Raw genomic sequence first — 72,089 nt, 5'->3', positions numbered from 1 at the left:
ATATAATATTTTATAATCTAAAAAAGTTGAAAACAATTTCATAACAACTGTGCAAGTGCAAGAGATTTCCGCATATAGCCATTAGCTAGCCCCACCCACACAGCTACACTTCCTACACACTCACTAACCCAGTAACCCACCCACACAGGCCACTCCACAGCCAATGTATACCCACTCAAATTAATATATTTTTTTTATGCAAGCTTTTACTTTATGAGTTATTATAAATTATTACGCTAACTAATAATTTAATGTATATTATATTAATTCAATTGTATTATAGTGATGTTAATTTATTAAATTATATAATAAAAAAAAAAAAAAAAAAGACGAAGGCCATGTCGGCTGTGTGCGTGTGTGTGTGAAGTGAGCTGATTGAAGAGGAAAGAAAGTAAAAGTAGAAATAGAGAAAGTAAAAAAAGAGAGAGCTAGAGAAAGAGAGAGAGAGAGGTAGCTAAAGAAATAATCCGAAATGAACTAGAAGAAAAAGAAAAAGAAGGTAGAGGAAAGGAGTGGGATACGTGGGTGGTGGAGAAAAAACCAAGAGAAAAAAAAGAAGAAAAGAAGAAGAAGAAGAAATGTGTCCAGATGATGTGAAGGGAAAAATAATATAAAAAATTAGAAATTGTAATTAAGAAATGCTATCACAATATTTTCAAAATAAATTTTAAGTAACGGATTGTTATTAGATAATATTGGCGAGTAAAAAAATAATTTCAGTAGTAGGTTCATATTAAAACTAGTAACAACTTCCCACATAAATTTTGTTGTGAAAGTATTGCGTAAAATGTTGTGAATATAACATTTTGCATTGAAAAATATAGTTGTTAAAAAAAGAATAAATGATGATTAAAAAAAGAATAAACAATGAATGAAAAAATAATATTTAAATGAGATAGAAAATGTGATAGAGAATCTGTTGGAAAGTGTATTTGAAAAAGTAGGTAGGTAAAATCTAAATATCATTGTTCATTCTCCAAACAGTACAAAAATTTGGAGAAGCTGCTGAAGATGCTTTAACAATGCACAATAGCATTATTAAACAATGGATGTGAGCATAGTAGAGAGAGTCTTTTTTAAGATAGCAAAAAGTTGTGGGTAATGATGCCCGAAGATGCTCTAACAATGCACAATGGCTTTATTAAACAATGGATGTGAGCATAGTAGAGAGAGTCTTTTTTAAGATAGCAAAAAGTTGTAGGTAATGATGCCCGACTGGCAAGTGGGTTGTTCTAGAATGACATATGCTATTAGCGAAGCAAGTGATGAATAGGTTTCAAAAGCATAGCTTCTGCTGTAGATGCACTAAAAGAGAAGCATATATGCAAGAGTTTTGGTGGAAAAGGGTATCTTAAATATCTTGAAATTGTCATAAGTGCATTTTTAAGAAAACAATACTCAAAATGAGTACTAGTTGTAGTAATTTAATGGTGGCTTCATTTTTTTAAAGAAAGTGCAAATTGTGGGGTTCAGCTACCGTGTAGGAAATCAGATATGCCATTTGTGTGGTTACTTTATACAATACTTGGCAAGAAAGTAGCAAACTAAAGTGCAATTTCTTGATTTTCTATTTTTAGATTCAATAGAATCTATGTTGATTGTTTTTTACCATCAACTTTTTTTTTTTTTTTTGATATCCAACAAAAACATCTAACATTAAACTGAACTGAAGTTCAAAAGATACATATCGTGCTGCACAAGAGCAGCAATTAAGGGTGGAGTATCCTCCACCCATATAATACAATCTGAAACTGACTTAGCATATTTTGCCATAACATGGGCCGCAGAGTTTCCACTCCTACAGGTGTGGGAAATATCCCACTCATCAAAGCAACAAAGCTCTAACCTTGTACCTTCGACCACTTTTAGAATGCTGCTTGGAGACAAGCTGGGCACGCGCACTGCATTGATCACAGACAATGAATCACTTTCGAGAACAATCTTCTTAAGGCCGAGATCCCACGCCAAACGGACACCCTCTTCCACTGCTCTGGCTTCAACTTCCAGCGCTCCTAGTGGCATATCAATCATCTTGCTCATAGACCCCATGAGAAGGCCTCTCTCGTTCCTAATAACCACACCAATACCATAGCTTCCCATCTCACTGAACACTGCACCATTAGTGTTAATTTTATACCAGCCATTGTGTGGAGGTAACCAGGGGCAGTTAGGGAGGGGGGGGATGAGGAGAACCAAGTCTTGATGGTCTTACTGACTTGATTTCCTCCACGTACTCCCTCGCAGCCTTAATAAGCGCCCCCTGCCCTTTACACTGACCACCAAACGTCATAGTGTTCCTGTTGTTCCATAAACTCCACGCTGTAACCGCAAACGCCACCCAATCAATGGAAGGTCGCGCTTCCAATATCCCCCAAACTACATCCACGAACTCCCTCGATGAAGGTGGAACCACAGGCAGTTTAATTTTCGTGTCACACCACACCTTTTCAGCATAACCACAACCCCACAAAATATGCCCAGATGTTTCACTACCGCCAAACAGAATGCAACCATCCTCCTTCCCCACCCCTCTACTTAAAAGCCGGTTCTTTGTAGGAAGAATGTCCTTACACGCGCGCTACAAAAAATGTTTAATCTTACTCGGACAGTGCAGCTGCCATACCACCTTCCAGATGGCTTTCATTTTGGAATTATCAGAGCAGCTACCAAACTCGGGTCTCCTGCTGTCTTCCTTCAACCACTTCAAAGCAACACCATATGCGCTTCTAATGGAGAAACTACCATTGGTAGTGCACCCCCAGATGACAGAGTCGCCCGGTAAGCGAGGGCTAATCGGGATGCTTAAAACTGATGCTGCTTCATGGGAGAGGAAGGTTCCCCCCACCAAGTCTGCATTCCACCCCCTCTTCACCGGGTCAATCAAGTCCGACACCATTTCTACCTCTCCTTGGTACCTTTTTGGGCTAGTCACTCTAAATGAATCCAGCTTTGGAAGCCACCGATCCTTCCAAATATGGAAGTTACGCCCATTACCAATGCACCACCTCGAACCCTTCTCAATAATCCCTTTTGCAGCCATAATACTCCTCCAGGCGAATGATGGTTTTTTACCCAGTTAAGCTTGCCCAAAAGAGCTCTTTGCGAAGTATTTCGCTTTATAAACTCTATGAACTAGCAAGTTAGGATTCTGTTGTAGTCTCCAGGCTTGTTTAGCGAGAAGCGCCAAGTTGAAAGCCTTAAGGTCCCCAAACCCCAAGCCCCCCTCCTTCTTCGGTACACAAAGTTTCTCCCACGAAACCCATGCTAATTTCCTCTCTTTTTCTTTTTGTCCCCACCAGAAATTGCTCATCATGGAGTTCAACTCCTTACATAATGTTTCCGGAAGCTTAAACACGCTCATAGTGTATGTTGGTATAGCTTGTGCAACGGCTTTTATGAGGATTTCTCTACCCGCATTAGATAAGAGTTTACCTTTCCACCCCGCTATTTTCCTCCCCACTTGGTCTTTAATGCGGTTGAACGCTTTCCTCTTCCCCTTGCCTACCATTGGAGGAAGCCCTAAGTATTTCTCGTGGTGTTTAATGATTTCAGCCCCAAATTTCAGCTTCACATGACGCTGAACCTCTTCCTTTGTATTCTTGCTAAAAAATAAGGAAGTTTTCTCCTTGTTAAGTTTCTGCCCCGAATCTTTTTCGTAGTCCTCTAAAATCTGGATCACCCTATCACAATCTTCAACAGAGGCTCTACAAAAGATAATGCTGTCATCCGCAAAAAGAAGGTGTGAAACTCTTGGAGCTCCTCTACTCACCGCAACTCCCTTTAGGTTACCCATACTCTCCTCCTTTTTTAGCATTGCCGACAAACCTTCCGCACACAATAAGAAGAGATAGGGCGAGATAGGATCCCCTTGCCTAAGGCCCCTTGAAGGTACAATCTTGCCTTTTGGTTCGCCGTTTACTGGGACTGAGTAGGTAACCGTACTCACACACATCATCATTAAAGCAATCCATTTCTCGTGGAATCCCAATCTCCTCATTATGGCTTCAAGGTACGACCACTCGACCCGGTCATACGCCTTGCTCATATCAAGCTTCACCGCCATAAAAGCTTCTTTTCCCTTCTTTCTTTGGCCAATGTAATGCATTGTTTCGAAGGCAACCAATACATTGTCTGTAATCGATCTACCAGGCACAAATGCACTTTGAGACTCATCAATCACCTCCTTAAGGACCCCTTTGAGCCTATTTGCAAGTACTTTAGAGATAATTTTGTATACCACGTTACAAAGACTTATAGGCCTAAATTCAGTAATTTTTTGGGGAGAATGGACCTTTGGAATGAGGCAAATATAAGTTTCATTAATACCACATGGCAGTACACCCGAGTTCAAAATAGCCAGCACGCACTCGATAACATCAGGACCGACAATTTCCCAGTACTTTTGATAAAAAATAGGAGACATACCGTCGGGGCCAGGTGCTTTTGTGGGGTGCATCTGTTGGAGAGCGACACGGACTTCCTCTGCCTTGAAAACTGCTAACAGTTCCCCATTCATCCCCTCAGACACCCGATTAGAGATTGCACTCAAACTCTTGTCAAAGCTTGAAGGGTTGTCAGACTTGAAAATAGCAGAAAAATAATCCAAAATAATTCTGTCTATACCTTCCTGGTCTTCAACCCAAACCCCCTAATCATTTAGCAATCCACCAATCCTATTTTTTCTACGCCTTTGACTAGCTGTGGCGTGAAAAAACTTCGTATTGCGATCTCCCGACTCTAGCCACAGAGCCCGCGACCTCTGTTTCCACATAATTTCCTCCTTAGTAAGGGTCTCGTTAATCTCCTTCTTCAGAGTTTTGATTTCCATTGCCTTATCCAGCACTCCATCAATGATTTCCAATTGCTGGAGCTGACCTTGTTTCTGTCTTAAAATTTTATTGACATTCCCAAACACTCTCCTATTCCATCTCTGCAGGCTTTCTTTACAACTGCTCAGTCTGTCCGAGAGCCTAAACTCAGGGTCTCTCCTCAACGGGTCCCAAGCTTCCTCAATTACCTCCCTACACCCCTCTTCCCTAGTCCACATAGCCTCGAAGAAAAACCTCCTTCTTACCGGTTTTTGTGGCTGGTGCCGCCGGAGAAACAAAGTTAGCAGACAATGATCCGAAATAGACATTGCATAGTGGTGCACTCTAGCATCCGGGAACTTCTCCCACCAACTCTCGTTAACCACCATTCGATCAAGTCGGAGCTTTGTTCTTTGCTCCCCAAACCTTTCATTGCACCATGTGTATCTTTGGCCCACAAAACCAAGGTCATAGAGACCACACCTGTTTAAACTATCTCTAAAATCCCTCATTTGCCTTACATCCCTATCTAAACCTCCAAACTTCTCATCAGGATGTACGATTTCATTAAAATCACCAAAAACAATCCACGGCAGGGGACTCTGCACTTTAAGCACTTCCAATAATTCCCACGAGATACTACGCTTCGACGCATCAGGTTGTCCATAAAATCCAGTCGCACGCCAAGGTGGCTCCGACGAATTTTCATGGACCTCCACATCGATGTGGGAATTAGAACAACTTTTAAAACGAACATCCGTACCTTCTCTCCACAACATAGCCAATCCGCCGCTTCTACCGTCACTAGGAACCGTAATTCCTTGAGTAAACTCCAACTTACTCTAAATACCCTTAATTCTGTTAACTCCGGCCTTTGTCTCCGATAAGAAGACCAGCAGCGGGTCTTTCACTCTCACCTCATCAGTGAGTGTTCGAACTGCCAGGAAGGACCCCAATCCCCGACAGTTCCATGCAAAAATACTCATTGGGCTCGGCGGTGCTGCTCTGCAGTCATCGCCACTTCGCCATCCGAATGCTTCTTTCCCACTGTGTTCTGCATGTCTTCCTTCATACCTTTCCTTCGTTTAAGGTCTTTAATGTTGGGGTCTAACTCCTGAAGTGGAGTTGGACCCACTCTCTTTGCTTGAGTTGGGCTTTTCCCTTTATTGTCCGGATTAGCCTTCACTGTTCTTGCTAAACGTTTCCAGTGTTTACTTGATGGGCCCAACTTTTCAGCTATCCACCCATTCTCTTCAACATAGCACATAGCAAGAGGGCCCAATTATGGGCCCATGTTGGTTGGGCCTCTTGCTTTAGCTTCCTTCTTTATGGATGGCGCCAACACAGCCACCTGCTCTTTGACCGCTTCCTTAGGATGACCTGTCTCCCACTGCATGCCAACTAGTGGTTCAGCTTGGTCAATGATCATAACTTTATCCTGGCTTCCCAAAGAAGCTTCTGTTCTGCCTGACTTTCCCACACCCTCTTGAAGGTTTCCTTTCCCATGTATATTTTCTGACAGGTTAAGGTGGAGGGCTGTGCCAACCTCTCCTTGCATCGGGACACTCTTCTGCAAACTTGTCTTGTCCACCCCGTGATCCATACCAACCCCCGCCTCCTTCCTCGGTTGTTGTGTCAACACCAGTGCACTTCCCGTCCTTTCCTCTGTTTTTTCCGAGCTTCTTTCGGCCTCAGTTCGTACCCCCAGTTTGGACCCCACAAAACCGTTTCGTCGTATCGGTTCGCCCCTCAGCCAAGCTCCGTATTGGAGACAGCTCGCCCCTTCATCACTGCTGTGTCCGTGACCCTCAGTGCAGTCTTTTAGAGCATGGTTGAGGAGTCCGCACCTGTAACAGAAGTTGGGGAGCCTTTCGAACTTAAAACTTACCCACCTACTCTCGCCACTTTCAATGGAGATTTTCTTACCACGCAGCAAACGTTTTGTCGCATCAATACGGACCCGTACCCGGAGACACTTTCCCCATTGTACACCAGACTCTGGTACATCAACATCCATAACCATTCCTAAGCTTGATCCAATGGCCCACCCGGTTTCCTTCGTCCTGCACTTCAACGGGAGATTGTAGATCTGGACCCAAAACGATGCCCACCTAAGATCAATCTCTTTTGGAGTAAGTTCTCCATCGAAATCTTGAATGAGCACTAGCTGTTTTTCGTAGCTCCAGGGGCACATCTCCATCACTCTCTTTTTATCTTTTTCATCCCCAAACTCCACCAAAAAGAGATCCTCATCTATCTCAGAGATTTGGACCCCTTTATTTGGCTTCCATAACATTCTTAAATTCTTCCTCAGAGCATCCAGGTTAATACATCTTTGGGTTAAAATCTTCATTACAGCACAGCACTTGCCTACCTCTTTTGCTGCTTTAGTGCTACTACTATCAATCACTATTCCTACATCTTCCTCTTCAGTAAAAGTCAGCTTTTTCCATAACTCCTCTAGCTCCTCCGCCATCCGCTCCTCTTTTCGTGGAGAAAAACTCAACAGAGGACGAGGTGGACAGAGAGAACACGCCACGACCTCACTCAACGGAGGTACCACACTTCTTGCAAGCGAACGCTGCAAGACAAAACCTGCTCTACGCGCCTGAGCCCGAGAGCACAGTATGTCATTTTTTTTTTTACCATCAACTTAAAGAGCCAAGATGATAATAAGTTTTGTTTGGGTAAGGTGAGATTTGTACCCAAATTCTTTAGTCGAATATATCAAATTTTTATCATTTTTGAGTTTACTAAAACTCCCCCACGCTAACTAAAATCCTTTTCTAACTAGAGAAAAATGTAACAAGAATAATAATAAATGATCTTGGTTTGAGATTTGCGCATTTTTTCCATATGAAAACTATGCTCATTGGTTCAAAACACAATTAAAGAGAGAGAGAATTTGCACATGCATTATTCTCAAAGGAATGAGTAGATTGCTTTGTTAAGTAGGTCCCCCATCCTATTGGATGGTTACAATTGAATTCAATTGGCCATTGATTAAACAGTGAAAGAATAGATGCCAATTTGAGTTTCAAGAACAAAATTTTCTTCTTCCTTATGCTACAGCCTCTCAAACAAAAGCATCTTTCTTAATAATTTGCAACTTGAAAGCAATAGAAACTGAGATTGGTCTGGCAATGGATAAATTAGGAAGAAAAACATGGTTATTTCCACTGCTTCAATATTGGCCAGGAATATTGTGAAGCAATCTAACAACTATTGCTCCCTCAAAAACTAGATTGGCTTGTTGGACAGAACTGTAGAGTTTGAAAATTGGGACTCTTTATCATGTTCACAGAGAAACAAATAGCTTAACAGAATGTTTTTCTAGACAGATGAGCTCCCTGAGGGGATCCATAACAAAATTATTTATGGATGTAATTATTATTGAGAATTTGTTAGCAAAGTACTTTGTTTGATTACCCTGAGAGGAAAATTTTTCTTAAAGCATTAGAATACATGAGTTATCTTTTGATTTTTTGCTTAAGGATTGTCTAACAGAGTCAATTCCTGTTGTTTATTTTCATTTACTTATAATTTAGAGGTGAATATGCATGAATAGTTAAGCAACGTATGAATCAATATAATTAAAAACTAGCTTATAATCTAGCGCATGCATACTCATTGATTCATTTGAAAACAATCAAAATTAGATTCATATTAAAGTTTATACCTAAGTCGAATCTTGTTTATGGTGATTTTTATATTTTTTTCAACTCTTAAAAAGGTTTTGTAAAGATATTATTTGATAGAGTATGCAAATTTGTTTTATGTATACATTATTCAAATAAGATATGGACAACTAATTTTTAAGACATATTACACTTGGTATACTTTTTCATTGAAATTTATATATGAACTAATAATAAATTTTTGTAAAAAAAATCTAAATTTGTTTCAAATGGACTTAAAATACAAATATTACACATTTCGAAGTTTTACATTGGAGTGTTTTAACAAATATCTAATTGAGTTTTTTATTTAATTTTTGATTTATAAATATATATATTTACATATAAAGAAAATTAATAAAAAATTCAAAATGTAATGATATTTGGCATAAAATTAAAGCCTATTTAAGAATTAAAGATCCTTAGCATCAAAGCAGTGGGTAATTAGAAAAACATTTGGCACAAAATTAAAATGCAATTAATTTTTTTTTTTTTAGAAAATTTAATTAAAATATTTTGGATTTTGGATAAAAAATTTTACTTTAATATATTAATATTATATAATATATAATGTAAAGACTTACCAGTTGTTTTATAGCCTTCTATGGCTTAGTCTTCAGGTATTAATAACATGGGAAATTTCCAGATTGGACTGTTCATGAATCATGAGTGCGCGACATAATTTAGTGGTTCAACCTTTTTTAAACATTTGAGAATCTCTTTTGCTGATAAATAGAGTTTACAGAATCTTCTTTTGCTTTCTGGTCTGTCGTTGATGAAATTTCTAAGCAATATATCAGATTATCACAATAGGTTTTGAATGAATTTATAGCCACCCATACATGTTACAACTTTGGAATATGACTCGTACAAAGAATATATAATAAAAAAAACTATGAGCGCAGCTTTAAAATGCTGACCTTTATTAAATAGGAAAAAAGAAAAGAAAAAAGAAGTGGCACAAGCAGAAATCATCATGCTTACTCAATAGACTAATTGATATTGTTCACATGCATGTATGTATTCTTCTTCGTTTTTCTTTCATATCTAAAATTATATTCTTTTTTCGTCTCCTTAATTAGCGTATAATTTTTTTGCTACTTCTAATGGCACTAATTTCTACTTCCTTGACTTGAATAATTAAGTTACTCTTTTTTATAAGTGCTTCAATTATATTAATTCGCTTCATCCATCTTGTTCTTATCCAATGATTTACAACTTCTTTGTTTTTATTATATATCCTTATGAATTATTAATCCAAAATATCAAAAATATTGTATTTGTTATTTCTTGACCATTAAGTTGTACTAGTCTTTAATCTTTATTTGTCTTATTTTAAACTTATATTCCATGTACTCAATTTTAAACTTAATTTACAGCCTTGAAATTATAAAGTGTCACTTCAGACTTCCAACTTTTCAGTCTTCCAACTTTGCATTGACTCAATGTCTAGATTCATTCATTAAGATTATATTGTTTGCAATATATATATATATATATATATATATATATATTTTTTGAGAATCAGGACTTTAAACTTTATTAACTAGTAGGCAAATTTGCTTGATAAGTAGCAATGGTATACGATGGGACATCTTCCATCTACACTTAAAAACCAGTGACATGTCATGCATGTCGAGTTAGGTTGTAAGCTACACTACATTCTTCTCTACGAACATGTGAAAACCTAATACAATAAAATAAACTTGCAAAACATTTAACAACTCGACTAAGTAAACCAAAGGATTCCAAAGAATGCGAATCAGCATTCAAAGCGTTCATAACAATCTCTGAATCTCCCTTTGGGATGACATTTTCCAAACTCAAATCGATATCAAACTGTAAAGCCTTTGATATAGCCAAAGTTTCAAGCTCCATGACGATTAGGGGGAGAGGGATGATTCCGACCATGTGTGTTAATCCTTTACCTTGGCAATCTCAGGTGATCACTCCAATCTCTGCCCTATCTTCTTTTTGAAACATTGTATTGATACAAGTTGTGCCTGAACCCTCCACAATTACATCAATAGTCGATCTCCAAAACAACGCTAATCCACCTCCCATCTCCAAAACAACACCCACTAAATTTTGTTCCAGGAAAATAGCATCATTAGAGTTCACCTTCAGGATCGACCATGGAGATGGTTTCCAAATGGCACGATGTGGAGGCTAATTGGATTGATCCGGTTCATTATCTTCCATTGCTGTTGTTGCGCTTTTTTCCTTGTCTGGAGTATTGACCATATTAAGCACTTGCCATTGGGATTGCTGGGAATTAGAGTTAATAAGAGCAATAATTGTTGGGCTGTCTTGTGTGGGTAAAGCTGCATCAATATCACTTATTTCTGCTACCCATGAATCACTCTTTACTTCTTCAACTGAAATAAGAGGTACATTAAACAGGCTGGACTCGTTAATGATTGGCTAGGATTTTGGATTTCCCATATATATATATATATATATATATATATATATATATTTATTCCATGGGATTTCATACTCACACTAGTTACAACTGACACATCCTTAATAAACTTAAAATACTTTAAAGGAACTCAATTATTTTCTAAAAACCTTATAACCTCCTTGGGTAATTTATTATATGTTTTCTCTATGTCACTAAAACCCATAATAAAACCATATAAAAATATCTATGGGTTTCTCTTTATTTTTCCATTAAATGTCTAAGTAAAAAATTGCTTACAACTAACCACCACAGACCCCTCCGCAGCCGCCATGCCCTGCCGTCTTCTTCATTCTCCTAGGTATGGGGTTTCTTGTGGGTGAAAAGTGAAACCACTCTGCCTCCACACATGGTGGCTAGAATCAATGCGAGGCATGGTTGTGAATGGGTCTTGCCAAAAATTTGTTGAGTTTTAGCCAAAATTTTTGTTTGAAATTTGTTTGTTTCTTGGGAAAATAAGGGTGAAAGTGTTTGAAGTTATTTGGTTTTCACGCATGTGAGGGAAAAGATGAGAGAAAGTAGGAGAAAAGAAAAGAAAAAAAAAAAAAAAAAAAGACAGCAATTCCTTGTAACGCTGTTTGCTGAGTTGTATATTTTATATACATGGTTCAAATTTAAGAAGGGAACCTAAGGTATTGCACCTAAAATACTGTACCTAAGTTTTGCCCTAATAATTTATATTGATCATGACATAAAATCAAATTGATTATCCAATATTATTATTTTCTTTCTCAACATATATATTCAATGATTCTCACTTTAATTTTTATAGTATGACTCAATAGTTTAATTACATGGTAATTTGAACAATTTTGAATATCTTTTTTAATTAATTATTGTGTATATATATTGAAATTACACATTCTAATATATAAAATATGTCTGTGTTTGTCATACATTTGTTTACAATTAGTCTGATCCAAAGCTCATGAAAAAAAAATGAAGGTTGTGATTCATTGATTGTAAAAGTGTAAAATTTAGTAACCTTATTGTTATAAGAATAATATATAGGATAAAACTTAAGTATAATATCTTATGTGTTGTTCCTTAGGTTCCCACTCTTAAGATTCAATCATGTGACTACTTAACTAAAAAATACTCTTCTATCTCATGAGAAAAAATCTACATTGTAGAATCTTAAGAGGAGAATTTAAGAAACAATATATAAGTATTGTATTTAAGTCTTGCCCTAATATATATAAATAGGCCATTACGTTAAGTAGGAAAAACAAATTTTGCTTCTTCATAGATTTGATTGGATCTCTATACAAAAAAAAAGGGTTTGATTGGATCGTATAGCAAAGTGCGCTGGTTCTTTCACCATATTTATTTTAAATTGAAATCATATACATTATGACTTCCTAATATGATGAATTCATCGTCTAAAACTGTAACTAGTGCGTTTCTTCTTACTTTTCATTTGTGCTTTGAAAAAATATAACTAGACATAATGGTAATGCCTAATATATGTAGCATGCATACATATCTAAAGTGTCTATTGAAAGCCAAAATGCACACATATCTCATTTTAAAATAAACACTGTAGCTAGAAACAGAAATCTAGGTGAGGTTGGTGAATTAATATATACTAGTAAATATAGTTGTCAAAATCGCGATCTGAATCGATTTTATGATCCTACTTCACCAAAACGTTAAGAATTACGCTAAAAACGTAAAAACTATGCTCATTGGTTCAAAACACAATTAAAGAAAGATAGAATTTGCACATGCATTATTCTCAAAGGAAGGAGTAGATTGCTTTGTTAAGTGGGTCCCCATCCTACTGGATGGTTACAATTGAATTCAATTGGCCATTAATTACAAACAGTGAAAGAATAGAAGCCAATTTGAGTTTCATGAACAAAATTTGCTTCTTCCTTCTGCTACAGCCTCTCAAACAAAAGCATCTTGCATAATAATTTGCAACTTGAAAGCAATAGAAACTGAGATAGGCCTGGCAAAGGATAAATTAGGAAGAAATAACCATGACATGGTTATTAATTTCCACTGCTTCCATATTGGCCAGGACCCAGGAATATTCTGAAGCAATCTAACAACTATTGCTCCCTCATAGACTAGCTTGGCTTGCTGGACTGAACTGTAGAGTTTGAAAATTGGGACTCTTTATCATGTTCACAGAGAAACAAATAGCTTAACAGAATGTTTTTTGACACTATAGGAGACAATATCACTTCCAGTCTTCTAGACAGATGAGCTCCCTGAGGGGATCCATAACAAAATTATTTATGGATGTAATTATTATTGAGAATTTGTTAGCAAAGTACTTAGTTTGATTACCCTGAGAGGAATATTATTCTAAAAGCATTAGAATACATGAGTTATATATCTTTTGATTTTTTGCTTAAGGATTGTCTTAAAGAGTCAATTCTTGTTGTTATTTTTCAATTACTTATATTTTAGAGGTGAATATGGATGAATAGTTAAGCAACATATGAATATATAATTAAAAACTAGCTTATAATCTAGTGCATGCATACTCATTGATCATTTAAGAATAATCAAAATTAGATTCATATTAAAGTTTATACCTAAGTTGAATCTTGTTTATGGTGATTTTTATATTTTTGTCAACCCTTAAAAAGATGTTGTAAAGATATTATTTTATAGAATATGCAAATTTGTTTTATGTATACATTATTCAAGTAAGATATGGACAACTAATTTTTTAGGAAATAGTACAATTGGTATACTTTTTCATTGAAATTCATATATGAACTAATAATAAATTTTTGAAAAAAAAGTCTAGATTAGTTTTAAATGGACTAAAAATATAAATATTATTATTACACGTTCAAAGTTTAACATAGGAATTTTTTAATAAATATCTAATTGAGTGTTTTTTTTAAAGTTTAGATTTATAAATATACATATAAAGACAATTAATACAAAATGTAAAATGTAATGATATTTGGCATAAAAATTAAAGCTTATTTAAAAATTAAAGATCCGTAGCATCAAAGCAGTGGGTAATTAGAAAAACATTTGGCACAAAATTATAATGCAATTAATTATTATTATTAATTTTTTTTTTTTTGGAGAAAATGCAATTAAAAAAATTTTGATTTTTGATAAAATTTTTACTTTAAATATATTAATATTATATAATATGTCAAAAGACCTACCAGTTGTTTTATAGCCTTCTATGGCTTATAGTCTTCAGGTATTAATAACATGGGAAATTTCCAGATTGGACTGTACATGAGTCATGAGTGCGCGACATAATTTAGTGGTTCAACCTTTTTTAAACATTTGAATAGACTTAGAGAATCTCTTTTGCTGAAAAATAGAGTTTAGAGAATCTTCTTGCTTTCTGGTCTGTCGTTGATGAAATTTCAAAGCAATATATCGGATTATCAGAATAGGTTTTGAATGAATTTACAGCCACCCATAAATGTTACAACTTTGGAATATGACTCGTACAAAGAATATATAAAAAATTATGAGCATAGCTTTGAAATGCTGGCCTTTATTAAATAGGAAAAAAGAAAAAAGAAAAAAAAAAAAAGAAGTGGCACAACTGCACAAGCAGAAATCATCATGATTGCTCACCACCAGTAATAGACTTATTGATAGTTCACATGCATGTATGTATTCTATCTTCTTCGGTGTTTTTTGGGTAAACATGGATATAACATTAACTAAGAAACACGGCCAGCAGCCAAATTGGTACAGAGCCTGGGGCGATAAATGCCCAACATATCATCATACGGTAGCTTAGCTAAAACCGTAGAGAGGGGGGGGGCTAGATCACTTTTATTTTTCAAGAGATAAGCATTAGCCTCTCTCTTATGTGTAGCATTTATTTTTCGAGATAGTATATATTATATTGTGTGATGGTAACATACTCATTTCAGCATTGGTTTCTCTCTATTTTTACCAATGACATGAATTTCTAATTAGCTTGAGGCCAACCATATTATTATTAGAGTAATTACATGATGCAATTAAGTTTAAGTCAGATTCAGAAGCGAAAATTGGAGTTGGAGAGTGCAAAAATATATGAACAGTGGGGGATAATTATTGCTGATGTTGTTGTTTCTTGTTTAATTTCTATTTATTTCCATCAACCCACCTGTCGATCCCTTGCTAGTATATATTAATTCACCAACCCCACCTAGATTTCTGTTTCTAGCTACAGTAGTGTTTATTTTAAAACGAGATATGTATGCATTTTGGCTTTCAACAGACACTTTAGATATGTATGCATATTAGGCATTACCATTATGCCTTGTTATATTATTTCAAAGCACAAACAAAGAGTAAGAAGAAACGCACTAGTTAGACGATGAATTCATTAAATTAGGAAGTCATACTGTATATGATTTCAATTAAAAATAAATATGGTGAAAGAACCAACGCACTTTGCTATACGATCCAATCAAACCCTTTTTTTTTTGGATAGGGATCCAATCAAATCCATGAGGAAGCAAAATTTGTTTTTCCTATGTAATTAACGTAATGACCTTATAAATTATTCTTATAACAATAAGGTTACTAAATTTTACACTTATACAATCAATGAATCACGACCTTCATCTTTTTCGTGAGCTTTGGATCAGACTAATTGTAAACAAAATGTATGACAAACACAGACATATTTTATATTTTAGAACGTGTAATTTCAATATATTACCATGTAATTAAACTATTGAGTCATACTACAAAAATTAAAGAGAGAATCATTGAAATATATATGATGAGGAAGAAAATAATAATATTGGATAATCAATTTGATTTTATGTCATGATCAGTGTAACTTATTATCATGTAAGCATTTTTTTTACTTAGACATTTAATGGAAAAATAAAGAAAAACCCTTACAGATTTTTATATGGTTTTATATGGTTTTTAGTGACTATTAGAGAAAACGTATGATAAATTACTCAGGGAGGTTAGAAGGTTTTTAGAAAATATTGAGTTCCTTAAAAGTATTTTAAGCTTATTAAGGATGTGTCAGTTGTAACTAGCTAGTGTGAGTCAGTGAGTATGAAATCCTATGGAATATAAATAAATAAATAAATAAATATATATATATATATATATATATTCTCTCTTTTTGCAAACAATATAGTTGTAATGAATGGATCTAGACATTGAGTCAATGCAAAGTTAGAAATCTGAAGTGATACTTTATAATTTAATGGCTATATATAAATTAGGTTTAAAATTGATCCTACATGGAATGTAAGTTTAAAATAGGACATAATAAAGATTAAAGAGTTGTACAACTTAATGGTCAAGAAATAACAAATACAATATTTTCAATATTTTAGATTAATAATTAATAAGGATATAATAAGAGTAAAAAGGTTGTAAATCATTAGATAAGAGCAAGATGAATGAAGCAGAGTAATATAATTAAAGCACTTACGAAGAAGAAGAAGAGTAACTTAATCCAAGTCAAGGAAATAGAAATTAGTACCATTAGAAGTAGAAAAAAAATGATACGCTAATAAAGGAGATGAAAATAATGATATAAACTGGGATCTGCCTCAAGTTAAATTATCACATTGCTTTAGGTAAGCAAACTTTTGTGCTGATGCTTCAGCGGCTTCCTCTGTTTTGTTGTTAGTTTTTGATTTCCCACACACCACACACAAAACCCTCCCCCCCCNCTTTGTCCATAAAATATCTTAAAAATTTTATAGACCGATAGTAGTAGTGCGATAGATTGAATTGAACCTGTCAGATAAGTTAAACTTTATTGAACATATATAGATTTAAAACTGGTTGATTCAACGTATGACATGATGAAATAGATTAGAGATAAGTATCCAATGACTTTGGCTAGCTTTTAACACTCATGAGCAACTACCTCATTCCAAGTTCCAACCAACTCAATTAAGATTGGATGATGACGACACAGATATACGTGGTTACTGTGTAGGTGCAGCTAGCAGTCATTTTCATTGGATTTAGGAAGAGGAAATTAAAATGACGACTAATGGCAACATTTCCGTATAGAACAAGTAATATAAGGGAAGGATAACGGTCCTCACGAAAAGCTTCAAATTGTAATAATGGCAGCACTCACATGTACAGTCTGAGCTGGCTGCTTTGCATATATATATATGTGAGTGATAGATGATAGATCCGTCGTCAAAGCTTCGCTGTGAGCCACTGAAACTGAATGGAAGAAAGGCAACGCGTCACCAACCACCACGATAAATTACGTGGCTAAGCAAGCAACGACCTTACATATATTTGGCAAAATAGTTTGACATTTTTTGTCGACTGGTTCCCATTTCTGGGTTCGTACTTATCTTGAAAATGAACATGAACGTGGTTAACATGCAAGCTAACTTTTATATATAGCCACTTGGAGATCAAGTTCACAAGATGGTAAAAAAATCACTTCCTTGTCTTAATATACTAGTATGATCAAGGAGTCGTATTATATACCCCAAAAAAAAAAAAAAATTTATTTCACCCGTAAGTATTTTTATAATTGAAGAATGCAACGAATTATGATGAATAAAAATAATTAATTTTAAAAAAAAATTAAATGAGTCTCTAAACACGCACGCCAAATATTATCTGATCCGTTATCTATACTCATTAGATTCATTTGAATTGAGAATAATTAAAAAGCAAAAAGAGAAAAGTTGAAAATTCTTGTGCTTTAGAAAAGCTGGGGCCATTATGTAACGTAAGAAAAATGGTATATAATAGTTGTTGTGATTGTTGCTAAGTCTGGCCAGCCAGGCAATCCCCACTTTAAATTAACATGTCGGTAATCTGTGTGTGTTTTTGTTTTTAAGGAATACTAGTATGTAACCCCGTACTACCGCACGGGACTGGTTAATTGTAATTATACTATTGGCCAATTTTTATTTTATTTTTTTGTTTTTTTGGGTTTATCACACGAATGATAGAATTAAATCAAACAATGAAAAATATATATTGCATTTTATTATTTAAGTAATGCTATTGGTCTTTTTTTTTTTTTTTTTTTTTGTTTATCATACATAGGATAGCATTAGATAAAACAATGAATAAAAAAAAAGAATATTGCATTTTATTATTTAAATGATGATACAGTCAAGAAAAAAGAGAATATTACATTTTATTATTTAAAATATATAAAGGGACATTAAAAAATAAAAATTGATCATTGAGTTTGGAATCTTCTTAGAGGTGCCAATAAAGCGCTAATGTATGAGAGTGTGAAGTAAGGAAGAGTGGGATTGAACATTGTGTTTGAACTTGGCCTTACTTTGAGAAATCCGTAAGAAGGAGGAAAGAGTAGTGTATGGATCTAGTTGGTAGAGGTTGAGAGAGGAGGAGACATGGGATGACGATATGAAATTAGGAAGAGATTATGTTTTTCTTTTATAGTCTTTCTCGTTGGATTCCTTGGTTCTGGTTGTGGAATTAGAAGAGTTCCAAACTCTATTGAGATCACCCATAAAAGTGTGCAGGTGAGATGTTCTTGCTTAGGCCAATGAGTATTATCATTGTAGTTTTCTTGGCTTCCGTGTTAAATGTTAATACATTATTTATTTGGGCACAAAAATTAGAAAATTTAGATAAGATACATGACACAAAATTTGAGTCCAATTTATAATCTCCATAAAAGTGTGCAAGTAAGATGTTCTTGCTTAGGCTAATGAGCATTATCATTATGGTTTTCTTGGCTTCCGTGATAAATGTTAATGCATCATTTATTTGGGTACAAAAATTAAAAAATTTAGATAAGATACATGACACAAAATTGGAGTCAAATTTATAATCTAATTAGATTTTTTTTTTTTTTTTGAGTTTTGATTAGGACAAGTGGCGCAAATTTGAAAATTCAATTGAAATCTAATTGGATTTTCTCTCTGCTTCACCTATTATTATATATATAGATATATAGATTAAGGCAGTGCGGCTATCATCAGCCCTTTCTACAAACTGTCAAAATTAACACGAACCACAAACTAGAAACCGTTTTCCCACAACCATAATTTTCGTATTCTGTATTCACATGTACTTTCCGCGTGGCCAAACGGCTTACGTATGCTATTTTAGTTCTTCATATTATTCTGCCTGAATTTATTGCACAGATGTATAAAATTTGAAAGAAAATTATCTGGATTTTGATTTTTTTTTTTTAATTTAATGACGTGAGAAAAAGTATATATAGACAACAAAAATTTATTGATGAAATATTATGCTGATTTTTTTTTTATCAAAATGATTTACATTTCATTCACTAACTTGTACTTTTACATTATTGGAAATAATGATATATAAACTTTATTAGTATGTTTTTTATTTTTGGGAATTGATAGTAGATTTTATTGAATAAATTAACGATACAATGGGGAAGAGAAAATATAAGCATTCGTTTAAAACGAATGCCTCTTTCTTTTTGGCAAAACTTGTAAGTGTTTAAACAAACATGAATACAAGAATTGCTACTATGTTGATTTGAAATGATTATGTGCAAGATTTTATTTTATATGCATAAATTGCTAGTGCTTTTGTTAAATCAAAATTTTCAAAACTCTAATTTATCATGTATTTTATTTATGCCTGGTTAAAATTTATATCATGAAGCATTAGAATATTTTTGTGCGGTCGAAGTAAATTGTCAAAAATGGAATAGAATATGATTCATTTTTGTGTGGTCGTTATTAAAATTGATTTAAATAAAATATTGGGTTTTAGATTACTACACGGAGAATTACAACTTCTTCAATTGAGCCATTGAGGTGCATAATGTGTTAAAGTAACAATCTTTCAAAAAAGTTAGCAAAATAAATTAGAAAAGTACAAGTTCATACTTCATATACAAAAATGAAAAATACACTACTCGAAAATATTCGGAAAAGTAAATGTTGTATATCTTCCCAAACTCACACAATATCTTTGCATCAAGTGACTTAACTTGCAATTTACAGATTTTTCTCAATTTTTTTTTTTAAATGTGACTTTACACCTATTTTATACAATGAAAATAATTAAATAAAATATATAGTTACATTATACCTTTCATTTACAAAAATATGCATGTGAATCCAGCACATGAGAATGAGATCCACATATATGTGAAAGAAACGCATAATTAATGAGATATATGAAATAATTTTTCACACACACCTAAATTTGGTATGTCAACTACACTAGTGATGAAAATGCATCTCATAAGTAAAATAAAGATCAAGTTGCGTCATGTTTATCTTTTGATAATCTGATTAAGTCCCACCTAATCCCAATTTTATTTTTCTATAATTAACTATTAATCTTCAGCTTTGTAATTTAACTAGTATCTTTGTTTTTTTACGGAGACACCTAAGACTCAAATCTTCCACTCCTAACTATCAATGAATCAAAAATAAATTATTAACCTTAATAATTGCAAAGTAAAAAAATTATGCAATTGAAAAAAACGGAAAGCAAAAAAGTGGTATTGATTTGGTCTAACTTTTTACTAAAATATTTGTATCTTGTAGGCTCTTTTTTAGTGACAATTATTAGATTTCAAGTTTCAACCCAGGTTTTTATTCATAGAGAAATGGAGAATGACGCTGATACACAAAACCTTTTTTTTTTTTTTCCTTCTTGTGGTACTTGGTGAAAGTTTTTAAATTTTTTTGAGGAACTACTTGGTGAAAAGTTGGTTCAAGTCTTCAAGACTTTTAAACTTGCGGAGAAATTTACGAGAAAATTGACTTTTTCTCATGGTGACCGTCATGTCACCCTCTCTTATCCCTTCAGATACGTACTCTCCAACAAGTTTAAACATTTCACATATCAAAGAGAAGAGTCTTGAGTGAGAATTGAGAAAGCCACTCAAAAAACGCTTTATATAGCGTCAGACAAAAGCTAAGGATTCACATTCATTACTTTTGTCGGCTACATATATATATATTTGTCTCGTCAAGAATCAATCTTGATTTATCACCATTTTTTTCACAGCGGAATTACATGAAACATTCTTGAAGGAAGGGAAGGAGATTTATTTTTATATGTGAAAATATGAAGTTTTGTAAGAAATACCAGGAGTACATGCAAGGCCAAGAGAAAAAGCTACCTGGGCTTGGCATCAAGAACCTCAAGAAGATCTTAAAGAAGTGCCGGAGTGATTTACAGTGTCACAATGGCATTGATGGGGTCCTTGGCAACCAAACATGTCCTGACCATTGCACAGGTAATTTGGAAAAAAGAAAAACTTTTTTACACATTTTTGTTTTAATTTTTTATACTACAGTTTATATACTTGGATTAATTTTCTGGGTTCTTGTTCTTTGCCCTAATCTAGATCGGTCTTTTGGCTAATCTGTTGGATTTTACAAAGGTGGTGAATTTTTGCATGTGTTATTCGTCGCAAAATTTTAATCTGAAATATTGTCCATAAATTGCAGTTGTTATTTTTAAGGAATAATCATACATGCAATAGAGAACTTTCACAAATGGGCTTTTTAGGTAAAAGCCAAACGATGTATGAATCCTTGTTTCATTTTGATGTGCCTTCAAGATCTTCTTGACTTTCTCTTTTCTCAGGCTTAATGTTCTTTTTCTTCTTTACTAAAATCGTATAAAAAAAAATTTATAATGACAGCCAGCTTTGTGTGTGTGTGTTTGTTTTTTTAACTAATTTTTTTTAAGGTAATTGATGAGTGCAGAAGAACTTATCAGAACTAGAATCGGTTGCGCTAGAAGAGACAATGAAACTGCAGGCTCTAAAACATCTTTGTGGTGAAAATTTTGTTCTTAGCTTGATCACCTTTTGTTTGTTTTTGTGTGTTGTGGTCCAAAAATGACTGCTGTGTTTTCATTCTGAAACCTTTAAAGAATTTCCATAAAGATTAGATGCCATTCTGGATTAGAAAAGTTCTATTATAAGGAGGGGAAAATTGTGTTTTGGGAAGCCATGGTACTTTGTCTATTGTCATCCTGTAATCACCATTCATTTTCATTATTAATCACTTGAAATAAAACTTGGCTCAATGTTTTTACTCAAAGGACTGAACTACTACTTTGTATAATTTTGGTAGATAAATACTGATCTAGATTCCAACATCTTCAGTACAACAAATGAGACTAAACAACTTAAGGGTTCCTAATTCCTATTTTTCTATGGATATTTGCAGTATGCGATGGAACCTTCTTTCCTTCTCTTCTCAAGGAAATGTCTGAAGTAGTAGGTTCCTTTAACAAGCATGCACAAAGATTGCTTGAGCAACATCTTGCTTCCGGCTTTAGTAAGTGCTTTTTGTGGTTCAGAGGCAAGCGACAAAAGAACCAACATGTTACCTTAATCCGAGAAGGAAAGGAACTGGTTACTTATGCACTCATAAATGCCATTGCAATTCGGAAAATACTAAAGAAATATGATAAGGTATATACATATCCTACTCTGTGAATTGCATATTAATTTCAGGATTTGGTTATATACTATGGCTTTTGTTGTTGTGTATAAATTTACCTCAATATCATTTTTGAGCATAGGTTCATTACTCTAAGCAAGGTCAGGCCTTCAAGACACAAGCCCAAAGCAGGCGCATTGAAATCCTTCAGAGTCCCTGGCTCTCTGAGCTCATGGCTTTCCACATCAACTTAAGAGAAAGCAAGATCAAATCTAGAAACGCACCTGGATTTTTTGAGGCATGCAACCTCACATTTAATGATGATGGCAAACCATCACTTACTTGTGAGCTATTTGATTCAGTCAAAGTTGACATCGATTTGACTTGTTCTATATGCCTGGTAAGTTTCCATTTTTCATCTTTAAGGAGGAAAATAACCAGCATATTGTGTACACAGGACTTGCATCAATCATGCGAAATTGTGATCCAGACTTAAATTAAACACATCAACAGAATTTCTGGGTTTGTGGATGTGCAGTGCACAACATGATCTTTTTTGCTATGTCGATGAGCTATAGCCCAACTGACACTTTCTTCTTCCATAATTATGGGATAGAGGGTGGGGTTCTAGGTTCAAGACCCAATGGCTGTGTGTGTAGTTTACCAATAAAAAAATAGTATTTTTTTTCAACTAGGATAAATTCTAATACAAAACATTCACTACCAATACTGAAAGCTTTATTAAGATCCCTTTTTAAAATACAAATTTGATCATGAAATAGCTTAGGCCCTATCTGCTTCCTAATATTAACTCTTGTGCTTTATTCTAAATTTCCCTTCTGGCCTCAATGCAATAATATGGTTGGATTTAGATATTCAGGCTCCAACACACTGTGTCTGGATTCAGTTCTCTCCTATCCTATAGTTTTAAAGAATCATATTTGGTCAGTGTAAAGCATCCATGATTATTAGCTTTATGGAGGGACAGTGCTCTGTCATTATTCAGTGAGGCCCTTCATTAATTGGTTTTATTTGATTTTTTCCCCTCACAGGACACAGTCTTTGATCCATATTCCCTCACTTGTGGCCATATATTCTGCTACATGTGTGCTTGCTCATCTGCATCAGTGTCAATTGTTGATAAGCTAAAGTCAGCAGAGCCTAAAGGAAAATGCCCTCTGTGCCGAGAGGTAAGTTAATATCTTTATAGCCTTTGCTTCTTGGTTCATTCCAGTGACAAAACGGTGGGGTTGGATTGTGGTAGGTCCTAAATTCAAGCTTTGCAAACCAAAGTATCTTTCTATTGTTGGACTCAGATAGGTCTTTGTGTTGTTAACATATGTAACTTACAATAGCAAATGAAATATTTTCTTTCCTTTAGCATCTCTGGTGATGTTGCAGTACTGAGTTGCATTGCACCTTTGCAATTAAATATTAAATCTTCACTATTTAATTTCTTCTGTTGATTTCAGGCTGGAGTTTATGAAGGTGCTGTACCCTTGGAGGAGCTTAGAATTCTATTAAGGCGGAGGTATGCATTTTTTGGTTCCTTTAAGTTATTATACCTCTTGTTTTAATAAAAGTTAGCAGGATTCCATACCAAGAGCCTTGTAGCTCAATGGTATTGCCTAGTTCTCTCATGGGGAGGAACCTGCGTTCAAATACCCCCAATGTCACTTGTTGCAACTTGTAAGCAGAAAATGTTACTTCGATTCCATTCTCAAATAAGTTACTTTCCTAGCTTTCCTTTTTCTAAACTGGTGGGATATGGGGGTGAATGGTGATGACTGATGAGGGTGTAAATTGAAAACATAGAAAAGTAAAATGATAAAAGATTGAATGGACACATGTTGCCATGTTGTTACCTCTTGCAAGTTCCTTACTCTAACATGCATATTTGAACAGGTGCAGTGAGTACTGGGAGGAGCGGCGTCAGGCAGAAAGATTAGAGAGGATGCGGCTGATAAAACAGCACTGGGATAAACAAACAAAGGCAATGATGGGTATCTAATCGGGCAATCCTGTTGGCAGTGTTTTCTATGTAAAAATGGGACATTTGGCATTTTTAGGGTTATCTAATTGGGCAATCCTGTTCATTGGCAGTGTTTGCTATGTACAAATTCAGATATCATAGACATATCCGTAAATAAAGAAAATTGTAGCCAGCCTTGTAGCTGGGTATGATACTTGTATATTGCCCCACTTGTTACAATGAGTTTTTATTTATCGGAATTGTTTGTGATGGTCCAGCTTAACCAAATGGAATACATCTGAAATCTATATTGGTTTACGGTCATAAATGGAAGAAGAAAACAGTTTTTGACATAACTTCTCAGCATAATTCAGCAGCCAAAACGGCAGCAGCGAGCACAAATTCAGGACAAGCCCCCCAGCATTTGGGCTAGTCCAGCACGAGCCAATTAAGGCCATGTTAATAAGCTACAAATTTACACACATTGCCATGATTGTTAGAGATTTAAGACTCTTTGTTCTATTAAAACAGTTTATAGATAGAAGACTCAATCTGCCATGTTAAGTCAGATTGACATTTGCACCCTGACCTGAATGGATTAGTTGCTCTTGCTGCATATATACAAGAGCACAAATATAAGAAGACCAATCGCTGAACAGAAGTCATTGAGTAAAACTTAGGTATGAGTGCTGTAAATTTGATTCCTCAATCAAATTCAAATAATTTTGGTCAGTGCAACAAGGTCAATTATTTGCCCCACTCTTAATGTTTCAGTTCACAATTTATACCCTACTATACTCCTATACCATTGTCTCATAACCTTTGAGACCAGCTAAGCACGGTTAGCGAAGTTACCATATGTGGAGGTGGGCTTCCATGCAGTTGAAAGGCAAACCAGCTTGAGATGGATTGGAAAGGCCCATCACCCACATACATGCCAATACAATAATGGATGGGAATTTTTGGCCGCTCAATACCCGCCCCATATGTAAGGATTTAGTATCTTGTGTTACTTCTCACTCTCACATGGGAGTGGAGGTCAACGATTACACATAATACCACCTCGAATGTGTAAAGAATGTTCTAAAAGCTATTGCAGATTGATCGACGCCAGTGAACTACGAGGGCATGCAACCGGTGGAAGATTATCGTCTTCAGTTGGCTCAATGTCAAATTTAATTTTGTTTGGGACAAAAGGGGCAAAATAACAGAGCTGCGGGGAGCTGTGTCTTGATGGATCTCCTAGGGCCTTGGAAGTTAGAATCTTCCTTAGTGTTTCTCATGTGAGCAGGAAGGATTCCAGGTTGTAATAGTTTTCTATTAGCCAAAAAAGTGAAAAACAACACCCCCTCTTTTCAGCCCTAATCTGCCTCCTCTTCCACCGCCAGGCCAAGGTCTATGCCACCATTCATATATATCCATATGTGCAGGATCAACACCAAAAACCATGGATGTTCAAAGACAAATACATAATCTTAGAGGGCTTTATTAGCCCCACGTAATGGGAACTGAACAACCAAACCATATCCAAGTCCAGATGAACTAGTGAAAAAAACATCATCAATTAACCAAAGTTTCATATTACAGTAGAATCATTTTTGTTTTCTTTTCTCTTCTCTTTTGAAGAAAGTTAACATCATACAGCACATTGACACAGCAAAAAAAAAAATAGCGCAGTTCCAATGCATCCTAAAGACATTGCTGCTCAAAAAGGAGCCATTCTCAGCTAGAAAGTATTAAGGGATTCCTTTCAGCTTTTTGAAAGTATTAAGGGATTCCTTGTATTTCCATACATATTATACCTTTTGCAAAGTTTCTCCAGAGTTGCAACTGAATGCTGCATGGCATTTAGCTTTGAATCCATGAACATCCTCTGCCAACAAAAAAAAAATGCTTGAGCAAGGGAAAGTGCTGATTTCACAAAATTTTAAGATCCAAAATTGCGTCCTACCTCATAATCGTCTCCATATTTCTCAATCAGCCTACTGATATGAACACGCTGGATTGTGGTCAATGGCAGAGGAGGCGCAGATTTCCCATCTTTTCGCTTCTTTCCCAGTGCTGATTTCAAATCTAAACAGCCGAAAAAGAAGTTATTGAATCAAACATTATCAAGGAATGCACTTATCCAAAAAAATAAAAATGTTATCAAGGAATGCTAAAGGACAGGACATATAAAAAAAACAGTGAAAGTTTTGTAAAGAGAAATTTATACATTTTACATCTATAATATGAAAAATAGCAAACCATCTACATTAATCACTTCCCACCACAAGCTTAAATTATTTGATATCAACCAACAGGCCTCTAAAAGCAACTCATCCACATTCAGAGAGTCCAATTTGAGGTGCAGAACATCATCTATATTAGAAGAAGATTGGTGAGGATTTCATTCACTTTGGACAGAAGATGGGAATATTTGCTTCTCCTAAACCATTTCAGCTTCTAAAAAGGGCTACTCTACAGATTCTTACACATCAACTAGACGGAGTAGTCAGAAATTTTACAAGTGACACAATAAGGTGGCTGAATTCAAACAATTTCAATAGAGAAGGTACACTTCAATATTTCTATTATTATTTCCTTTTGATTGGTCAGTAAAACATGCACTCAATGAGTTTTGCACCCACGACAGCACCCTCCCTCTTGTTCTTATCATTGAATTGAGCTCACTGGCTCCAATAAAAGCTAAACTTACTGGGTTCAGAAAAGTTCTTTATTCTTGGGGAAAAAAAAGTGCTAAATCAGTGGGCAAAAGCAAAAAGTCACTTCACCCATTCCAACTGATAATGATTATCATCGCAAAGTTAGTGCTCGATATTTAGTCAGATTTCCCAGCAAATAGAAATGAAACACAATATGTTTAAAAACAGGGCATTCCCAGCACAATTAGAAAACTAAAATAAACTTAAAAGCTCAAGTAACCAACACCCAATCATGCATAAATTTAAAAATTAACCCATTTCACCTCAAATATGAACAAGCCCCCCAATTTTACTACAAAGGTTTACAAACTGGTATGGCAATAAATATGACTGATGCCACATCAACAACACAATAAATAAATACACTTTTTTGCTTTGTCTATTAGCTGTAACATCACTCAATACCTGAGAAGCACGGACTCGGACAAGGGTACGACACTAGTTGGGCACCCCAAATGAAATGTCCGTGCTTCCTAGCTCAATAAACTTATATAACATTTATAATTCTGCCTTACAATACTACAATGATCACATTTTCTTTTCAAATTTTCCTAGACTATATGAAACATTTCAAAAATCAAAAAAAATAAACAATCTTCAATTTCCTATATTACTTTTTTAAAAATTGACTTTTTTTTTTATTGCAAAGTTGTATTGTAGCATCTCTAATATGAAACATTACTTTAAAAATAAAATAGTGACAATTTATTTAAAATGAAATAACTGAAAATTGGAAAAGAGGGAAAAAGATTAAAGAACAGACCGTCTTCTTCGAGATCGCTACCGGAGTCGAAGAGCTCGAGCTCATCGGCTTCGGCTTGATCGGACGGCTGAGTCGGCGGGACATTAAGAGAGTCGCTCTCGATGATGTGCGAGGTGCGAGATCGGACGCCGAGAAAGTTAGGGTTAGAAACGACGCCGAAGGACTTGTAGTTTTGGATGACGCTGGCCTTGTCGTCCCAATTCGAAGGGTCTTGATCGACAATGGAGCGGAGCTTTGGAGGAACGTTGAAGGCTGGCTTGAATACGTGTGGGTTTTTCTTCAGTTGACCCACTCGGACCTTTGACTTCGACCTCTTGTATTTTCTTCGTGACCCTCCCATCTCTGATCTTTCTCTGGTTCTGGTTTTGGTTTTGTATGGCTTTCTAGGTCAAGATGAAGAGGAAAGGTAGGGTTTTTTGTTAGGGTTTAACAGTTCAACCTTTTAGGGTATGAAGCTAGTGCGGAACGGTGCGTTTTGGTTTAGCACGTAGGAAATTAAATGAATAAATTGATATATTTTATGGACTAAATTACAATTATGAAACTTAAAATTTGGAATTATTTTTATTTTGGTCCCTTAAATTTTAGATTTTTCATTTTCATTTATTGATTTGAGTCAGTTTTTAAAATGGTTTTTTTGTACATTTCCACAACTAATTTGACCATTAAATACCAACAAAACGGCTTTTTTTTTTTTAATTCACATTTCTCTCTCCGTCTTAAGGTCAAATTAGTCACAAACATGAGCATAATAGCAACAAAAAAATATGTTCCATAATGTTAATAATTTATCTATCAATGCATTAATCTTCATGATTTAAGGCTATAGTATCTCATTTCTTTCTTTGGTTCTAAAGAAGTTATTGAATCAAACATTATCAAGGAATGCACTTATCCAAAAAAATAAAAATGTTATCAAGGAATGCTAAAGGACAGGACATATAAAAAAAACAGTGAAAGTTTTGTAAAGAGAAATTTATACATTTTACATCTATAATATGAAAAATAGCAAACCATCTACATTAATCACTTCCCACCACAAGCTTAAATTATTTGATATCAACCAACAGGCCTCTAAAAGCAACTCATCCACATTCAGAGAGTCCAATTTGAGGTGCAGAACATCATCTATATTAGAAGAAGATTGGTGAGGATTTCATTCACTTTGGACAGAAGATGGGAATATTTGCTTCTCCTAAACCATTTCAGCTTCTAAAAAGGGCTACTCTACAGATTCTTACACATCAACTAGACGGAGTAGTCAGAAATTTTACAAGTGACACAATAAGGTGGCTGAATTCAAACAATTTCAATAGAGAAGGTACACTTCAATATTTCTATTATTATTTCCTTTTGATTGGTCAGTAAAACATGCACTCAATGAGTTTTGCACCCACGACAGCACCCTCCCTCTTGTTCTTATCATTGAATTGAGCTCACTGGCTCCAATAAAAGCTAAACTTACTGGGTTCAGAAAAGTTCTTTATTCTTGGGGAAAAAAAAGTGCTAAATCAGTGGGCAAAAGCAAAAAGTCACTTCACCCATTCCAACTGATAATGATTATCATCGCAAAGTTAGTGCTCGATATTTAGTCAGATTTCCCAGCAAATAGAAATGAAACACAATATGTTTAAAAACAGGGCATTCCCAGCACAATTAGAAAACTAAAATAAACTTAAAAGCTCAAGTAACCAACACCCAATCATGCATAAATTTAAAAATTAACCCATTTCACCTCAAATATGAACAAGCCCCCCAATTTTACTACAAAGGTTTACAAACTGGTATGGCAATAAATATGACTGATGCCACATCAACAACACAATAAATAAATACACTTTTTTGCTTTGTCTATTAGCTGTAACATCACTCAATACCTGAGAAGCACGGACTCGGACAAGGGTACGACACTAGTTGGGCACCCCAAATGAAATGTCCGTGCTTCCTAGCTCAATAAACTTATATAACATTTATAATTCTGCCTTACAATACTACAATGATCACATTTTCTTTTCAAATTTTCCTAGACTATATGAAACATTTCAAAAATCAAAAAAAATAAACAATCTTCAATCTTCAATTTCCTATATTACTTTTTTAAAAATTGACTTTTTTTTTTTATTGCAAAGTTGTATTGTAGCATCTCTAATATGAAACATTACTTTAAAAATAAAATAGTGACAATTTATTTAAAATGAAATAACTGAAAATTGGAAAAGAGGGAAAAAGATTAAAGAACAGACCGTCTTCTTCGAGATCGCTACCGGAGTCGAAGAGCTCGAGCTCATCGGCTTCGGCTTGATCGGACGGCTGAGTCGGCGGGACATTAAGAGAGTCGCTCTCGATGATGTGCGAGGTGCGAGATCGGACGCCGAGAAAGTTAGGGTTAGAAACGACGCCGAAGGACTTGTAGTTTTGGATGACGCTGGCCTTGTCGTCCCAATTCGAAGGGTCTTGATCGACAATGGAGCGGAGCTTTGGAGGAACGTTGAAGGCTGGCTTGAATACGTGTGGGTTTTTCTTCAGTTGACCCACTCGGACCTTTGACTTCGACCTCTTGTATTTTCTTCGTGACCCTCCCATCTCTGATCTTTCTCTGGTTCTGGTTTTGGTTTTGTATGGCTTTCTAGGTCAAGATGAAGAGGAAAGGTAGGGTTTTTTGTTAGGGTTTAACAGTTCAACCTTTTAGGGTATGAAGCTAGTGCGGAACGGTGCGTTTTGGTTTAGCACGTAGGAAATTAAATGAATAAATTGATATATTTTATGGACTAAATTACAATTATGAAACTTAAAATTTGGAATTATTTTTATTTTGGTCCCTTAAATTTTAGATTTTTCATTTTCATTTATTGATTTGAGTCAGTTTTTAAAATGGCTTTTTCGTACATTTCCACAACTAATTTGACCATTAAATACCAACAAAACGGCTTTTTTTTTTTTTAATTCACATTTCTCTCTCCGTCTTAAGGTCAAATTAGTCACAAACATGAGCATAATAGCAACAAAAAAATATGTTCCATAATGTTAATAATTTATCTATCAATGCATTAATCTTCATGATTTAAGGCTATAGTATCTCATTTCTTTCTTTGGTTCATTTGAATTAAGGAGGAGTGAGGGCGAGTTGAGTAGATTTTGCTTAGAATTAGCATATTTCTAGTCAATTTTATTCTACTCCCCTCCCTCCCCCCTCAATCCAAACAAACCCCAAATGAATTGCACAAATGATAAACCCACCAAGGAAGGAGTGACCAAGATATCCCATTATTCAGTTGTCGTACTCCTTTTTTTTCCTTAAAAAAAAAAAAGGATACCCCATTACTTAAACCATGAAGATTAATGCATTGATGGATAAATGGTTGAATATTAAAACATGAACAGCAAGATAAAGTTTCAAAAGTTGCCCCTGTGATGGATATCGAATTAATTGAGGGACGAGGGTAGTGTGTGTTGAGTTCCATATAGGACATATATTGGGTTGATCTAGTCTTTATAAACAACTACATATGGTCTTGATTGTAACTAGATTAGTCTTTTTGGGGTATAATGTAGACTATGATGAGATTAATCTAGGCTTTATAAACAACTAAAAGGAACATTAATTGTGACTAACCTAATTCTTATAGGGTATAACATAAATGTGACTAATGCTCTTTCTAGGTCATTACAAACCCTTTTGTTTTCCAACAGATAGTGTCTATAAAAAAAAAAAGGTCAAAAATCAACATTTGTTAAACTCTTATTCATATACATTTTGATATCCATCATTCACTAAAATCTATAAATAGTTATTTCCAAAGCCTCAATACCATTCAAAGAAAGTAACAAAGCATTACATTCAACAAATTAAAGGGAAGCAAAACAATGGATTTATACATCTTTAGCTTCAATCATTTGATCCCTCCCTTATAGATTTTTCGGGCTTATCACGTCTTTAGAAGCATGAGTTTCAAGTGTTTGATATCTCCTTCCATGAACTTTCCGAGCTTATCACATCTTTAGAACCTTGAGTTTCAAGTGTTTGATATCTCCTTTCATGAACTTTCCAAGCTTATCATGCCTTTTGAAGCTTTAGCTTCAAACTTTTTATCCCTCATCCATGCAATTTTCGGGCTTATCACACCTTTAGAAGCATTAGCTTTAAACATTTGATCCCTCCTTTCATGGATTTCCGGGCTTATCACGCCTAGAAACTTCTAAATGATGTGCATCAAGCTATTACTCTTGAGGAACCCTCCTTCTATGGATTTCCAAGCTTATCACACCCAAAAACTTCGAAATGATGTGCATCACGCAATTGCTCTCGAGGAAAGCACTAGGTCAACTTTCAACAAATGCTAAAAGCAAAAAAAAGGAAAATAAGATTTTCCTTTTGCTATGTAAAGTAGAATTAAGATCCATGTGTAGTATCGATGGAAATGAACAACATACTTTCTCCAATACATTGCTTACAAAGTATTGGTCCTCTTGAAAATATAGACAAAAGATTTAGGTAAAAATACAAATTACATAATTAAATTTATAACTATCGAATGATAAATAAATAAATAAATAAATAATGGATGAAGTTAAAAAATAAAGAAATTTCAAACATGTAACATCCTTCTTAAGTTTATCTATGAAAATTTTCTCATAAGTGACAGTGAGAAGATTATAAATATGTTTGAAGTTCCTTGAAGATGAAACATCATATAACAACTTAAACACCAATTTATTTTCCAACAATGCCTCAAAAGCTGGTTACAGAAGAATTAAAACCCGAAAATCATGACATCCACAAGATTGAAACACCCTCAACTACTGCACCAGTTTCTCCCCATGAGAAGATTTCAATGGCAGCCAACGTGATTAAATTCTAACTTAATTCCATAATCTATCAAACAATGAAAGAAGTGATATAGTTTCCACAACCCATCCTACATCCACAAACAAAATCTAAAAAAAATAAAAATAAAACCTTCAAATATTAACATTAGCTAAAACACATTTTTTAACTTTAAATACCAAATCACACCTAGACCTAAGTCTCACAAATTTTCTTAGTTTTGTACAAGACCATTCCAATAATCCCAATCCAACTATCCCTAAAATTTTGAAAGAGAAATCTCTCTCTCAATTTTTTTTTTTTCTTTTTTTTTGGAGAATTATTAAAGAGAATTATTTAAATGGATGGACAAAAGGAGTAAACGGACAACAAATGTCAACTTTAAGGATAAAAATAACAAAAAATAAAACTTTAAAGACAAAAATAACAATAAACTCAAACTTAAAAGATGTAATTTGTATTTTTGTCTAAAAAGTATCACATACAATGACAATCCTCTCCCATTTATTCTATTATTATTTATTTCATGGGATATAATTTTTTATTTAAAAAATAGCAGTAGAGAAGAAGAATGCGCTAGTGTAGTAATGCTGCCCAAGAAGCAATTATCTTATATGTATCTTGATTTTGTTTGAGAATTACACTATTTTTTAGATGACAAAGTTGAGCTACAAAATTGTTGTAATTTTAAAATACAATTTCTCAATATTTTTTTATTGATGTCAATTTTGACAAATCACTATTGGATTAATTCTCTTCTTATATCCTCCATGCTTGCAAAATTTCTAGAAAATTAGAGATCAATAACCATGTCATCAATAAATTGTTTAAATTGCAAGTTTTTAAAGTTTAAAATTATGCATAAAATATAAGTTATAAATCATATAGTAAATAATATTTAATTGACACAAAATTTGATATTGTATTAAGAGAGTAAAGAATGTGTAATTTAAGGTTAGATTTTTAAAATATTCATTATGTTTATTTATTAAGTAATGTTGTAGTTATAGCTACAACCAATTTTGTAGCTAAACTTTGCATTCTTTAAAGAACAAAATAAATCATACTTACCAAAAGAGAGAGAGAGAGAGAGAGAGAGAGAGAGATATATATATATATATCTCTTAAAAAGATTGAACTACAAAAAATAGTTTGTATTGTACAATTACTCAATTAGAGTGCTATATTATTCAGAAAGATTGCAACCAAAGAAATTCAGTATAAATGCCCTCTTTTCCTAAAAGAGACAATTACTACTATCTACAAAATAAATCATAAGAAACTCTTCTCAGACTTCAGAGAGCATCATTTTGAAATTAAGAATTTTCATGGATCGGACTTTGTGAGTATTGACCACTTACCTTAGATCTGTATGCAGAAATCCTTAACATGAATAATTCCATACGAGACAAAACCGTGGCACCAAATAATAATTAAAGAAACCACGAATAACAGGAGTAGGGAGCAGGAAATACCACTCCAAGCAATCTCGTCCATTGACTAACTTTCTGCTTCTAGACGGATGCCTGTCTTTCTTCGCCCGATTACTGCAAAATGATCGTACACCAATTTTTAGGTTCAAATAATTTGTAATTGATTATCTCATAATCAAGGTGTTGTTAGCGAAAACAAATTAAAACAATGCCATCATATTCCATTGCTATGGTCCATCATGATTTTGTTAAAAAAAAAAAAAAAAACAACAAAAAAACAACTCTAGTCTAAACTCAAAAACCATACGATCATGCGGGCAAAGAAAGCCCAAGGCCATTTAGAGAAACCATGGAGGAAAACAAATTCAAAAAGTTACCAACTTATTCTTTTCTAGGGTAAGATCACTCAATACCATTACCAAAAACTAATTGATTCAGAAATGAACTGCACTTACAATTCAATTGTAGGTTTATATTTTATGGAATACAAATTTCTTCTGGTAAATCACTGATCCGATTTGATAATCTAGCAAAGTCTTTTGCGATTATACACATATTTTGTTTTTGAAGGGAAGATAAAGAGAGAGGATGGATGGGGTCGGCAAGAGAAGTTTGGACAGAGGAATATGAGCATCTGGGGATATAGACATGGCATCAACAATGAGATACAGAGATGGGAAAAGCCTAAACATTAAGGGTATTTATGCCTCAAAGGACATGGACAGAAATAAAAGTGCGACATGCCTACAAATATTAATTTTGGAAACACATCCAAGAGCATTCATTGCAATTTGGAAACAAAAGTAAGGGCAGCTTATTTCACATTGCTGCTACCATATCAAAGATTCAAAAGGGTGCTCTCTGATTCCCATTCTGTACATCCCTTACATGCCATTTCATGATCAATGCAATTTAATTCACGCACCAAAAATATATGTACCAAAAATGGCACACTTAAATGCAATTTACTTTCATACCAAAGCAAGAAATTTTAGTTTTTAGTTTGTAGAGTTCGCGTATAAGCAAATCAATGAAATTACATATTTTAGCTTCAAGCATTTGATCCCTCCTTTTATGGATTTTTCAGGCTTATCACATCTTTAGAAGCATGAGTTTCAAATGTTGATTTCTCCTTCCATGGACTTTCCGAGCTTATCACGTCTTTAGAAGAATTAGCTTCAAACTTTTGATCCCTCCTTCCATGTATTCCTGAGCTTATCACACCTTTAAAAGCATTAGTTTCAAACAATTGATCCTTCCTTCCATAAATTTTCGGGCTTATCACGCCTAACAATATTTGCATCATGTACATCGCATGTTATGCTCTTGAGGAAAGTACTAGGCCTATAAATGCTGAAAGAAAGGAAAAAAAAAAATTAGATTTTCGTTTTGCCATTTAAAGCGGAATTAAAGTTCATGTGTGTGATATTGAGGAAGCAAATTAACAAACGATATACTTCTCCAATTAGCTGCTTAAGCAAAATCAAATCATGGTTTTCCAAAATAATTAGATAGTAATTTTCAAATTGCACTGAATGCTCTTGGATATGTTTTGAGGGAAATAAGCTGCTTAAGCAAAATTCAAATCATGTTTTTATTTTTAATTTTTTAAAAACAAACACCAAAGCAGAAGTTTGTGCAAATGGCAGGTTTCAAAGAGCATCATATATTCATATTCAAATTAACAAATGCCCCCTTTTTCCAATTCTAAAATCGGATCCTAAAAGATTAACTTTGTACGGTATTGGCTGGAGTACCATATTTTTGCACTATATGAATATATATAATCACATATAATTATATAAATATAAACCACAGTGATGAGTGAACATGTACAAACAAAAATTTTGATACATACCACTCCAAGCAACCTCGTCCATTGAACTAATATGTGCTTCAAGCCGGTTGCCTGCTTGTCGTAGCCCAATTACGGCAAAAATGATGGTACATCAAGTTTTGGGGTTAATAATTTTTAATGATTATCTCATAAAGGTGTTTTTACTAAAAACATATCATGATTTGTGAGATGAATATGAACAAGCACCAATTTTACTACAAAGGCTTACAAATTGGCATGGCAATAAATGCGATGGGTGCCACATCAAACAACACAATAAATAAATACACTTTTTCGCTTTGTCTATTAGCTATAGCATCACTCAATAACTAGGAAGCCCGGAAATGGAAACAGTCACTGCCCACAAGTACTACATAGTAAGACACTAGTAGGGTACCCAAAAAGAAGTGTATGTGCTTCCTAGCGCAATACACATATAACATGTACAAATGTGCCTTACAATATTATGATCACATTTTCTTTTTCGGATTTTCCTAGACTATATGAAACATTTCAAAAATCAAAAAATTTTTAAAAATAAATAATAAAAAAAAAAAACTTCAATTTCCTATATTACTTTTTTTTTAAATTGATATTTTTGTTAATTGCAAAGTTGTATTGTAGCATCTCTTATATGAAACATTACTTTAAAAATAAAATAGTGACAATTTAAAATTAAATAACTACAAATTGGAAAAGAGGGGAAAAAGATTAAAGAACAGACTGTCTTCTTTGAGATCACTATCAGAGTCAAAGAGCTGGAGCTCGTCGGCTTCAGCTCAATCGGATGGCTGGGTCTGCGAGACATTAAGTGTCACACCCAAATCCCAAAGGGTCCAAAGCATGAGAAAGAAGTCTCAAAGTACCTGTAGATTTTTTCCTTTTGGACAATTCAATCAACATAAATCCTATCAAGTACCAACATCAAGAATTATCATAATAATTCCATTGAATATACTCTCAGAATAAGTCAGAGCTCTAAGTAATAATTACAAGAACCATTGGCCACAAAAGAATAGAGGTCTGAATAAATAATTACATATTATTAGCTTGTCCCATCAGTGAGAATAACATCACAACCACTATAATATACAAAAGAATGAGTCAAGCCTATTCTAAGATGTACATTATCTAATATCCCATTACAAAAGTTCAGCCTTCATCAGTAGTTAGTCTACTACTATTAGCCACAAAAGAGTTGTCTCAAAGATTGTTGTCTACTCTAAAAGTTTATAAAATAATGGAATGAGACAGAGCCCAGTAAGTAGCATAATTAATGGGGGTAGGGGAAATGCAAGTTTTATCTTCAATAATAATAATATGACAAGAATGATTTATAATGAAACACAAAATTTCTCAAAGTAAATACCTTGAAATTATATACTATAATTATGAGCACCAACAATATAATTTCCAAGGCCATAATATCTAACATAAGGTAATTATCACAAATATACCACACTACCACGTAGACTGGTTAGGGGATCCACTCATTCACAACTAGCATGATATTGTCCTCTATGGTATGCAAACTCTGGCCCATGACAGCAACCTCACCCATACCCTCAAAGTTTTTCTCTGCCCCATGGGCAGCAAAGAGAGACGTCAAATAGACCTCTCTTGTATGTGGTCTCTTGGCCCCATGGGCAGCAGCCTCATTCATATACAATCAAGGAATCTCTTCCCCCCATGGACAGTAGGGAAAAACGCGTCATCCAAAGTGAAAGGGTACTGACCTAGATTTGATTTGTTGTCACAAAAATTACGAAAACCAAATGGGTGATCACCAAGAAATCACACATGACATGTTGTTAAACCACATAAAGCTCACAGGTTACATATACTTTGAAACACATAGTTTATGTCTAGGTAGTTTCAGAAAAATCTTAAATAATCTAACTTCCGCAAAGTTTGTAAGGTTTCAACTTCATTCTTGTCAAGAGATTTCTATCAATTTCCCACATAACAGACAAGATAAGCATCTAAATTTTCTAATATACCATAAAATCGAAGATTTCCTTATCAAAGATTAAATAAAAGATGCTCATTTTTCCATATCAACAATTCATGCATTTCCCTAAATGCAATACCAAATATGTTCATTTTCAATATATATATATATATATATATATATATATATAATTATGTTACGGCACAATAGTTTTTAGGAAAATATAGTTTCCATAGGTAGTTTCTAAAAGCGTGTCTAACCCAAAAACAACATTTATGCAACATGATTATTTTTCAAAAATCCCATTAATAAGCTACTTACCTCACAACTGCAAAAGCCTAACTCTCCAAGCTCCANCCCCCCCATGGGCAACAGGGAAGAATGCGTCATCCAAAGTGAAAAGGCTTTGACCTGGATTTGATTCTGCTGTCACAAAGACTACGGAAACCAAATCGGGTGATCACCGGGAAATCACACATGGTATGGTGTTAAAGCCACATAAAGCTTACAGGTATACATTTTCTTTCAAATACATAGTTTATAACTAGGTAGTTTCAGAAAAACCTTAAATAATCTAAATTCCACAAAGTTTATAAGGTTTTCAACTTCATTCTTGTCAAAAAGATTTTCTATCAATTTCCCACATAACAAGACAAGATAAGCATCTTTAAATTTTCTAATATACCATAAAATCGAAGATTTCCTTATCAAAGATTAAATAAAAGATGCTCATTTTTCCATATCAACAATTCATGCATTTCCCTAAATGCAATACCAAATATGCATTTTCATTTATAATCTATATATATATATATATATATATATATATATATATATATATATATATATATATTAATGTTACGGCACAATAGTTTTTAGGAAAATATAGTTTCCATAGGTAGTTTCTAAAAGCGTGTCTAACCCAAAAACAACATTTATGCAACATGATTATTTTTCAAAAATCCCATTAATAAGCTACTTACCTCACAACTGCAAAAGCCTAACTCTCCAAGCTCCAAGGAGATTAGCTAGAACCTAAACAATATCAAGTAAACCTATCACCATAAGCATAGAGCTTAAAATTGTATCTAGTTACAATTTAGAAATTTGCCAAATAAGCACTTAATTAAGCAAGCCTAGTATTTAATCTTGTCAATAATAATATATCCCACTTCCAAAGTTTCTCAACAATTAATTCACAAGGCATAAACTCCAATTTATAAAGTTAACCCATTTAATACATCTCCAACATTATAACTAGGTTTCATAAAATTTACACTACATCATTAAGAGACCTATGAAAGCAAAATCAAAATATCCTCCAAAACAAGAAATTTAGAACTTCAACTAACTCCAAATAAACCCAATGACAATGGAAAAATTAGATTTACCAACCATCACATGTTATAACTCAAAACCCCTAAATTTTCCACCATAAATAAACCTTAGGTAGTCATCATTAGCACAAACCATATACCCACTCATCAAATAATTCCACCATTACAAAACCCATACATACAAACACATAAATATCACTTCCAATACTCATAAATCACATGGGTATCATTATTAAAGCTTACATAAAAATAACCTCAAGCAAAAGTGTAAAACCCACCAAAAAGATTAGAAATTTTTACCTCAAAAAAAGGATGTGAAGGTGTTTATAGGTTCACAAGAATTTTTCGGTTATCTTGCCAGAAAATGATGGTGGAAATGGTGGTGGTGGTGGTGTGGAAGTACCGGTGAGAGAGGATATAAGAGTAGAGAGGAGTGTATGAGAGAAAATGAAAAGAAAGAAAGAAGGGAAGTAAGTGAGCCAGCCAAAGAAGGGGAAAGTGAAATGTGTGGTGGGAATGGGAGGGGTAGTTGGGAGGCACGTGTATCTCAAAAAAAATCTGACCTTACATTTTTCTTTTTCTTTTTTTTAAACTGGCTGGGGCGTTACATTAAGAGAGTCGCTCTTGATGATGTGAGAGGTGTGAGATCGAACGCTGAGAAAGTTAGGGTTAGAAATGACACCGAAGGACTTGTAGTTTTGGATGACGCTAGCCTTGTCGTCCCAATTCGAAGGGTCTTGATTGACAATGGAGTGAATCTTTGGAGGAACGTTGAAGGCTAGCTTGAATACGTGTGGGTTTTTCTTCAGTTCACCCACTCGAACCTTTGACTTTGACCTCTTGTATTTTCTTTGTAACCCTCCCATCTCTAATCTCTCTTTGGTTTTAGTTTTGGTTTGTATGGCTTTCTAGGTCAAGATGAAGAAGAAAGGTAGGGTTTTTTGTTAGGGTTTAACAGTTCAACATTTTAGGGTCTGAAACGAGTGCGAAACTGTGTGTTTTGGTCTAACACTTATGGAGGAAATTAAATGAATAAATTGATTTATTTTATGGACTAAATTACAATTATGAAACTTAAAATTTGGAATTATTTTTATTTTGGTCCCTTAAATTAGATTTTTCATTTTCATTTATTGATTTGAGTCAGTTTTTAAAATGGTTTTTCCGTACATTTCCACAGCTAATTTGACCATTAAATACCAACAAAATAGGTTGTTATATATATATATATATATTTCCGTAATTCTCTCTCCCTCTTAAGGTCAAATTAGTCACAAATATAAGCATAATAGCAAAAAAAAAAAAAAAATGTGTTCCATAATATTGATAATTTATCTATCAATGCATTAATCTTCATGATTTAAGGCTATAGTATCTCATTACTTTCTTTGGTCCATTTGGATTGAGGGGGAGGGAGGGGTAGTTGAGTAGATTTTGCCCAAAATTAGTCTATTTCCAGTTAATTTTATTCTACTCCCTTCCACTCCCCCTCCCTCCCCTCTCAATCCAAACAGACCCTAAAGGAATTGCACAAATGATAAACCCACCAAGGGAAGGATTTTGAGTGCCCAAGATATCCCATTACTCATGTATAACATAGATATAGCTAGAACTTTTCCCGGGGACATTGCAAATGGTATCAAAGTCAAGCTAGTAATCTTGTGTTGTCTTAGTGACACTGCTTGATGTGGACCATGATGAGATTAATCTAGGCTTTATAAACAACTAAAAGGAACATTAATTGTGACTAACCTAATTCTTATAGGGTATAACATAAATGTGACTAATGCTCTTTCCAGGTTATTACAAAACCTTATATTTTCCAACACGTAGTGTCTATAGCAAAAAGGGTCAAAAATCAACATTTATTAAACTCTTATTCATATACATTTTGTTATCCATCATTTACTAAAGTCTATATATAGTCATTTCCAAAGCCTCAATACCATTCAAAGAAAGTAACAAAGCATTACATTCAACAAATTAAAGGGAAGCAAAACAATGGACTTGTACGACTTTAGCTTCAATCATTTGATTGATCCCTCCTTTATAGATTTTCCGGGCTTATCACGTCTTTTGAAGCATGAGTTTCAAGTGTTTGATATCTCCTTCCATGAACTTTCCGGGCTTATCACGTCTTTAGAAGCATGAGTTTCAAGTGTTTGATATCTCTTTTCATGAACTTTCCGGGCTTATCATGCCTTTTAAAGCATTAGCTTCAAACTTTTGATCCCTCCTCCATGCAATTTTTGGGCTTATCACACCTTTAGAAGCATTAGCTTTAAACGTTTGATCCCTCCTTCCATGGATTTCCGAGCTTATCACGCCTAGAAACTTCTAAATGATGTGCATCATGCAGTTGCTCTTGAGGAACCCTCCATCTATGGATTTCCAGGCTTATCACACTTAGAAACTTCTAAATGATGTGCATCACGCAATTGCTCTTGAAGAAAGTACTAGGTCAACTTTCAACAAATGCTGAAAGCAAAAGAAAAGAAAATAAGATTTTCTTTTTGCCGTGTAAAGTAGAATTAAGACCCATATGTAGTATTGATGGAAATGAACAACGTACTTTCTCCTATACTTTGCTTACAAATTATTGGTCCTCTTGAAAATATAGACAAAAGATTTTGGTAAAAATGCAAATTGCATTTTTAATTGTAACTCTCGAATGATAAATAAATAAATAAATAATGGATGAAGTTAAAAAATAAAGAAATCTCGAACCTGTAACATCCTTCTTAAGTTTATCTTCGAAAAATTTTCCATTAGTGACAATGAGAAGATTATAAATATGCTTGAAGCTCCTTGAGGATGAAAAATCATATAACAACTTAAACACCAATTTATTTTCCAACAATGCCTCAAAAGCTGGTTAAAGAAGAATTAAAACCCGAAAATCATGATATCCACAAGATTGAAATGTCATCAACTACTGCACCAGTTACTTCCCATGAGAAAATTTCGATGGCAGCCAACGTGATTAAAATTCTAACTTNGATACAAAAATAGCTTCCCCTCTCTCTCTCTCTCTCTCTCTCTCTCTCTCTCTCTCTCTCTCTCTCTCTCTCTCTCTCTCTCTCTCTCTCTCTCTCTCTCTCTCTCTCTCTCTCTCTCTCTCTCTCTCTCTCTCTGGGGAGAATTATTAAAGAGAATTATTTAACTGGACAGACAAAAGGAGTAAATTGACAACAAATGTCAACTTTAAGGATAAAAATAACAAAAAATAAAACTTTTTAGACAAAAATAACAATTAACTCAAACTTAAAAGATTTCATTTGTATTTTGTCTAAAAAGTTTCACATACACGTAGAGCACTAGCATTAATTGTGCCAAACCAAATATTATTTTGACACACCAAAACCCACTTTATTTATTTTAACACAGCATTTTACAATATACCCTACATCACATGTTCTATTTTAACATTCACCACATTAAAATAATATTATCATGTCATTAAAATAATACAAACAGAGTATGAGTGAGAAAAGAGTGCAAAGAGAAGAGGAAAAAAAAAGGTAAAAGAAGAAGGATAGCAGGCGTATGAGAGAGAAAAGGGGGAAAAGAGAATAAAATAATATTAAATGGGTTGGGTTCACTTAATATTTTTTAATTGGATGTGAATATTTACAAATTCACCGTTAGATTACATTATCTTCGTATATTCTTCATGCTTGCAAAATTTCGAGGTGATCAAAAATTAATAGCTATGTCATCAATCAATTGTTAAAATTCAAATTTTTTTGTAATTTAAAATAATGCATAAAAGATGAGTTTATAGATCAAATAATAAATAATATCCGATTAATATAAAAATTAACATACATGTTAAGAACATATAAAATATGTAATTCAACGATTTTTTTGACATATAGAACATCCAATGAAAGTAATTTTTTGGTGTTTAGTATGCTAAATGTTAAGTGTAGGGTCTCGTTTCTCTACGTAAACCCAAAGACAATTAATTTGTAGAGTGTGGGTTGAAGAACTAGAGTGGACAAGGGAGTTTTTCCGCAAAAGATTATCACTTCTTTTCTTATTTCTTGATCAGCTTCGCCCCCATTCCATCCCCCGTTTCATACCCTCACCCTCTATTATATAGCCACTCTCACTCTCATCCCTACCATCCACGTGCTCCCCATCCGTGGACGTGCTCAAGTACCTGTCACGTCAGGCAGCTGCTTTTCATCTCTGTGTGAGTGGCGGTAGGTCATGAAACACTGTTCAGGTGTCTTCTCCACATAAATGCGGCCAGAAAAGCTGTTGCAATGCATTGAATACGGTGGCAGCAGCCTTTCCCTCATATATTTCTTCATCCTTATCGTTTTTGAGTGTGCTTTGAGCTTATCTTGATCAGGTGGGCTCCTCGGACGATCAACCAGGCCTTTCTCCGGCTCAATTAGTCTCCGCTATCATACCAGGGTAAAGCTTCCTTCTCGGACAGGAGATGTCCTCCTCGGACTGGAGACATCCTCCTCGGAAAGCAATGATCCTCTGCCCAGAGGATTCCGCTCCAATCTGGACCTTGCATTCTACTCATCCTTCTCTTCGGATGTGAAACAGTTCTCTCGTGGGTGTTCGGCCCGTTAATTTGGGCCTGATCCTTTTATCCCCCACATTAAGAATTTAGCATTTAGCACAGCTGATACTAGTACTCTAGTAATCCTTCCCATATATATATAATATATATATTTTATAGAAAATTTTAAATACGCTCAATAGGGTTCGAACTTGGGCCACAAAGTATTCCACGCGTCTCTTACACACGTGTCTTCTAGAATTATATATTTCATGCGATATATTATTTTTATTTAAAAAATAGCAGTCGAAGAAGAAGAAGAATGCGCTAGTGTAGTAATGCTGCCCGGGAATCAATTATCTATATCTGTATCTTGATTTTATTTGAGAGAATTGCTCTATTTTTTAAATGAACATAAATAAATCTATAATTGAATTAAAGGCACACATACATAATGGCCTTAAAGCAAGATGTGGCAACAAAATTGTTCTGTTTAACCAAAAAAAATAAAAATGCAAACACACATTATATGACAAACTTGCCAGAAGATGTATGTGGTATCTCTCTCGTCTCTCTCTCTCTCTCTCTCTTAAATGAACTTCAAAAAATATTTGCTATTGTACAATTACCCAATTAGAAGTGCCTATATTATTCAGAAAGATTGCAACCTAAAAAGAATTCAGATATAAATGCCCTCTTTTCCTAAGAGAGACAATTACTACATCTACAAACTAAATCATAAGAAACTCTTCCATTCCATATTAAAAAGTTTGAGGAAAACATGCTGATTAAGCCAAATTCAAATCGTAGTTTTTTTTTTTTTTGGGGGGGGGGGGGGGGTGGGGGGTGGTGGTGGACAAAATAGTTTCAGATCACTTTAGAGAGCACCGTCCATGGATAAATATTGAAACTAAGAAATGTTGTTTCTTTTTCACTTCCAAATTGGGTCTTAAGATTAATTAACTTTGTGTATTGTGGCCAGTATTTGACCAGGCCTTACCTTAAAGATTCTGTATTGGTAGAAATACCATATTTTTGTAGTATTTGAATATAAATAATCACATATAAATATAAATATAAACCACAATAACATGAGACAAAAATATAAATAAATAATAATAAAAGCAAGCAGTAAAAGGAGTAGGGAGCAAGAAATAGTAAATACCACTCCAAGCAATCTCGTCCATTGAACAACTTTCTGCTTCTAGACGAATGCTTGTCTTTCTTCGCTCGATTACTGCAAAATGATCGTACACCAATTTTTGGGTTTAAACAATTTGTAATTTATTATCTCATAATCAAGGTGTTGTTAGCAAAAACAAATTAAAACACTGCCATCATATTCCATTCTATGATGCACCATGATTTTGCTAAAAAATATAACAAAAAACAACTCTAGTCTAAACTCAAAAACCAAATGATCGTGCAGGATTTGAGCTGATCATGGATTTAGAGAAACCATAATGGAGGAAAACAAATTCAAAAAGTTACTAACTTGTTCTCTTTAGGGTAAGATTAGCCCAATACCATTAGCAAAAACTAATTTATTCCAAAAAGCACTCATCTTTTTTTACTCATTAAAAAAGAAAAAGAATTGTACTTACAATTCAACTGACTTTTAATTTTCACATGAAATACAAATTTCTTCTGGTAAATCATTGATCCGATTTAATAATCTAGCAATCTCTTTTGAGATTATACTTATATTTGGTTTTTGAAGGGGAAGATAATAAAGAGAGAGGATGGATGGGGTTGGCAAGAGAAGTTTGGACAGAGGGAATATGAGCAACTGGGGATATAGACATGGCATCAACAATGAGATACTGAGATGGGAAAAGCCTAAATATTAAGGGTATTTATGCCTCAAAGGACATGGACAGAAATAAAAGTGTGACATGCCTACAAATATTAATTTTGGAAACACATCCAAGAGCATTCATTGCAATTTGGAAACAAAAGTAAGGGCAGATTATTTCACATTGCTGCTACCATATCAAAAGGGTGCTCTCTGATTCCCATTCTGTACATCCCTTACATGCCATTTCATGATCAATGCAATTTAATTCACGCACCAAAAATATATGTACCAAAAATGGCACACTTAAATGCAATTTACTTTCATACCAAAGCAAGAAATTTTAGTTTTTAGTTTGTAGAGTTCGCGTATAAGCAAATCAATGAAATTACATATTTTAGCTTCAAGCATTTGATCCCTCCTTTTATGGATTTTTCAGGCTTATCACATCTTTAGAAGCATGAGTTTCAAATGTTTGATTTCTCCTTCCATGGACTTTCCGAGCTTATCACGTCTTTAGAAGAATTAGCTTCAAACTTTTGATCCCTCCTTCCATGTATTCCTGAGCTTATCACACCTTTAAAAGCATTAGTTTCAAACAATTGATCCTTCCTTCCATAAATTTTCGGGCTTATCACGCCTAACAATATTTGCATCATGTACATCGCATGTTATGCTCTTGAGGAAAGTACTAGGCCTATAAATGCTGAAAGAAAGGAAAAAAAAAAAATTAGATTTTCGTTTTGCCATTTAAAGCGGAATTAAAGTTCATGTGTGTGATATTGAAGGAAGCAAATTAACAAACGATACACTTTCTCCAATTAGCTGCTTAAGCAAAATCAAATCATGGTTTTCCAAAATAATTAGATAGTAATTTTCAAATTGCACTGAATGCTCTTGGATATGTTTTGAGGGAAATAAGCTGCTTAAGCAAAATTCAAATCATGTTTTTATTTTTAATTTTTTAAAAACAAACACCAAAAGCAGAAGTTTGTACAAAATGGCAGGTTCAAAGAGCATCATATATTCATATTCAAATTAACAAATGCCCCCTTTTTCCAATTCTAAATCGGATCCTAAAAGATTAACTTTGTGAACGGTATTGGCTGAAGTACCATATTTTTGCACTATATGAATATATATAATCACATATAATTATATAAATGTAAACCACAGTGATGAGTGAACATGTACAAACAAAAATTTTGATGCATACCACTCCAAGCAACCTCGTCCATTGAACTAATATGTGCTTCAAGCCGGTTGCCTGATTGTCGTAGCCCAATTACGGCAAAAATGATGGTACATCAAGTTTTGGGTTAATAATTTTTAATGATTATCTCATAAAGGTGTTTTTACTAAAAACATATCATGATTTGTGAGATGAATATGAACAAGCCCCAATTTTACTACAAAGGTTTACAAATTGGCATGGCAATAAATACGATGGGTGTCACATCAACAACACAATAAATAAATACACTTTTTCGCTTTGTCTATTAGCGGTAGCATCACTCAATAACTAGGAAGCCTGGAAATGGACACAGTCACTGCCCACAAGTACTACATGGTAAGACACTAGTAGGGTACCCAAAAAAAGGAGTGTATGTGCTTCCTAGCGCAATACACATATAACATTTACAAATGTGCCTTACAATATTATGATCACATTTTCTTTTCGGATTTTCCTAGACTAGATGAAACATTTCAAAAATCAAAAAATTTAAAAAAATAAATTTAAAAAAAAAAAAAAACTTCAATTTCCTATATTACTTTTTTTTTAAATTGATATTTTTGTTAATTGCAAAGTTGTATTGTAGCATCTCTTATATGAAACATTACTTTAAAAATAAAATAGTGACAATTTAAAATTAAATAACTAAAAATTGGAAAAGAGGGAAAAAGATTAAAGAACAGACTGTCTTCTTTGAGATCGCTATCAGAGTCAAAGGGCTGGAGCTCGTCGGCTTCAGCTCAATCGGATGGCGGAGTCTGCGAGACATTAAGGTGTTGTTTGGATTTTGAGATATGAGTTAACAAAACTCAGTTTTGTTAACTCATATCTCAAAATCCGTGGGCCCCACATGCATGAAGTTTGTTTGGCTTTTTTTCCGGATGTGAACTCAGTTAACAAATCTCAAAATTTTGAGATATGAGTTATCAGAGTAGGAAACTCCGGAGGGCTTGTTTTCATTTTTTTGAGTTATGAGATTTGTTAACTCATGGCAATTTTCGTAATTATTCAGCACCAATTGGGCCCCACGGTCAGAGGGTTGTCCCATCAGTCTCAACTTTACTCCTTCCAACGGTCATAAATCACTTCTCTACACAACCATCTTTTTCCTTTTTTCGTTCTTCACTTTCTTCTAAAGAAGCTCCCAAATCCACTGCAAAAGCTCCTCCCAGTCCGGTCTTGCACAGCCATCTGAAGGAGAAATTTGGAGCTAAAGGAAATCTCCATCTGACGTGCTCCTCTGTAGTGGTGTGTTTTGGTCACCAAAAATATATGTACCAAAAATGGCACACTTAAATGCAATTTACTTTCATACCAAAGCAAGAAATTTTAGTTTTTAGTTTGTAGAGTTCGCGTATAAGCAAATCAATGAAATTACATATTTTAGCTTCAAGCATTTGATCCCTCCTTTTATGGATTTTTCAGGCTTATCACATCTTTAGAAGCATGAGTTTCAAATGTTTGATTTCTCCTTCCATGGACTTTCCGAGCTTATCACGTCTTTAGAAGAATTAGCTTCAAACTTTTGATCCCTCCTTCCATGTATTCCTGAGCTTATCACATCTTTAAAAGCATTAGTTTCAAACAATTGATCCTTCCTTCCATAAATTTTCGGGCTTATCACGCCTAACAATATTTGCATCATGTACATCGCATGTTATGCTCTTGAGGAAAGTACTAGGCCTATAAATGCTGAAAGAAAGAAAAAAAAAAAAATAGATTTTCGTTTTGCCATTTAAAGCGGAATTAAAGTTCATGTGTGTGATATTGAAGGAAGCAAATTAACAAACGATATACTTTCTCCAATTAGCTGCTTAAGCAAAATCAAATCATGGTTTTCCAAAATAATTAGATAGTAATTTTCAAATTGCACTGAATGCTCTTGGATATGTTTTGAGGGAAATAAGCTGCTTAAGCAAAATTCAAATCATGTTTTTATTTTTAATTTTTTAAAAACAAACACCAAAAGCAGAAGTTTGTGCAAAATGGCAGGTTTCAAAGAGCATCATATATTCATATTCAAATTAACAAATGCCCCCTTTTTCCAATTCTAAATCGGATCCTAAAAGATTAACTTTGTGAACGGTATTGGCTGGAGTACCATATTTTTGCACTATATGAATATATATAATCACATATAATTATATAAATATAAACCACAGTGATGAGTGAACATGTACAAACAAAAATTTTGATACATACCACTCCAAGCAACCTCGTCCATTGAACTAATATGTGCTTCAAGCCGGTTGCCTGCTTGTCGTAGCCCAATTACGGCAAAAATGATGGTACATCAAGTTTGGGGTTAATAATTTTTAATGATTATCTCATAAAGGTGTTTTTACTAAAAACATATCATGATTTGTGAGATGAATATGAACAAGCACCAATTTTACTACAAAGGCTTACAAATTGGCATGGCAATAAATGCGATGGGTGCCACATCAACAACACAATAAATAAATACACTTTTTCGCTTTGTCTATTAGCTATAGCATCACTCAATAACTAGGAAGCCCGGAAATGGAAACAGTCACTGCCCACAAGTACTACATAGTAAGACACTAGTAGGGTACCCAAAAAAAGAAGTGTATGTGCTTCCTAGCGCAATACACATATAACATGTACAAATGTGCCTTACAATATTATGATCACATTTTCTTTTCGGATTTTCCTAGACTATATGAAACATTTCAAAAATCAAAAAATTTTAAAAAATAAATAATAAAAAAAAAACTTCAATTTCCTATATTACTTTTTTTTTAAATTGATATTTTTGTTAATTGCAAAGTTGTATTGTAGCATCTCTTATATGAAACATTACTTTAAAAATAAAATAGTGACAATTTAAAATTAAATAACTACAAATTGGAAAAGAGGGAAAAAGATTAAAGAACAGACTGTCTTCTTTGAGATCACTATCAGAGTCAAAGAGCTGGAGCTCGTCGGCTTCAGCTCAATCGGATGGCTGGGTCTGCGAGACATTAAGTGTCACACCCCAAATCCCAAAGGGTCCAAAGCATGAGAAAGAAGTCTCAAAGTACCTGTAGATTTTTTTCCTTTTTGACAATTCAATCAACATAAATCCTATCAAGTACCAACATCAAGAATTATCATAATAATTCCATTGAATATACTCTCAGAATAAGTCAGAGCTCTAAGTAATAATTACAAGAACCATTGGCCACAAAAGAATAGAGGTCTGAATAAATAATTACATATTATTAGCTTGTCCCATCAGTGAGAATAACATCACAACCACTATAATATACAAAAGAATGAGTCAAGCCTATTCTAAGATGTACATTATCTAATATCCCAATTACAAAAGTTCAGCCTTCATCAGTAGTTAGTCTACTACTATTAGCCACCAAAAAGAGTTGTCTCAAAAGATTGTTGTCTACTCTAAAAAGTTTATAAAATAATGGAATGAGACAGAGCCCAGTAAGTAGCATAATTAATGGGGGTAGGGGAAATGCAAGTTTTATCTTCAATAATAATAATATGACAAGAATGATTTAATAATGAAACACAAAATTTCTCAAAGTAAATACCTTGAAATTATATACTATAATTTATGAGCACCAACAATATAATTTCCAAGGCCATAATATCTAACATAAGGTAAATTATCACAAATATACCACACTACCACGTAGACTGGTTAGGGGATCCACTCATTCACAACTAGCATGATATTGTCCTCTATGGTATGCAAACTCTTGGCCCCATGAACAGCAACCTCACCCATACCCTCAAAGTTTTTCTCTGCCCCCATGGGCAGCAAAGAGAGAGCGTCAAATAGGACCTCTCTTGTATGTGGTCTCTTGGCCCCATGGGCAGCAGCCTCATTCATATACAATCAAGGAATCTCTTCCCCCCATGGACAGTAGGGAAAAACGCGTCATCCAAAGTGAAAGGGTACTGACCTAGATTTGATTATGTTATCACAAAAATTACGAAAACCAAATCGGGTGATCACCAAGAAATCACACATGACATGTTGTTAAAACCACATAAAGCTCACAGGTTACATATACTTTGAAACACATAGTTTATGTCTAGGTAATTTCAGAAAAATCTTAAATAATCTAACTTCCGCAAAGTTTGTAAGGTTTTCAACTTCATTCTTGTCAAGAGATTTTCTATCAATTTCCCACATAACAAGACAAGATAAGCATCTTTAAATTTTCTAATATACCATAAAATCGAAGATTTCCTTATCAAAGATTAAATAAAAGATGCTCATTTTTCCATATCAACAATTCATGCATTTCCCTAAATGCAATACCAAATATGCATTTTCATATATAATCATATATATATATATATATTAATGTTACGACACAATAGTTTTTAGGAAAATATAGTTTCCATAGGTAGTTTCCAAAAGCGTGTCTAACCCAAAAACAACATTTATACAACATGATTATTTTTCAAAAATCCCATTAATAAGCTACTTACCTCACAACCGCAAAAGCCTAACTCTCCAAGCTCCAAGGAGATTAGCTAGAACCTAAACAATATCAAGTAAACCTAACACCATAAGCATAGAGCTTAAAATTGTATCTAGTTACAATTTAGAAATTTGCTAAATAAGCACTAAATTAGGCAAGCCTAGTATTTAATCTTGTCAATAATAATATATCCCACTTCCAAAGTTTCTCAACAATTAATTCACAAGGCATAAACTCCAATTTATAAAGTTAACCCATTTAATATCATCTCCAACATTATAACTAGGTTTCATAAAATTTACACTACATCATTAAGAGACCTATGAAAGCAAAATCAAAATATCCTCCAAAACAAGAAATTTAGAACTTCAACTAACTCCAAATAAACCCAATGGCAATGAAAAAATTAGATTTACCAAACATCACATGTTATAACTCAAAACCCCTAAATTTTCCACCATAAATAAACCTTAGGTAGTCATCATTAGCACAAACCATATACCCACTCATCAAATAATTCCACCATTACAAAACCCATACATACAAACACATAAATATCACTTCCAATACTCATAAATCACATGGGTATCATTATTAAAGCTTACATAAAAATAACCTCAAGCAAAAGTGTAAAACCCACCAAAAAGATTAGAAATTTTTACCTCAAAAAAAGGATGTGAAGGTGTTTATAGGTTCACAAGAATTTTTCGGTTATCTTGCCAGAAAATGATGGTGGAAATGGTGGTGGTGGTGGTGTGGAAGTACCGGTGAGAGAGGATATAAGAGTAGAGAGGAGTGTATGAGAGAAAATGAAAAGAAAGAAAGAAGGGAAGTAAGTGAGCCAGCTAAAGAGGGGGAGAGTGAAATGTGTGGTGGGAATGGGAGGGGTAGTTGGGAGGCACGTGTGTCTCAAAAAAAAATCTGACCTTACATTTTTCTTTTTCTTTTTTTTTAAACTGGCTGGGGCGTTACATTAAGAGAGTCGCTCTTGATGATGTGAGAGGTGTGAGATTGAACGCTGAGAAAGTTAGGGTTAGAAATGACACCGAAGGACTTGTAGTTTTGGATGACGCTGGCCTTGTCGTCCCAATTCGAAGGGTCTTGATTGACAATGGAGTGAATCTTTGGAGGAACGTTGAAGGCTGGCTTGAATACGTGTGGGTTTTTCTTCAGTTCACCCACTCGGACCTTTGACTTTGACCTCTTGTATTTTCTTTGTAACCCTCCCATCTCTGATCTCTCTTTGGTTTTAGTTTTGGTTTGTATGGCTTTCTAGGTCAAGATGAAGAAGAAAGGTAGGGTTTTTTGTTAGGGTTTAACAGTTCAACATTTTAGGGTCTGAAACGAGTGCGAAACTGTGTGTTTTGGTCTAGCACTTATGGAGGAAATTAAATGAATAAATTGATTTATTTTATGGACTAAATTACAATTATGAAACTTAAAATTTGGAATTATTTTTATTTTGGTCCCTTAAATTAGATTTTTCATTTTCATTTATTGATTTGAGTCAGTTTTTAAAATGGTTTTTCCGTACATTTCCACAGCTAATTTGACCATTAAATACCAACAAAATAGGTTGTTATATATATATATATATATATTTCCGTAATTCTCTCTCCCTCTTAAGGTCAAATTAGTCACAAATTTAAGCATAATAGCAAAAAAAAAAAAAATGTGTTCCATAATATTGATAATTTATCTATCAATGCATTAATCTTCATGATTTAAGGCTATAGTATCTCATTACTTTCTTTGGTCCATTTGGATTGAGGAGGAGAGAGGGGTAGTTGAGTAGATTTTCCCAAAATTAGTCTATTTTTAGTTAATTTTATTCTACTCCCTTCCACTCCCCCTCCCTCCCCTCTCAATCCAAACAGACCCTAAAGGAATTGCACAAATGATAAACCCACCAAGGGAAGGATTTTGAGTGCCCAAGATATCCCATTACTCATGTATAACATAGATATAGCTAGAACTTTTCCCGGGGACATTGCAAATGGTATCAAAGTCAAGCTAGTAATCTTGTGTTGTCTTAGTGACACTGCTTGATGTGGACCATGATGAGATTAATCTAGGCTTTATAAACAACTAAAAGGAACATTAATTGTGACTAACCTAATTCTTATAGGGTATAACATAAATGTGACTAATGCTCTTTCCAGGTTATTACAAAACCTTATATTTTCCAACACGTAGTGTCTATAGCAAAAAGGGTCAAAAATCAACATTTATTAAACTCTTATTCATATACATTTTGTTATCCATCATTTACTAAAGTCTATATATAGTCATTTCCAAAGCCTCAATACCATTCAAAGAAAGTAACAAAGCATTACATTCAACAAATTAAGGGAAGCAAAACAATGGACTTGTACGACTTTAGCTTCAATCATTTGATTGATCCCTCCTTTATAGATTTTCCGGGCTTATCACGTCTTTTGAAGCATGAGTTTCAAGTGTTTGATATCTCCTTCCATGAACTTTCCGGGCTTATCACGTCTTTAGAAGCATGAGTTTCAAGTGTTTGATATCTCTTTTCATGAACTTTCCGGGCTTATCATGCCTTTTAAAGCATTAGCTTCAAACTTTTGATCCCTCCTCCATGCAATTTTTGGGCTTATCACACCTTTAGAAGCATTAGCTTTAAACGTTTGATCCCTCCTTCCATGGATTTCCGAGCTTATCACGCCTAGAAACTTCTAAATGATGTGCATCATGCAGTTGCTCTTGAGGAACCCTCCATCTATGGATTTCCAGGCTTATCACACTTAGAAACTTCTAAATGATGTGCATCACGCAATTGCTCTTGAAGAAAGTACTAGGTCAACTTTCAACAAATGCTGAAAGCAAAAGAAAAGAAATAAGAGTTTCTTTTTGCCGTGTAAAGTAGAATTAAGACCCATATGTAGTATTGATGGAAATGAACAACATACTTTCTCCTATACTTTGCTTACAAATTATTGGTCCTCTTGAAAATATAGACAAAAGATTTTGGTAAAAATGCAAATTGCATTTTTAATTGTAACTCTCGAATAATAAATAAATAAATAAATAATGGATGAAGTTAAAAATAAAGAAATCTCGAACCTGTAACATCCTTCTTAAGTTTATCTTCGAAAATTTTTCCATTAGTGACAATGAGAAGATTATAAATATGCTTGAAGCTCCTTGAGGATGAAACATCATATAACAACTTAAACACCAATTTATTTTCCAACAATGCCTCAAAAGCTGGTTACAGAAGAATTAAAACCCGAAAATCATGATATCCACAAGATTGAAATGCCGTCAACTACTGCACCAGTTACTCCCATGAGAAAATTTCAATGGCAGCCAACGTGATTAAAATTCCAACTTAATTCCATCTTCAATCAAACAATGAAAGAAGAGAAATAGTTTCCGCAACCCATCCTACCTCCACAAACAAAATCTATAAAAAAAAATAAAAATAAAACCTTCAAATATTTAACCTTAGCAAAAACACATTTTTTAACTTTAAATACAAATCACACCTAGACGGCTAGACCTAAGTCTCACAAAAATGTTCTAGTTTTGTACAAGACAATTCCAATAATCCCAATCTCTCTCTCTCTCTCTCTCTCTCTCTCTCTTTCTCTCTCTCTCTCTCTCTCTCTCTCTCTCTCTCTCTCTCTCTCTCTCTCTCTCTCTCTCTCTCTCTCTCTCTCTCTCTGGGGAGAATTATTAAAGAGAATTATTTAACTGGACAGACAAAAGGAGTAAATTGACAACAAATGTCAACTTTAAGGATAAAAATAACAAAAAATAAAACTTTTTAGACAAAAATAACAATTAACTCAAACTTAAAAGATTTCATTTGTATTTTGTCTAAAAAGTTTCACATACACGTAGAGCACTAGCATTAATTGTGCCAAACCAAATATTATTTTGACACACCAAAACCCACTTTATTTATTTTAACACAGCATTTTACAATATACCCTACATCACATGTTCTATTTTAACATTCACCACATTAAAATAATATTATCATGTCATTAAAATAATACAAACAGAGTATGAGTGAGAAAAGAGTGCAAAGAGAAGAGGAAAAAAAAAGGTAAAAGAAGAAGGATAGCAGGCGTATGAGAGAGAAAAGGGGGAAAAGAGAATAAAATAATATTAAATGGGTTGGGTTCACTTAATATTTTTTAATTGGATGTGAATATTTACAAATTCACCGTTAGATTACATTATCTTCGTATATTCTTCATGCTTGCAAAATTTCGAGGTGATCAAAAATTAATAGCTATGTCATCAATCAATTGTTAAAATTCAAATTTTTTGTAATTTAAAATAATGCATAAAAGATGAGTTTATAGATCAAATAATAAATAATATCCGATTAATATAAAAATTAACATACATGTTAAGAACATATAAAATGTAATTCAACGATTTTTTTGACATATAGAACATCCAATGAAAGTAATTTTTTGGTGTTTAGTATGCTAAATGTTAAGTGTAGGGTCTCGTTTCTCTACGTAAACCCAAAGACAATTAATTTGTAGAGTGTGGTTGAAGAACTAGAGTGGACAAGGGAGTTTTCCGCAAAAGATTATCACTTCTTTTCTTATTTCTTGATCAGCTTCGCCCCCATTCCATCCCCGTTTCATACCCTCACCCTCTATTATATAGCCACTCTCACTCTCATCCTACCATCCACGTGCTCCATCGTGGACGTGCTCAAGTACCTGTCACGTCAGGCAGCTGCTTTTCATCTCTGTGTGAGTGGCGGTAGGTCATGAAACACTGTTCAGGTGTCTTCTCCACATAAATGCGGCCAGAAAAGCTGTTGCAATGCATTGAATACGGTGGCAGCAGCCTTTCCCTCATATATTTCTTCATCCTTATCGTTTTTGAGTGTGCTTTGAGCTTATCTTGATCAGGTGGGCTCCTCGGACGATCAACCAGGCCTTTCTCCGGCTCAATTAGTCTCCGCTATCATACCAGGGTAAAGCTTCCTTCTCGGACAGGAGATGTCCTCCTCGGACTGGAGACATCCTCCTCGGAAAGCAATGATCCTCTGCCCAGAGGATTCCGCTCCAATCTGGACCTTGCATTCTACTCATCCTTCTCTTCGGATGTGAAACAGTTCTCTCGTGGGTGTTCGGCCCGTTAATTTGGGCCTGATCCTTTTATCCCCCACATTAAGAATTTAGCATTTAGCACAGCTGATACTAGTACTCTAGTAATCCTCTCCCATATATATATATATATATATTTTTATAGAAAATTTTAAATACGCTCAATAGGGTTCGAACTTGGGCCACAAAGTATTCCACGCGTCTCTTACCACACGTGTCTTCTAGAATTATATATTTCATGCGATATATTATTTTTATTTAAAAAATAGCAGTCGAAGAAGAAGAAGAATGCGCTAGTGTAGTAATGCTGCCCGGGAATCAATTATCTTATCTGTATCTTGATTTTATTTGAGAATTGCTCTATTTTTTAAATGAACATAAATAAATCTATAATTGAATTAAAGGCACACATACATAATGGCCTTAAAAGCAAGATGTGGCAACAAAATTGTTCTGTTTAACCAAAAAAAATAAAAATGCAAACACACAATATAATGACCAAACTTGCCAGAAGATATGTGTGTATTCTCTCTCTCTCTCTCTCTCTCTCTCTTAAATGAACTTCAAAAAAATATTTGCTATTGTACAATTACCCAATTAGAGTGCCTATATTATTCAGAAAGATTGCAACCTAAAGAAATTCAGATATAAATGCCCTCTTTTCCTAAGAGAGACAATTACTACATCTACAAACTAAATCATAAGAAACTCTTCCATTCCATATTAAAAGTTTGAGGAAAACATGCTGATTAAGCCAAATTCAAATCGTAGTTTTTTTTTTTGTTTGGGGGGGGGGGGGGTGGTGGTGGACAAAATAGTTTCAGATCACTTTAGAGAGCACCGTCCATGGATAAATATTGAAACTAAGAAATGTTGTTTCTTTTTCACTTCCAAATTGGGTCTTAAGATTAATTAACTTTGTGTATTGTGGCCAGTATTTGACCAGGCCTTACCTTAAAGATTCTGTATTGGTAGAAATACCATATTTTTGTAGTATTTGAATATAAATAATCACATATAAATATAAATATAAACCACAATAACATGAGACAAAAATATAAATAAATAATAATAAAAGCAAGCAGTAAAAGGAGTAGGGAGCAAGAAATAGTAAATACCACTCCAAGCAATCTCGTCCATTGAACAACTTTCTGCTTCTAGACGAATGCTTGTCTTTCTTCGCTCGATTACTGCAAAATGATCGTACACCAATTTTTGGGTTTAAACAATTTGTAATTTATTATCTCATAATCAAGGTGTTGTTAGCAAAAACAAATTAAAACACTGCCATCATATTCCATTCTATGATGCACCATGATTTTGCTAAAAAATATAACAAAAAACAACTCTAGTCTAAACTCAAAAACCAAATGATCGTGCAGGATTTGAGCTGATCATGGATTTAGAGAAACCATAATGGAGGAAAACAAATTCAAAAAGTTACTAACTTGTTCTCTTTAGGGTAAGATTAGCCCAATACCATTAGCAAAAACTAATTTATTCCAAAAAGCACTCATCTTTTTTTACTCATTAAAAAAGAAAAAGAATTGTACTTACAATTCAACTGACTTTTAATTTTCACATGAAATACAAATTTCTTCTGGTAAATCATTGATCCGATTTAATAATCTAGCAATCTCTTTTGAGATTATACTTATATTTGGTTTTTGAAGGGGAAGATAATAAAGAGAGAGGATGGATGGGGTTGGCAAGAGAAGTTTGGACAGAGGGAATATGAGCAACTGGGGATATAGACATGGCATCAACAATGAGATACTGAGATGGGAAAAGCCTAAATATTAAGGGTATTTATGCCTCAAAGGACATGGACAGAAATAAAAGTGTGACATGCCTACAAATATTAATTTTGGAAACACATCCAAGAGCATTCATTGCAATTTGGAAACAAAAGTAAGGGCAGATTATTTCACATTGCTGCTACCATATCAAAAGGGTGCTCTCTGATTCCCATTCTGTACATCCCTTACATGCCATTTCATGATCAATGCAATTTAATTCACGCACCAAAAATATATGTACCAAAAATGGCACACTTAAATGCAATGTACTTTCATACCAAAGCAAAAATCTTAGCTTGTACTTTGTAGAGTCCGCGTATTATTACACGTACGTATGTGTTTTTTTTTTTTTTTTTCTTTAAATTAAAACTCTCATTTATCGTACAAAATAAAAATACTCTGAAAAATACATGTTTTTTTTTAAGCTGAACTTCAGTACTTTTCTTGATAGTATAATTTGTTATTTTGTTAAGATATTTCATTATATATAATAATTAAATTATCAAAATTAATATTTTTAGTTCTATGTTTTATTAATTGAATTAAACATCAGCATTTTCACGCTTTTGTTATAATCTTGAATTTTTTTCCATATATTAATTTTTTTTTATAATTTGAATTTCTAGATCCTATTGCCATATATAATCTATATAATGGATTTAAAACGAACCAAACAAAATCATTTAAAAGTGTAATAACATAAGAAATATTCCTTTTTTTGACTAAGTAAGTGCATGAAAGAATATATAAAACATCACATCCTTCATTTACTTGTTATAAATTTTCCTTATAAATGCAACTAAAAATTGAAGAAAAATATTTTTTTTAATTTATTAAATTCTTAATTAGTTGTTTTTTAATAATATTTTTTAATTTTTTTTGCTTTTTATAAAAACAAAATATAAAATTATATTAAGGTAATATAAGTACGATACTATATTGAAATATAATTTAAAAAAATAAATATATTTTAGTCCCGGATTTTTCGTTCAAATTCGTAATATACCCTAAAAACATTTAATATTTATGATATTTTTTCTGTTTTTCATACCATATTTTGACAAAGTTTTTGTTTTGTTTTGTTTTATTTTAAATTTTGAGCTAAATGAAACACGTACATATTTCATACCATACATATTCCATCCCATCATTTACTAAATGTGGCAAAAATGCATGCATCTTTGTGCTCCCTATATATAGTATATTTGTAATCTCTTGCCTATCAAATTTCTTAATCTGACTTTTAAGTGGAAATTATTTTAAATTAAATGCAACTAAAAATTGAAGAAAAATATTTTTTTTAATTTATTAAATTCTTAATTAGTTGTTTTTTAATAATATTTTTTAATTTTTTTTGCTTTTTATAAAAACAAAATATAAAATTATATTAAGGTAATATAAGTACGATACTATATTGAAATATAATTTAAAAAAATAAATATATTTTAGTCCCGGATTTTTCGTTCAAATTCGTAATATACCCTAAAAACATTTAATATTTATGATATTTTTTCTGTTTTTCATACCATATTTTGACAAAGTTTTTGTTTTGTTTTGTTTTATTTTAAATTTTGAGCTAAATGAAACACGTACATATTTCATACCATACATATTCCATCCCATCATTTACTAAATGTGGCAAAAATGCATGCATCTTTGTGCTCCCTATATATAGTATATTTGTAATCTCTTGCCTATCAAATTTCTTAATCTGACTTTTAAGTGGAAATTATTTTAAAGTTTTGGATATGCATTGCATCACCCATGTCATGCGTTAGTTTGGAACAAAATATTGATGGCAATTTTAAATTTACTCAAACTTAAAGGGTGTTGTAGGGGTGGTAGGCCTAGTAGTAGGTATTCATGTATATATTGGGTTGGGGGCTCAATCTGAGGACATTAAGTAATTCGAGGATGGGTAGATTACTGTTATGGGAGTTCGTGTTAGTAAATGAAGAGGTGGAGTTTGGTCATAAGAGTCTAAGAGGGTGGTCCGAGGATGAATGCCTCATCGACTGAGCAAAGCCGAGGATCGACGATGTAGTTTGTCATTCGGGGTAACGTTCTAGGAGGTTCTGTTGATAAGGACAAACATCCTAGAAGCATAGGGCAGAATGAAGCCATATAATATCTAAGAGAAAGCTGCTACCACCGCATTATATATTCTGTAGTTAACTCTTTTGCTGCATTAATGAGGCAGTGATACCTGAATAGTAATTTTTAGCTTTACAGCTACTCTCCAAAGACTTCAAGAAGGTGCTGATGGGACAAGGATCAACACCAATAATCTAATCTACATGTGGAGGGTAGAGATGAAAGAAGAAAGATAGTATAAAATAGGAAGAAGACACTAAGAAAAGGGGATTAGAGAATTGAGAGAAGGATATTGTAGTATTAAGAACTGTACAATCAAATTCAAAAGATATATACTAGAACTGATCTCCTCGGATTGGGCCAAGAACAACTTTCTTTGGATAAAATCAATCTATCTTTACTTTATTGTCATTTAAATCCACTATAATTGTTACTAACTCACTATAGCCTAGTTTTCCAACTCACTCTCTACAAATTCATTGTATTGGGCTTTTTGGGTTTAGATCCTTTTACCTTTTGGGCTTATGACTCAAATTGCGTCCTTATAAGTGTAATTTAGATTTTAAACAAAAATTGTAGCCATTGCTTCTACATACCCAATTCTTTGGATTGTCAGTGACACTTCTAGACCTTGCTTGGAGAAACAAAAGAAAGTATCCTAAGAAAATAACATCTTGTACTTTGGAAGCACTTTTGAGGGAGTTATATATAAGCAGTAAACTTCAATTTCATATATCAGTAGATTTCTATGACAAAAGGGATCTTGTATAACACTTATATTGGCTATTCATGAATCATAACACTAATATGTTTCTAAATTTCAATTTTCAAATGCAAGATTAGAGAATTTGAAGGTATTTCAAATAGTGGGCTTCTCAATACAAATACCCAATGAATCAATGACAAGTCTTATTTTGCCATTTTGCTAATGAGAAGTACTACTCTTCAGCCACCCGGTAAGGAATTCTATCATGGTATTTGATAGATGGTCGTACTCAGATAATTAGTCAACAGCAGCCAGCAGCAGTTGGTATAGAAAATGTGATGATAGGAAAGCAGACAGGTTGTCTTATAGTCCAGATGAGCGGTTGGCATACTCTTGAACCAATGCCCCAAAGAGTGATGGCCACTCAAGCAAGCGAGATGGTTTATCAAATTCTTTTGCCCGTCCTGCAAGAAAGTGGAAAGAAAGGGGCATCAGCTACGGGCATTATGTGCTAACTGCTAAGAAATGTCGAAGTATCATCAAGCAAATCCTAGAAAATATCAAACTTGATTTTCAGTATAAAATTCTCATCTTTACTTTCACCCTTCCAAAAGTTTAAAAAATTTTAGTTCTGGCCTTGGACCATACTAATTTGATGTGGTTATGTTCTTGTACCCAGAGTTTTTTCTTGTGCAGTGTTAAGACTAAAATGAGGTCACAATCACCCATCAGCAATGCAAATGAAGAATTTTATGGAAAAACAAGAGAGAAGCACAGACCTGCATCTATAACTAAAACTCTATCACAATCCATGACTGTGGGTATTCTGTGAGCAATGCTAATAATTGTACAGGTTGCAAAGTCCTCCCGGATGATCTTTTGAATAACAGCATCAGTCTGTGAATCAACAGAAGCAGTGGCCTCATCCATGAACAAAATTTTGCTGCGCTTTAGCATAACCCTGCCCAAACAGAGAAGCTGCCTTTGCCCCACACTCCAGTTATCTCCGCTATCAACCACTATGAATTTAAAAAATTATGGAAACATTCAGTTGACAAGAAGATAAGTTTAAGATTAGTTTTGCCAGTGCAGACTGTAGAAAATGGTCTACATACCTAAAGAATCAAGTTTATCGGGTTTTGCAGCCACCACATCCTTAAGTTGGCAGCGTTCAAGGCTCTACAAAAATAATAATTTCTTAGCAAATTCAAACAAATATATTTTTAAACAAAATTTTCTATATATAAAAATGACGTCCAAAAAGCATACACACCAATAGTTTTATTGTATTTCTTCCAAGGATACTATTCTATCAATCATAAATTTATAATGAGTTACCTTTAATATATAAATGACCATGTTTTGGTGGTATAGGCATGTCTAAGCTAGCACAAGTTACTCTTGTTTATAATCAGGAAACAAGATTGGCAGCTTTACCTTCCATATCTCTTCATCTGAATACTGTCCGGTTGGATCTACATTGGCTCTCACTGTTCCTTCAAAAAGAACAGGTTCTTGAGGAATTATACCAAATCGAGACCTAAGATCATGAAGCCCTAACATGCAAATGTCAAGGCCATCAATAATTATTCTCCCTCCTGAAGGTTCCACCAGCCTAAATAAAACCTGGATCAAAGTTGACTTCCCACTTCCTGTTCGACCAACTACCCCAATCTTCTCTCCCCCATGAATGCTTAGAGTAATGCCTTTGAGAACTAGAGGAGTGTTTGGACGATATCTGACCTGCACGCCAAAAATTTAAGGTGTTGTAATTCACTAGTATCAACTTGCTCTATTGCTGCAAGCATAGTGTTCTGTTTGGTTTTATAAGAGGAAATAAATTTGGTGAACTTTTTTTATTTTGATTTCCATTTCAGCATCAAACCATCTAATTGGCCTTTCCCCCAAACTCTAGCCATGGTTTAATAGTTTAGGAAGTTGAAGACATGAAGTTTGATTTTTTTTTTCTTTTCTTTTCTAGTGAGGGAGGGGAGAGATATGAACTCAGGTTCACCCAATGGGGAGACAGGACAGTGCCACCAAGCCACAAAACTCTTGGCTAAGTTTGATTTAATTTGTCAGAAGATTTAAACAGAATTAGTTGAAGGCCAGTTACCTGCAAGTCTCTAAGGTCAATATTGCCATGGGCAGGCCAATTTGAAGGAGCAACGCGGTCTTTAATTTCCCAAGCTGCTTCTGATGGAATTTTTGTAAACTGTTTTATCCTCTCAACAGAAACCATTCGATTTTCCACAAAGCAGCTCATATATACGGCCCAGAACAGCACAGAGTTCAGGGACAATCCATAGGAGAGAGATAAACCAACATGTTCTGCATGAAGTAAGAAAAAATTAAATAGTTTCTGCAATAAGGATTTTTTTTTTTTTTAATAAGTATTTTAAACATGTAGAAATTGATTGTCTTAGCCAATAGGAAGAAGAGAAGGGTAAAATTTTTATGGTATTATACAAGAAGTCATTCGTCATTGAGAAGAGGTCATAAATTATTTTTTTTTGTTATGTAGAGCTCGTAAAATATTGATACAATTCACAGGCCTTGAATCTTGAGTTCATATGAGAATGTTATTTAGAAAAACTAGAAGAATGTTACATAAGGCATCGATTATCCCACAGGTGTCAAGATATTGAATTTGAGAAATCTATTGCCAATGTTCCTTTGCATATATTGTCAGACATCTCATATAATCAAATGATCATTGATTAAGTGTTTGACACCAAAAACATATCTTGTAAAATTGTTCTGTCTTTAATTTTCATACCTGGCCTTATAATACTGCTTGGCAGTACGATCATGAACATAGTAGAAATGCAGAGGATGAAGCTCCCAAGCAGTTCTAAACGGAAACCCAACCATTCATTGGATCCATAGTTGTGGAAATCCATACGTATATTAGCATTAACACGCTTAACATTTTCCTGAGAAAAGCTACCCTGCTTTCCAAAAGCGCGGATAGTCATAACTCCAGCGATGCTTTCTGAGAAATGATGGATAACAGGAGCTTTTGTGATCGAGTCAAGGCGGGTTAATTCACGAGATGTAGCAAGATAGTACCCCTGAACCACGAGACGTAAGAATTATTAATGTAAGTTTATGTGATCTCATTTCAGTCAGCTATACTGAGTTTTGATTACCATTCAAATTATCTGTCAGAAAAATGAATTGATGGTTATTGTTTTAAGAATTCCCATTAAAATTTTCCATGCAAAGGTTCAAAGTTGTAAATTTTGGTAAATATTGAAAATTTGACCTATTGTTCTGATTTGGATCAGTTGAAAAAAGCAGAAGTTACAACTTTCACAATAATTCCAAATATAGAATATTGTGGGCGTTATATAGACCCTTCAGAATAGAAAATAGCATGCATTGCCTGGGTCATCCACTCAGTTTGATGATTCTGGCTAAAGGAATTATACCAAGTGACCACCTATGGAAACATATGGGAAGTATGCTTTATCTCTTTAATATAAGATTACAATAGCAACAGCAATAAATGTTAAGAACAAGAGACAACAAGAGCTCGTACCCGATACCAGATATTCAGCCACACAAGTGGAATCAACAAGAATACCGTGGGCCAAGAATACTGACAAGTGATGGTGAAGATGCTGATCACTGTGATGTACATGGCCACGGTCATGCTCATAAAAAAGGGGAGAAAGAGGTCAACATTCGTTTGATCAGTTGATGCCTGTAGGAGGGAAAATTAAATAAAACAAATTTCCATCAGTCTAAGAATCTTCATATGAAAAGCATGATCACAAATCTTTTTTGCCTAAATGAACTGGTGATCTACACCCAAGAGGAGTAGGATCTGCCATCATACAAAAATTTAAACTTAAATGCATAAAGGAAGCACCTTACATGGGTCCTTAAGTTCTTACCCGACTTAGAATTCTTCCCGAAGGTGTTGTATCAAAAAATGACATAGGGGCATGCAAGATACAGTGAAGAATTTGCGAGAAGAAAATTTGGGCTGTCTTAAGCCCAACAATGGTAACCGAGAAGGACCTTAACAGTATCAACACAAATGAGACAACAGCAATAATTGCATAGACTGAAATAAACAAAGAAGGGTTGAATGACATAGCACGCTCTTCTGAAGTTTCATAAGCCAGCCAATAATCACCTGCCATTATACACCCTTGCCACGAAACAGACAGCAGCAGCACTACTGCGACACCCCACCACCCAAAAGCCTCAGTGATATAAAGTTTATAAACATGCAAGCTCACTTTGCCAGTTTCTCTCTCCTCTTCTTTGATGAGCTTGGAAGTTCCCTTATTACTGTTTGATTGGTCTAAAGAGTTGTTTTCACCATTGGCTTCCCCATGGTTTGAAGAGGATTGAGGTGATTTTGGTAGTATGGGGGAATTTTCTCTAGGCATGGTGGTGCCCATTTCTACAAGTTCCATGGATGTGTCATGGGCAGCTACTAATGCTGTGAAATCCAAGCCACTATCCAGTAGATAATTGTACCTTCCCGATTGAGCTATTATCCCATCTTTCATAACCTGGAATTACAAAGGAAATAAAGTGCTTAAAATATAAATATGAAAAATACATGTATGTGTTTGTTCATGAGAGTGAGAAAAGTAATTGAAGAAATGGCAAGGGGGGAAAATACACTTACCATGATAAGATCTACATTATGCAAGAAATCAACTTGGTGAGTTACTAGTATAATGGTCTTGCCTCTAAGAGCTCCTCTCACACATTCCTGTAAAAAGGCATAAATAAGTTGGTAAAAAACAATAACTTTCTGATACAATGGTCTTGGGGAGATCAAAAGAGCCATGTCTACATGTAAGTCAAATTAGTAGCTTGTGAAGTGTAAGTAAAATGCAGAAGCAAATTCATTTTCCATACAATAGCACCAGTTAAACAAGCAGTACAGTCTCTTTATATACAGTAACATGCAGCAGCATTATATAAAATAAACATGAAAGGGCTGTTCTGACAAAATTAAACAGATTGTTTGGCATTCTATGTAAAATAAAAGTTATGTTTTACAATGTGCTAACTCTGAATCAAATGACAATTGACAAACTATTTTGTCCAATCATGATGGAGTAAAAGATGAATTATTTTGTTTCCATGGCATGTCCAAAATACAGAGGAAGTAAAAAATAATGTGACCTTAAATATTTCTGAGCCAGTATGTGCATCAACCGCACTAAAGACATCATCAAGAAGATAAATATCACAATCCTGATATACAGCCCTTGCAAGTTGTATCCGCTGCTTCTGCCCACCACTTAAATTGATTCCACGCTCTCCAATCTCAGTTTGATCTCCATACTCCATCATTTCCAAGTCTTTTTCCAAGCAACAAACCCTAATGACTTCGCTGTATCTCTCCCTGTCCATTGGCAAACCAAATAGGATGTTCTCTTGAATGGTGCCATTTTGAATCCATGATGTTTGAGCAACATAGGCAGTTGTTCCACAAACTCTGACCTGTTAGGAAAAACAGAAAGGTTTGTAACTCATTAAATTCTATCAATTCACCAATTTGAAGGTCTCAATTAGTTGTGTTTGATAATGCTCCTGCCATGTAAATATCTCAAAAAGGTGCAAAATTGTTTTAAATCCTTAATGCAATATGCAGATCATGTTTACAGGATACAATGCAAACACATAACATAGATTAGCAATTATGATAACCAAAATATTTTCTTCAAAGAAACTCAAGCACAAAGCCTTCATTCATGGTAAAATTTAAAAGATAACTCCCACAATTTCTTCATTAGAATCCATACCTTTCCTGTTATTTTGTGCATCTCGCCAAGAATTGCGGCTAGTAGGGAAGACTTTCCAGATCCCACAGTCCCAACAATAGCAGTAATTTCGCCTTTGTTGATCTCCAAATTTATATTTTTCAATGCCTCCTCTCCATTTTCATCATCCCAACTAAACACCCCATCTTTAACCTCTACAGCAATTCTACCATCACATTCCTCCTCTCTTTCCACTGAATCGCCCAACAATTCCCTACTTGACATGTACTTATCCAACCTGCCAAGTGAAATCATTGCTTGTGAAAGTGAGATCATTGACTGGGGAAAGGTCCTGATTGGTTCCTGCAAGACTTTAAAGATTGTTGTGGCTGTGAACACTGTTCCGGCATCAAGTGGAACTCCCAAGAATGCTGCAGTAGCAAATGTGAGAGTTGATATCAATAAAGGGGTGGACCACATCACAACAATATTGGCAGAAACTGAGTACATGAACTTGGTAAGCCATCCAAACTCTGATTCACGACAAGCTTGAATTCTCTTGTTGAATTGTTCCTCCCATGCCTGGAACTTTATCACTCGCATGTAATTAAGCATCTCATTTGTCGCCTTCATTCTTGCATCACGATTTTTCATCACATTGAACTGGAACCTGTTGTTCCTCCGAGTACCCATTATAATGAATACTAAAATTCCAAAAAGTCCTGCAATTGCTGTGAGCACTGAGGGGCCAAGATAGTTATATAGGAGGACTAAGGCCACAGAAACTTGCAATGGTGTCAACCATATATTATGTAGCTGTAGCATCATTTCAGAGAGTTGCTGAGCATCAACGGCCATGTAATTCACTATCTGCCCAACCCCATGAGCCTGCCGAGCAGAACATGTCAACTTCAGTCCCTTCTTATACAAAGAAGTGATTAGAGTACATCGAATAAGCATTCCAAGCTTTTGGGAGTTGAAGTTAAATTGATGAGTGGTTAAAATTTCAACAAATTTTGCACAGAGGAGAGTCAATACAAGGTAGTATCCTTCAAAGGGTGAGCTTCTCTTCCCGGCAGTGAAATCGACGAAACTTTGTATAAGAACAGGCCCTACATACATGACACAAAGCCGCACAATTGCAAGGGAGGCAGTTAAGGCAAATTCCTTCCAAAAGCACCGGAACAATGTTGTTCGAACTGGGTGATTTGATTTTTCATGAGGTTTTGGCCAATTCATTTCAAACAACGCTGACATTCTTTCAGCTCTGTGTCCCGGTGAAAGGGATGGGATTTCATCAATCTTGAGAGGGGATTTGTAACCTTTACTCAGCAGGGGATTCATCCAAAGCCAGAAGGCCTTAGATATTATGGAAGCTGAAGCAAAGCCAGTCACATTTGATTTGCTCAAAAGTGGTTCATATAAATTGGTTTCTACATCCATAACTGGTTCACTTTCTCTACTCACTGTAATCCCATTAGATCCTTTAAATGCAACAAAAAGGAGAAACATGGAGAATGGAAAAGAAACTATAGAAACTATGTCATCCAATGTCAAGTTGGGGTCTTGGGGCTGGGATTCTTCTAAAGAGATCAAACGAATAATCCCAGACGCCATAAACAAGGAAATGATGAAGAAGTTTAAAACCCAATAAATTCTAAGTGACAAAGGATGAGTAACAGATTGAAATCTTTTTTCATGGATGATTAAGATTGTGATCACTGCATGAGTTATGGCTTGGACTAACCAAAATAATCCATCAACTATCTTCCACGGCAATTGGGTACTTGCACTAAATGCTAAAATACATATAACAGTGTATCCAATGGCTAACACAACACTAACAATCAGAGAGACCTTAAACCACAGGTTAGTTCTAAGAGAAGCCCTGTTGCTTCCAAGGAATGCCTTGTTAAGATCGAAGTTGGGGTGGCCATTGGAGGTGAATTTTGAATAGAGCTTTTTTACTGCAAATAACAGGAGGGTGGCCAAGAACAGAAGGTCAACTGAAGATAACAGAGTTCTTTGAGGACATGGTGAGAGGAAAATGAATCTTATCCATTGGACAATGAGTGAAATAGTGGTGCCCTCTGAGGATTGAATCACAGGGCTTAAGCATGAGACAGATGTGATCCAAGTTGCAGAGGACATGTTAACAAACTTCAAGTCCCTGTTGCTTCCAAGGAATGCCTTGTTAAGATCGAAGTTGGGGTGGCCATTGGAGGTGAATTTTGAATAGAGCTTTTTTACTGCAAATAACAGGAGGGTGGCCAAGAACAGAAGGTCAACTGAAGATAACAGAGTTCTTTGAGGACATGGTGAGAGGAAAATGAATCTTATCCATTGGACAATGAGTGAAATAGTGGTGCCCTCTGAGGATTGAATCACAGGGCTTAAGCATGAGACAGATGTGATCCAAGTTGCAGAGGACATGTTAACAAACTTCAAGTGAAAAAAGACTACAAGATCACTCTTTTATGGTGGATTTAATCAATCTTCTTGCTCTCACTCCCTGAAACAGAACAGGAAAAACAGTAAGTATACTACAAAATAATGAAATATTGACCAAGACTTGTACTATGATTTCCTAAACTAAAAAAAAAATTAAAATCACCACTAGATCCTAACCAAAATGAAGTTCAAAATCCGAGTCAGAAGGCACAAATATATGATTACAGGTACGAAATGGAACAGAGAAAAAACAAGGTAGTGATAATGATGACATAAAAAGAAGAAAGCTTGTGGAGGCAGAAGCCCGCCAAAACAGCTACAGCCTCACGGGAATACAATAGTACTTTGACTTTTGAATTTCATAGTCTTCTCAAGCTGATTGAGAGAGAACAAGAAGGCAAAAAGAGTCGGCTGAGTGGCAATAGAATTATGCTAGCACTCAACTTTTGACACAATTTTGTGTCGTAACTCACTGATGAATTGTGATTAGTAATGGTGTGTCTTTACATGACCCACCTATATACTCATCCTAATTACAATTTACTATATAACAAGTTATAGCATAAAATCTTGTCAAAAATTGTATCTCTGACATAATTCAACGTCAATAATAAAAGTAAGCAATTCTGTAGTGCCTTTATAGCTACTCAAAGTTGCAGACATTTTTGAATATTCAACATCTTTGCCATTTTCAAACATACCAATAAATTAAACTCCATAGCCCATTTTTTTAATTATAAAGTCTTCTTTTAATAAAATTATTTATGAATCTCATTTTCACGTTTCCTTCTTTAAGATTATTTAACAACAATATAATAAAATAAATATGGATATAAGATAAATGTTAACCGTACAAGAAGAAAAAAAAACAACAATATTTAGATAGTATGGTAATAAAAGTCCGTCAGCGATGATGACAGTAAAATTTGCAAGGATTCATTTCACATAAAAAAAAAAAATGTTACATTAAAACAAAAACAAAAATTCCACAGTAAATGAAAAAAAAAAAAGTCTGTGCAAACAGCAACTACAGAGAGAAATTGGTTTGTCTTTATTCTGCAGTCATTGGCCGTAAATTTGTGAAAGAAACTCAGAGATAACATGTGAGTATCAAGAATATTGTTTTTTTTTTTTTTTAATTCCATTGTTGGAGAGGGGAGGTATGAACTTGAATGTCTTTTTTAGACAACACCAAAATGCATCAGTTGAGTTTTTATCTTTTATTTTCAGTAAAAGGGCATGCGTATATTATAAAATAGAACAAAGAATACTTAATTCTGATGAAAAACAAAGAATAGCGAAACAATAATTAGATAATGGTCAAAAAAGTTAAAACGTCCTGATCTGATCAAGACCATTAACAATAATTATGGCTGTATAATTCATTCATTTTACATTAAACAAATTTTATATATATAAAAAAAAAAAAAAAGTCTGTGCAAACAGCAACTACAGAGAGAAATTGGTTTGTCTTTATTCTGCAGTCGTTGGCCGTAAAGTTGTGAAAGAAACTCAGAGATAACATGTGAGTATCAAGAATATTGTTTTTTTTTTTTTAATTCCATTGTTGGAGAGGGGAGGTATGAACTTGAATGTCTTTTTTAGACAACACCAAAATGCATCAGTTGAGTTTTTATCTTTTATTTTCAGTAAAAGGGCATGCGTATATTATAAAATAGAACAAAGAATACTTAATTCTGATGAAAAACAAAGAATAGCGAAACAATAATTAGATAATGGTCAAAAAAGTTAAAACGTCCTGATCTGATCAAGACCATTAACAATAATTATGGCTGTATAATTCATTCATTTTACATTAAACAAATTTTATATATATAACAAAAGAAACAGCAATAACTAATTAAAATTCTGGTAGACCCTTTGCTTCATGATTGCAGATTGCTCCACAGCAGATTTCCTCAAGTCAGAGTGGCTCATGTGTTCAGGAAAGCAAATTAATGTGTCCATACCCTTGCCAAGATGGGATGTTCCTTACAGGAAGATTTTGTTGTGATTGATACTTTCCCAACTGTTGAAATTTCTGATTTTTTTTTTTTAATATAAGATAGAATTTCTATACTAACCTAATTTAAGTGTATATGTGTTTAAACTCCAATCTTTATCTCCACTTCACAAGTATTTATCTTTGTAAAACGATCACTGCACCAAAGATGTACAGTAATATTAAATTTCTGATTTACTTAGCTGTGATGTTAATGGTCTGTATTATTGGAGGCTTTCAGCCGCAACTGTGGTCCAGAGGACCAGCTGGTTTGTTTTATTCAATATCCGTTTAACCCCCAAAAAAAAAAAAAAAAATTCTGGAACTTGTTTACAAATCATTAAAAATGGAATTAAGATGAGAAATTAAATCAAGCTCATAAAAATGAAGTGACAGCATCTAAAAGTTGGGAACTTTTAATTTGAAGAAGACAATAAGGGTTACTTCTTACTAGAGAACAGCACATTCATGTGATTATCAAAAAGAACAACACATTTATGTTCACAAAACTAAGCCATGCAAAACCCATTGACTACCCTTCGTTCCCAAAACCAAACAAGCAGAGCCATTCATTTTTGTTAGCTTACCTACCTCGTGTGACTCAACTTAATGCAGAGAGCCATCCACCACTTCCCGAGAAATGTGTTCATTGGGACGCGAGAGAGAGAGAGAGAGAGAGAGAATTGTTTGTGGTTATTTTGCAGCCATTCGGTCTCTGATATAGGCTATCTCTACCGGAATTATTAATATACAAAAAAACAAAAACACTTGGACCAAAATCAAGTGGCTTTGGAGACTGGTCCCAGTCGTGATGAACTGGTATTCCGATATTCTCCACGGGATTGAGAGAGCGAGAGATGGTTTTATCAACTACTACCGTCTTTGTGTGCTCTATATCTTTGGCTCCGTCATTAAAGCTTGGACGATTCCTATTAATGACAGTTCATAACTCACTTGTCATGATAGTGCGTGGCATCACTCGCTTGACAGTAAAAGATCTGCCATTTACGAATGCACAAATATGGTAAGGAGGGTTTGGCTTTCCTCTACTTATTTTGAACACTAGAGAGAACTCGATAATAATGCATTATTTTTC

General features: G+C 34.2%; 4 protein-coding genes across 5 annotated transcripts; 1 reads left to right on the top strand and 3 right to left on the bottom strand.

The window, feature by feature from the left end:
• Positions 1–20,542: 20,542 nt before the first annotated feature.
• LOC112039318 (E3 ubiquitin-protein ligase NLA) lies at positions 20,543–24,527 on the top strand. 2 transcript variants are annotated; one of them, XM_065770288.1, is made up of 7 exons: positions 20,948–21,108; positions 21,584–21,656; positions 22,052–22,299; positions 22,410–22,667; positions 23,320–23,457; positions 23,740–23,798; positions 24,173–24,527. In XM_065770288.1, the coding sequence occupies exons 1-7, from the start codon at positions 21,058–21,060 to the stop codon at positions 24,276–24,278; spliced, it is 933 nt and encodes a 310-aa protein (XP_065626360.1). In that variant the 5' UTR covers positions 20,948–21,057; the 3' UTR covers positions 24,279–24,527. The 2 variants fall into 2 exon arrangements, with proteins under 2 accessions (XP_023927950.1, XP_065626360.1); XM_024072182.2 differs by lacking the exon at positions 21,584–21,656 and having other exon boundaries at positions 20,543–21,108.
• A 1,255-nt stretch (positions 24,528–25,782) lies between these two features.
• Positions 25,783–28,146, bottom strand: LOC112039230 (nucleolar protein 16). The gene is made up of 3 exons (XM_024072085.2): positions 27,708–28,146; positions 26,191–26,312; positions 25,783–26,112 (listed from the first exon to the last, which is right to left on the bottom strand). Exons 1-3 carry the CDS (start codon positions 28,045–28,047, stop codon positions 25,990–25,992), a joined length of 585 nt encoding a protein of 194 aa, XP_023927853.2. The 5' UTR covers positions 28,048–28,146; the 3' UTR covers positions 25,783–25,989.
• Positions 28,147–29,730: 1,584 nt separating this feature from the next.
• LOC136066272 (uncharacterized) lies at positions 29,731–30,290 on the bottom strand. The gene is made up of 2 exons (XM_065770317.1): positions 29,951–30,290; positions 29,731–29,735 (listed from the first exon to the last, which is right to left on the bottom strand). The coding sequence occupies exons 1-2, from the start codon at positions 30,288–30,290 to the stop codon at positions 29,731–29,733; spliced, it is 345 nt and encodes a 114-aa protein (XP_065626389.1).
• Positions 30,291–60,859: 30,569 nt separating this feature from the next.
• Positions 60,860–68,702, bottom strand: LOC112039114 (ABC transporter C family member 14). Its single transcript, XM_024071967.2, has 11 exons — positions 66,583–68,702; positions 65,960–66,280; positions 65,454–65,540; positions 64,705–65,334; positions 64,347–64,511; positions 63,582–63,876; positions 62,919–63,133; positions 62,240–62,545; positions 61,918–61,981; positions 61,582–61,821; positions 60,860–61,266 (listed from the first exon to the last, which is right to left on the bottom strand). Exons 1-11 carry the CDS (start codon positions 68,689–68,691, stop codon positions 61,166–61,168), a joined length of 4,533 nt encoding a protein of 1,510 aa, XP_023927735.2. The 5' UTR covers positions 68,692–68,702; the 3' UTR covers positions 60,860–61,165.
• Between the last annotated feature and the right edge of the window lie 3,387 nt (positions 68,703–72,089).

This window comes from Quercus suber, unplaced genomic scaffold, assembly GCF_002906115.3.
Source record: "Quercus suber isolate HL8 unplaced genomic scaffold, Cork oak 2.0 scaffold_29, whole genome shotgun sequence".
NCBI lineage: Eukaryota > Viridiplantae > Streptophyta > Magnoliopsida > Fagales > Fagaceae > Quercus > Quercus suber.
The sequence above is the reverse complement of the archived record's forward strand: the minus strand, read 5'-3'. Positions and strand labels throughout refer to the sequence as shown.

Coding starts and splice junctions, on each gene's coding strand:
- LOC112039318 (XM_024072182.2), top strand. CDS start 20,937: ATGAAGTTTTGTAAGAAATACCAGGAGTACATGCAAGGCCAAGAGAAA. Junction 22,668..23,319: donor TGACTTGTTCTATATGCCTG/GTAAGTTTCCAT, acceptor TTCCCCTCACAG/GACACAGTCTTTGATCCATA. Junction 23,799..24,172: donor AGAATTCTATTAAGGCGGAG/GTATGCATTTTT, acceptor ATATTTGAACAG/GTGCAGTGAGTACTGGGAGG.
- LOC112039230 (XM_024072085.2), bottom strand. CDS start 28,047: ATGGGAGGGTCACGAAGAAAATACAAGAGGTCGAAGTCAAAGGTCCGA. Junction 26,313..27,707: donor TAGCGATCTCGAAGAAGACG/GTCTGTTCTTTA, acceptor TCGGCTGTTTAG/ATTTGAAATCAGCACTGGGA. Junction 26,113..26,190: donor AATATGGAGACGATTATGAG/GTAGGACGCAAT, acceptor TTTTGTTGGCAG/AGGATGTTCATGGATTCAAA.
- LOC136066272 (XM_065770317.1), bottom strand. CDS start 30,290: ATGGGAGGGTCACGAAGAAAATACAAGAGGTCGAAGTCAAAGGTCCGA.
- LOC112039114 (XM_024071967.2), bottom strand. CDS start 68,691: ATGTCCTCTGCAACTTGGATCACATCTGTCTCATGCTTAAGCCCTGTG. Junction 63,877..64,346: donor GGCTGAATATCTGGTATCGG/GTACGAGCTCTT, acceptor CTCGTGGTTCAG/GGGTACTATCTTGCTACATC. Junction 61,267..61,581: donor AGTTTTAGTTATAGATGCAG/GTCTGTGCTTCT, acceptor ACTTTCTTGCAG/GACGGGCAAAAGAATTTGAT.